Raw genomic sequence first — 72,089 nt, 5'->3', positions numbered from 1 at the left:
TATGGTGAACTCTTATCAAAATCAGAGGCCTAAGAATGACCCTTTTTCCAATACCTATAATCCTGGGTGGAGGAATCATCCGAATTTTAGATGGAGCAATAACCAGAATGTGCAAAATGCAGCTCCACCATATACAGTTCAAGAGCCCCCAACTCAAGTTCATCAACAACCCCAAAATCAGCAGCTTGCATTAAACCGAAGACAATCTGGACTTGTCCAACTTTATAAAGCACCTACACCCAATTTTGAGATGAAGGAGATAAGAGATGCGCTGACCACATTGACTCAAACTTCTCAAAGCACAAACAACTTCATCCAAATGACCGATCAGCGTTTTCAAAAGACGGATCAAGCCATAGCTAACTTGGAACGTCAAATGGGGAAATTGGCTACTCACTTGAGTCAAAGGGAGCCTAGTAAGCTTCCTAGTCAAGTTATTTCCAATCCTACTAATTCTTCTTCCTCTTCTACTCATGAACAGGTTCAAGCCATTACTTTGAGAAGTGGTAAAGAGGTTGAAATGAAAGAAAAAGTAGTTGAGGAGAGAATGGATTTGGAACCAGCCCCTATATCTAATGTCATAGGTCCTAAAAATACAACATATGTAGACAAGGCTGTGACACAATCTCCTACTCAAGTGGTAAGCTCTAATTCTAATTTATCAAATTCAGTTTCATCTCAAATTCCTTTTCCTCGCAGGTTTAAGGAATCAAAGAAGGAGCAGATTTCAAGGGACATATTGGAAACATTTAGGAAAGTCCAAGTTAATATCCCTCTTCTTGATGCGATCAAGCAAGTGCCCAGCTATGCTAAATTTCTTAAGGATCTCTGCACTAATAAGAGAAAATTCAAGGAGAATGAAACAGTAGCATTGAGTGAGGAAGTGTCGGCGGTTTTGCAAAGAAAAATGCCTCCTAAGCTTAAGGATCCAGGGAGTTTCACTATACCTTGTCTTATTGGAAATCATAAGTTTGAACGTGCTTTACTTGATTTGGGTGCGTCCATCAATTTAATGCCATATACTGTTTTTGAATCATTGAATTTAGGTGAGCTTAAGGAAACCTCAGTGAGCATTCAATTAGCAGATCGGTCAATCAAGTATCCGAAAGGTTTATTGGAGGATGTTTTGCTAAAGGTTAACGATTTAATCTTTCTGGCAAATTTTCTTGTGCTTGAAATGGAGGATGTACCCATTCATGGGAAAGAGTTACCTTTGATATTGGGCCGACCATTCATGAGAACAGCAAGGACCAAAATTGATGTGTTTGAGGGCACCCTTACCATGTCCATTGATCAAGAAACTGTTGAATTCAAAGTTTTTGATGCACTTAAATATCCTAATGATGATAATGGAGCTTGTTTCTCAATTGATACACTTGATCAAATTGTGCAGGATACATATGATACATCACAGGGAGAAACACCATTAGAGAGAGCTCTAGTTCATAACTCTAGAACCATGAGCACCATTGAAGATACAGATGAGGATTTGCGAGAAGCTTTGGCTTTTCTTGAGGCTACGAAGCCATGTGTTGGTATTGTTCCTAAAATTGAGTCTCTTCCTTTACATGATAATGCACTTGTTCCATCTACTATTAAAGCACCACAGGTTGAGCTTAAGCCACTTCCAGAGCACTTGAAGTACACTTATTTTGGAGAAGGAGAAACTCTTCCAGTAATTATAGCTGCTAGCTTGAGTAAAACTGAGGAAGAGAAGCTTGTCCGAGTGTTACGAGAGTACAAAGAAGCAATAGGGTGGACAATTGCAGATATCAAAGGGATCAGTCCAGCAAAATGCATGCACAAGATTCATCTTGAGATTGATTCAAGGCCTACAAGGGAACCACAACGGAGGCTTAATCCAGTGATGAAAGAAGTTGTCAAAAAGGAGGTTCTTAAACTGTTAGATGTAGGAATTATATATCCTATATCTGATAGCAAGTGGGTGAGTCCAGTCCAAGTAGTTCCAAAAAAATCTGGTATTACAGTTGTGAAGAATGAGAATGATGAATTGGTTCCGCAGCGAATTCAAAATGGATGGAGAGTTTGTATCGACTACCGGAAGCTCAATAGTGCTACAAGAAAAGATCACTTCCCCCTGCCTTTTTTCATTGACCAAATGCTCGAGCGTCTTGATGGTCATAGTCATTATTGCTTCTTGGATGGTTACTCAGGTTACAATCAAATTGCCATAGACCCAGATGATCAACAAAAAACAACATTCACTTGCCCATTCTGTACATTTGCCTACAGAAGAATGCCTTTTGGTTTGTGCAATACACCGGCCACCTTCCAAAGATGTATGATGTCCATTTTTTCTGACATGATAGCAGAGAAAATTGAGGTATTTATGGATGATTTTTCTGTTTTTGGTGATTCTTTTGATATATGACTTCACAATCTCTCTCTAGTGTTGCAAAGGTGTCAGGAAAGCAATTTGGTGCTCAATTGGGAGAAGTGCCACTTTATGGTTCGACAAGGAATTGTTTTGGGTCATGTGATTTCGAGTAGAGGCATTGAAGTTGACAAGGCAAAAGTGGATGTCATTCTAAACCTACAACCTCCAAGGAGTTTCAAGGAAGTCAAATCATTTTTGGGGCATGTCGGATTTTATAGGCGATTTATAAAGGACTTTTCCTTAATCGCACGGCCATTGTCAAACCTTCTTGCAAAGGATGTTCCATTTGAATTTACAAAAGAGTGTGTGGAGGCATTTGAGAAGCTCAAGAAGCTATTGACCAGTGCACCAATCATGATGCCACCAGATTGGTCTTTACCATTTGAGTTAATGTGCGATGCATCAGACTATGCAGTTGGGGCTGTTCTCGGTCAACGAAAAAATAAAATTCCACATGCAGTTTACTATGCGTCAAGAACATTGAATGATGCTCAGTTGAATTACTCAACCACAGAAAAGGAGCTACTTGCTGTTGTTTTTGCTTTAGAAAAGTTTAGAGCATATCTTATTGGAACTAAAGTAATTGTCTTTTCTGATCATGCTGCTCTCGGGTACTTAATTACAAAGAAGGACGCTAAGCCTCGCCTTATACGATGGATACTCTTACTTCAAGAGTTTGATTTGGAAATCCGAGACAAGAAGGGAAGTCAAAATGTGGTAGCGGATCACTTGAGCAGATTGGTTGAAGGTTCAAATAATGAGGAAGATACCCTCCCTTTACATGATTCTTTTCCAGATGAGCAGCTCTTTGCTGTACATGTTGCAGATCCTTGGTACGCTGATATCATCAATTTCAAAGCATCCAACCAGATCCCAAGTCACTTCACTCGTTCTGAGAAGGACAAACTTGTTAAGAATAGTAAGTACTATGTTTGGGATGATCCATATTTGTGGAAACATTGTCCAGATCAACTCATAAGAAGGTGCGTTCCTGAATCTGAATTTAATTCTATTCTTACCTTTTGCCATTCTTCTGCATGTGGGGGACATTTTGGTGCTAAGAAAAAACTGCTCTTAAAGTTCTTGAATCTGGTTTTTATTGGCCAAGTTTATTTAAGAATGCATATACATTTTGTGCTACTTTTGATAAATTCCAAAGGATGGGAAATATCAGTTCTAGGAACCAAATGCCATTGACTCCTATACATGTTGTGGAAATATTTGATATTTGGGGGATTGACTTCATGGGACCATTTCCTGTTTCATTTGGATTTTGCTACATATTGCTTGATGTTGATTATGTGTCCAAATGGGTGGAAGCAATTCCAACTCGTACTAATGATGCCAAAGTTGTTGTGAGTTTTGTGAAGGCTAATATACTTGCTAGGTTTGGAACTCCAAGAGCAATAATCAGTGATAATGGCACACATTTTTGCAACAAATCCTTTGCAGCACTTTTGAAGCGGTATGGTGTCACTCATAGAGTCTCTACACCCTATCATCCTCAGACAAATGGCCAAGTTGAGATCAGTAACAGGGAGATTAAATGGATATTGGAGAAAACCGTGAGTCCTACACGAAAAGATTGGAGCGTGCGCCTTGATGATGCTTTGTGGGCTTATAGGACTGCTTATAAAACTCCAATTGGAATGTCACCATTCCGTTTGGTTTATGGGAAGGCATGTCATCTTCCGGTTGAACTTGAGCATAGAGCATACTGGGCAGTTAAGAAGTTCAATTACGACTTGAAGCTGGAGATGCAAGGCGGCTCCAATTGAATGAGTTAGACGAGTTGTGGTGTGATGCTTATGAGAGCTCACGGATTTATAAAGAGAAGACCAAGGCTTTCCATGATAAGTCAATTCAAAGGAAATCGTTCGAAGTTGGTCAAAACGTTTTGTTGTATAACTCGCGTCTACGTCTCTTTCCTGGTAAGCTTCGTTCTCGTTGGTATGGCCCTTTTCTTGTTACTAATGTTTTCCCACATGGTGCAGTTGAAATTCAAAATAAAAAAAAATAGGAGAGGTGTTCAAAGTGAATGGTCATAGACTCAAACCATACTATGAGGCCTATAACATTCAAAGAGAGGGAATGAACCTTGCTACTCCACCTCCACCTCTTGAGTAACTTGGTGACTTACGTCTAGCTGGAGACGGTAAACTTAGCGCTGCTTGGGAGGCAACCCAAGTGCTTGAAAGAAGAAGGTAAGTCCTTGATTTCGACATTGAGGCTCTGTGAGTTTTTCTTCCCTAATATGATGTTTCTTAGTCCTAGTGTGTTTTGTATTGTACTCCATCCATTGTTGCCAACATGCTCTGTAGTTCTATACATTGAGGACAATGTTTCATTCAAGTTTGGGGTAGAAGGCTTTGTGTTAGGTTAGTAGTTTTATTTTATTTTTATAATTTCAGTTTAAAAAAAAGAGTTTGTTATTTGTTTTGTCTAGGTTCCTTCCAGTATAATGATGATTCATGGACCTAATTGTGAGTGATGTGTGAATGAGATTAGACATTGCCTTAGGTCTAAACATGATCAGGGATTAATCATTTTATATGGGTTACATGCTTAGAATCTTATGCATAATAGCCCTTGATTTGTGTGATGCATTATTTGAGAGAGAAGCATGAGAATAATCGAAGGAGACTCACAGTGATCCTATTAGTTAGTTTTTGAGCCTATTGAATGAATTGATTCCTCTTGCATATCAGTTCAAATTCCTTCATGTGTGCATCTTATGATAATATGTTCTTCTAGAACTTGCATTAAACCGTTTGAGGCGAAGTTTGCATGCATCTATAAGGATCTATTGAGGCATATGATTGTACCACCAAAGCTAAATGGTTTTTGTCCTATGAATGTGACCCCTAGACAGCCCTTTGTGCCTAATTCCTATTTCTTCATTCACCACACTGATTCAACAATTTTAGCCTTAAACACGTATCTTCCCTATTTCCAAGGAACTAGTGGAGCTTATACCACGCATAATACGTTGTTGAGGTGATTTTCCTATGAAGTGTGTTTTTGATGGAGAAGTTAAATGTTGAGGGAATTTTGTGGTTGTACTCTTGATATGTCAATGAAAAAAAAAGAGAGAAAGAGAAAAATGACAGAAAAATGAAAGCATTGATATTTGGAGATTGTGTGAGTAAAGGAAGTTGTCTGTAATGTTAGGAATAAGTTCCAAAGTGATTAGAAGAGTATTTATTGCTAAAGGTGAAATTGAGGGCCAAAATGATGTAATCTGCCCTATTGTTACTAACATGCTCTACTAGTTCCTGGGAATTTTATTCATGTCTTTCCTTCCTTCTCATGAAACTTCAACTCCTTAGCCCCATTATAACCATGTTGAAAGCCTCTTGATCCTTTGATGTGCGTGTTTTACTTGTGGAGAATTGGTGGACATGCAAGCCTATGGTAAGAACTGTTTTAATGAGAATTGAGTGTTAATATTGAATACCACCTCAAATTGAGTTAAAAACAGAGAGTATGTCTTGTGAGAAGTTGAATTTGATTCTAATTGTGCACTATTTTGATCTTGGTGTATTGCATTGGTCCTGGGCTGTATTCACGCACACACACACACACACACTCTAAGCTTGGTTCTCATATGAGTTGATTAGCTTTTGATCTACGTTCTCAGAACCTGAGTTTCAATGTCATATTGCTTCCCTGAGTACAATTGGAAGGATTAGGTGTCGTCATTGTTTTAGTGCCTTTTGGTTTTTAATTTGTTAGTTTTTGCTTGAGGACAAGCAAAGTTTAAGTTTGGGTTATTTTGATGTGTTCATTATTTGACACATTTAGATGCTCCAACTCTTGGGCTTGTGCATGTTCTTAAGCACGTTATTGTGTCTTTAACATTATTTAGTGTTTGTGTAGTCATAGAATGAAAAAGAGCAAAAACAAAGCATTTGTGAGAGTCTGCCCATTCTGAACAGTCAACTTTGACGAATTACTGGGAGCAGTCAAGATGGAATTAGTGAATGAGCCTTGTACCGTTGGAAAGATATGGATGTTAGCTTTCCAGAGCAATTTACGGTTCGTGATTTGGAGCTTCATAGAGGAAGTTATGGTATTTTAATCACTGGAAGGTCAGCTGCGAGAAGAGTTACGAAATTAGATAATCATGGGTTGATTGAAGATGGAGTTGGGTTAATAAGTTGAACTTTTAAGTCCAAGTGGTGCAGCCAACTCATTGGTAATTATTTAACAAAAAGAGGAGAGAAACCTTTTCCCTTCTCTTTCGTTCATCTCCTCTGCAGCCATCAAACCATACCACTGCTGCTTCTCTTCTCTTCTCTTCTCAGAAACAGCCACACCAATTAGTCTTTCACTTAAAGTTTGATCAGTTAGAGAGAGTGGGGCAATTGAGTGGGTTTCCAACTCAAACAATTGATGAGGAATTGAAGACAAGAGTTACAAGAAGCTGAAACTGACGAAAATTAAAGAGGAAAACTGAAACTTTCATGATGAATGCATGGGCAGAAGTTTAATTGCAATTACTCCACTTCTTTACTCCATGTGTGCATCACTTCTATATAATCAGAGTTTTGGGAGGCAAAGAGACCAGGAAAAAAAGACGGGAAGAAGAATGAAAAGCTTCAAGGATTCCGGGTTCTTATATTCTGCTCATCTTTCAATTTCTTCATTGTTGATTTATGAATTTGAATTCCATTTAGTCATGAGTAGCTAAATTCTTTTGTAGTTAGGGCTTTACTTGAAGTCCCAGACATGTTTTCAGTTCATAATTAAGATGAATTTCAGTTTTATATTTGGTTGGTGATTTTGATTTCTCTAGATTAAATTGCAATCTTGTTTATGTTTCTATGTATGGACGCATCTTAGAAGCTTGAATTAGATTAATGTGCTGAAGAGTATAACTAAATATTCATGTGATTATGCTCTATTCTACAGCAATTGGATTGTTTGTAGCATTCATTGGGAAATCAATTCTTGAATTTCAATTACAGATACTATGTATTGGGGTTCTTGTGACATTCAGATTCTCTTAGAGCTTAATGAGTTTTTATTTGCTAGCTTGACTAAATGTCATGCTAAGTTGCATTTGAAGATCTAAATTCTGTTGTAGATGTCATACACGGAATGTATGAAGCAAGAGATAATAAAACAACTATAGTTAGATGCCATGACTTGGTTGTGAATGTTTTCACCATAAAGATATGTTTGTAATGCCTATATATAGGCCCCCATATCATTCAATAATACACAATTATTTCATCCTGAAACACGTTATCAGCACGTTGCTCTAAAACCCTGAACTTTTAGAGCCCTATTTTTTTTTCTCTCTCTCTCTCTCCTCCGCTGGCCGCCGTCGATTCCAAGCTCCGGCATCTCCTCGCCGGCGCACCTCCTGCAGCCGCCGCATCGCTGCCGCCGCAACGCAGCCCCGCAGCCGCTGCACGCTGCCCCCGCAGCCCCGCGCGCAGCCCCCGCAGCCCCGCGCGCAGCCCCTGCGTGCTGCCCCCGCAGCCCCTGCATGCACGCACGCAGCCCCTGCACGCTGCCCCCGCAGCCCCGCGCGCAGCCCCTGCACGCTGCCCCCGCAGCCCCGCGCGCTGCCCCTGCACGCTGCCCCCGCAGCCCCGCGCGCTGCCCCTGCCCTGCAGCCCCTGCGACCCCCCCTGCTGCCCCTGCGACCCCCCTGCTGCCCCTGCACGCAGCCTCCGCAGCCCCGCAAGGTATCCTCCGCATTCGCTCCTTAAAAACATCTTTTTGCCCCGACAAACCCCGCATCAGAGGATTCAAAATTCTCCTCCCGCATATATACGCAATGAACGCGAACTGCACAAGCAAACTCTTCGCTCAAGAGAAGCTACTCCCGTCTTCTCTACCCTTTTGGGCCTTTAAACTATTTCTCTTTTTTCCTTTTTCTTTTCCTATTGCTTATTAAATCATTTATTTGCACGTTTTCGTTTTCTAACTCTGTTTCGCGTGCTTGCATAGGAAAAGTGATTACTCGTCGTACTATGGTGATGACATTCATGCCGAGATGGACGATACTTTTGCCATCTACATACGATTCCGATCGTATCCTCCCAAGATTTTTATGTCATCGGACGAAGATCGAAAATGAATTCAACAAGCAACTTCATGCATGCCGATCGATTTGCAGAGCAATTTACTTATATGCGGTCTATTTGGCAGACCAACAAGTATGTTTTTCTTAAAGTTGCTGCTTTTGAACATATATATATAAATTATCGGGCGCTATTAGCCTGTTTTTTCATGTCTTCTTTTTCGGCCTTTCTTATAACGCCGATGAGATCAAAGAGGGATATGATTCCCCTCTTGGTCGACGTTTTTCGTGTGACGGTCCTGGGGGAGTCACGTTATTATTTAAAAAGGAAGATATCGATTTCGTGTGGTCGCCTGAGTGCACCGCTGTTTTGGGTGCGATCATGAGAATCGCCGATATGCATCGATTATTTTGTGACCATATACATCACAACCCTCCTAATTCCGGTTACATACTTGAATAGTTTCGATTATTCGAAACCTATACAACCCTCGTTTCTTATGGATGCGTCGCCATCGCGACGGTTATTTGAATGTTTGAGTTTCTTAAACTCATGTCTATAAACGATAATCCCAAGGTCTACGTACTCATTTATTTGAGTTGATTCATTACTCTGATGCAGCACTATTTGCTGACAAAAGATCCCAAAAATAAAGAATTCTATGGGACACACTTAAAAGTGATTTAATGAACGTCTATGACGTTGTATTATCAGAGTTGACCTTGATGTATACTCCACATCAAAGAAACACATGCCATTTTTGGCACCTGTATCTATTTCTTGAGGGAATTTTGGAGATGGAAACGTAACATTCTTCCATTCTCAAGTAAGCACATTTTTGAGCCTCAGGCTAAGGCTCCGCCCAATCCGATATGCAAGATTTTGTTGCTACGGACTTTTGATTAGTCAATCTATTTTGACTATGTTTTCTGCTTACTATTTTTCAAGTATGACGTTGGCATTGCCATGATTATTGCTCGACTTTACCTTAAGTCGTCTATTGGAATTGGAAGCTTGTTTGTGTTGTATTAAATATTGGCATATTCTATAAAATCTCTCGTATTTCTTGTTTACAAGATTGACTCGTGAGAATTTTATTTGCCTTGGCTTAGCATGCATGGTCAACGTTGCAACTCACGTGGTTTTTAAATTGGCCGCTTTTGGGTTACATGGGACCCCAATAGCACTACATTGTGATTTTGGACTTTGAAATTTGGAAAACGGACCTTGGAACGTCAAAATTGACGTCGTTTTTTCCGGTTACTGTTCCGGCGTTTCCGGAACGTTTTCCGGCGTTTTACCGGCGTATTCGCTGCCTTCCGGCCATTTGCCGGCGTTTCCGGCACCGCCATCCGGTTCCGGACGGCGTTCCCTGTCGGACCTGAAGTTACGGCCTCCATACCGGCCAGGTCCGGCCACCGCCGGCCGGATTTCCGGCAATCGGTGCCGCCGGCTTCCGACGAGTTTTTCCGACGTTTTTTTTTTCGTCGTTTCTCGTCATTTTTCCGGCATATCTCAGCAGTTCTTGCTGCCATGTTTTCCTAGTCCAAAATTCACCCGGTTTTGAGTTAATTTGACATGGTTTTCCGGTCAATTTTCCGGTTTTCTCCAAGTCGTTTCATAGTTCAAATGATTTTATTATTATTGGTGACCACCCGCACCAATTGGATGGTTTTTACCACCCAAGTTGTTTGGTATTCAACTGCTCCAATACCATGTTTTTCCAACTCTTGAGTTGAAGAATGTAGTTCTATTGCCATGTGATACATTCGATGGGATTGCCATTTGTTTCAATCCCCTCTCTTACAATATCCTACGGCGTATTGTGTAGAGAAGTTCACCGCGTCGTTGACTCTCTTAATCTTCATTTTGAGAATGTCCCGCCGTGAAATCGAGTGTCTTGCTAATTGCGTAACCACCCACACTGTCCTACGGCGCAGGTAGTTGTTTTACGGATCTCGTGCGGAGATTGTGTTCTATATCTTCGTGCCTTGCTAAGTTTTAAAGGCCATACATGCCAATGATGGATTTTCATCTTGATATTTGTGTTAAGAATGGAGAGGAATAAATCTGTCAGATTTCATTGACAGTATCTTTTTCAAGCTTTGACAGTAGCTTTGTTAGCCTGCAGCAGTAGCTTTATGTAACTCAAGATTCTTTGAATCATGGGTTCGGTTTTACTGTCTTCTCGGTTTTGACATGATCATTTTTGGTCATTTTGAACAAGATATGATGATTCGAGTTCTTTGAAATTCACATTATCATCTATTTTTCATGTTCACGAAGCGATTGGAGGACCACCTCACCCATGCTCCACACGGTGAGGCCGAGCCTATCCGTGCCATGCACGGTGAGGCCGAGCCTGCCTATTTCGGCGGCTCCATGGTATTAAGGCCGTTGGTGGCGGCATCCCCTCCTTCACAGGAGCTTGTGATGCCTCCCGTGTCTTCTAATGCCTCCATGACAATCTCTGATGCCAATCGCTCATTTTGCAAAGCTTGTTCTTTTGCTAGATTTCAAGGAAGTCCTTATTTGCTAAGGCTCCAACCGAGAACATTCAATTCTTACAAAGTATTTAAGGTGACATTAGTGGACCCTATCCAACCGAATACGGACATTTTTCGGTATTTTTATGGCATAGGTTAAGAGCATCGACGCGTTGGTCACACGTCGCTTTGCTTTCCACAAGAAACGCTGCATTCGTTAAAGTTTTTAGCTATGATCATCATACTAAGGGCTCACCACCCTTCCTATCCTCTCAAATATATTTGAATGGATACCATTGGAGAGTTCACCTCCACGACTTTGATGATTTCGTTTTGCATATCTACTAGGATCGTCGTTGAACATATTATTCCTCATGTTCATTCACCGCACGATCTAGCAGAGCTCGGACTTGGTTATGGGTACTAACCTGCCGATTTTTGCATGGGGATATGTAATGATGTTGCATGCAGCGACACTTATTCGTTTCAGACCCACAACTTGCCAAGTGTTTAGTGCGTACCAGATGGTCACTGGATACGATCCCAACGTTCTTTTCACTAACGCCTATTTGGTTAAAGTTATTTATGTGCCTCTATTGTAGTTATCTCAATGGGTCTACTTGAAACGATTAAGTATTCTGGTTGGTTATGATTTATGAATCACCAACACTTGTCCGCTATTTCCAATCTACAACCGTTGATCTCTATCCTGCGATATTAGCAGACGGTCACTTTGATGAGACATATTTCCCGTCGTTAGGGGGAGATATGGAATGCTCCCATTCTGGTTTTAACGCCAGGAATTGACGTGGTGTGGCACTATGTCTCATTAAGATCCCGCACTACTCAAAGTGAGCAAATGTGCAACACATTATCGACCTCCAGAAAGTCAAAGATTCGATGCTTAATGACTTTACCGATATTGCGAAAGTGACGAGATCGCACATAAATGCTGTGATGTGCCGGTAAGGTTGGAACTCTCAGAATATGAGAGAATTTCATATGACCTGGTCCTAGCACCGTTGGCACCATCCCTGACAGTGGGAAGGAAGCCGGCGATGGCACCATCGTACGCTGTGGTGTTGTCGGCGCCCGTGGCATTGCACCACAAAACAAGGGCGGCAAACGCAAAGATGGACTAGTAAGGGTCATAGCTTCGGTCTTGGCTCCAGCCTAGATGAGGGGGAGACCATTATTTTCTAGAATCAAAACTAGAAAGAAGCGAAGTGCGTAGGCACAAGTATTTCGCCCATCATCAAGAGATATTCTCTAAACATGTGTATCAACTAAGTTTCTGTGGGACGCTACAGACTCCTTTTGTTGATGTTAGAAAAGAATAGAAATCTCACGAATTGATCGTATACAGCGCGCGCGTGTGTTTAATGTATTGATCTCCCATGATTGATGATGTATTCGCTTATGCTCTTATTCCGTTGTAAAGCATCAACGATGAGCAACTTGACCGAAGTGGAAAGAATCAATACAGGCTGAACTAGACTTGTTATGTTGGTCGTTGTTCGTAAGTGTAATGAGAAAGATGAAGTCATGCGATATATGCAGGACTTATGGCGCAAAGATTGTCTCATTATCCTAGTATTGACTACGATGAGTTATATTCTCTCGTTATGGACATAATTGCTTTCCGCTACTTGATCAGTAGTAGTGTCCATGAAAACTGATTTGCAGCATATGATAGTGGTCATAGAATATCTGTAAAGGGATCTTGACGCAGATATGAGAGTGCCCGAGGGACTTTAAATGCCTCCAGACCACGGAGAGCTTATGTAATCAGATTGCGACGTTCGAGAGAACGTAGTACAATCGGTTGCAAGAACTCATACCCATATGTGTTCATATGAAGCTAATTCTTGATTCTCTATTCCGTCTAAGTATAGATGATGAAGAGATTCAATGAGCTATACATTCATACATGTTAGTGTTGTTGGGACACTATTGCTTTCATTATGACGTGATTAGCTATGCGCCTATGCATTGTCATTGGACTTGCATTGCTTCTTTGACATGGGTTTAGTTCTACACTCAGTGAACCAACACAAATCCTATCCACACCAACGCCGCCAGCAGCTCCAGCAACATCAACGTACGCCTTGGTGTAGCAGTCGACACTGGTAGCGTAGAGGATGCGTACGGTTCTGTCTTGGACCAAAAATCAGTCCTTCATTGGTCCATTCCCCCATTCTTTTCGCGAAAGACACATTAAATGTGACAAATCAGAATCTGTCCAGTTTCGTAGGTCAACTTCAACGAGACCTACAAGATAGCTCGCTCGATGAAATATGGTGAAATTAGTACCGTTGGAAAGGTCTATGTGTCTACATTCCATGGACATCAACCATTCGTTCATAGCTATCATATTGAGTGAGTTATGGCCGTTTTAGCAAAGTAGGACAGTTCTGTCCGGAAATTTGCAAGTCAGTCAACTTCGACAGAGCATTGTGAACTGCTCCGATCGGATGAGGTTGTGAACCTTATGTCACTGGAAAGCCACGGGTGTCTACTTTTCAGAACATTTTACGGTTCACTGATACCTATTTTGACGAAGAAGTTATGGCCGTTTAAGTGAGTGAAGGTCATTCTACCCGAGAATCTGATTTTCATTGCAAACTCTTGTTTTGAGTTGTTATGCAATCTTGTTTCCTAAGATCTAAGTTTGGCTAAGTATAGCATGGATGATCTAAGGATGTGTGGCTAGATTAATGATTAATCATTAGCCCAAAACTACGTTTGAGAAGCATGTAATGAACGTTGTATACGTTGTTCTTTGTACTCCATGATTATGGCACTAATCAGGGGGAGTTGTTTCGTAGACTTCAGGGGGAGTCTAGCTCACATGATGTTATCAAATGTAGACGGTGCGTTGTGCTCTTTTTCCCTTCGATCAAGCTTTTGTTTTACCCAAGAGGTTTTTGTTTTGCTTGACAAGGTTTTTACCGAGGCAACGATATGTGCACCATGCAACCTAGGCATGCGACACAAGGGGGAGTGTTCCGGGAGAATTACTATTCTACCCTTATGTGTGTCTTAGCCTAATAGGTTTCCTGTTAGGAGATAGATTAGCATCTCCGTAATAGATTAGGACTCCGAATCCTACGTGATTGTGGTTTTGTAATGCCTATATATAGGCCCCCATATCATTCAATAATACACAATTATTTCATCCTGAAACAATGTTTTTATTTTCACTCTTATTGTGACTAATTACAAGTTTGGTGGTGGATAGAAGTCCTAGCTAATTCACTTCATTGTTTGCCAAGTTTGACTCATAGTTGAATTCGTTCATCTATTTGTTCATTTGATTTTTTTTTCAAGAACTCAAACCAAAACCCCCAGATTGTGTGTGAGTGCGTTAAGTTAGTCGCTTGGTTAGTTATTAAAATTGATTAGCACAATTGATACGAAGTCTCTGTGGATTCGACCCCTGCTAATTTGCTATATTATGCTTGAATTTGTACACTTGCAGGGTTTAATTTGTTGTAATTAGCTATCTTTTGATTGCTAGATAAACGACCAACAATGATATTCAGCTGCTGTAACGTAATTTCATTTATTGAAGTTATATCACAGTGTTAACATTCATAAATTCTAAATTTCTTCTGAATTTAGGGATGTTACAAAAACAGTGTAGTATATTCAGGGCCGGCCTTGGGCCAAGGCGAAGCAGGCCTGCGCCTGGGGCCTAAAAAAAAAGGGCCTCCAAATTTTTTAAATTATATATGTGAATTAAAAAGGAGAGATATTTTTTTAAAAAAAGAGAAGTGAGTCCGTTGTAGCCTTTTAGGGATTAGAGAAAGCCATAGAGAGATAAAAAGAGGCGAAGAGAGTCAGAGTGGAAAAGTCAGAGAGAAAGAGACGAAGAGAGTTAGAGAAGAAGAAGAAAAATGGAAGAATAGAAGAACCGAGGGCTAGTGGGACCCTTGGAATTTGGGAATCTAGGGGCCTCCAATGTTTTTTTCGCCTTAAGATCTTTTTGACACAAGGCTGGCCTTGAGTATATTTCTCATGTTTGGGATTTTCAGCTCTAACTACATCCAACTATTCTCAATTCTTTTTTTGTTGCTTTTATGATACCAACCAGTTTAAGGAATCAAATCAGTCCACTTAAGCGGAAATGAGAATCATTCTATTACGACCCTTCTACAATAATGACCTATTATTACTTTAAGCTACCTACATTGGGGACTATTTTCTTATGCTGGGCTTTACTATTCGAACACGGACCCTAATATTGTAATCGGGTAGGGTTCTATAGATGAACAATTGTGTGTTTTCTACGCCTAATATTGCCCTACCCGATTCACTTACTGTCCCGGGTCGGGTAACCCGGATCCGTAAACCAAATAGAGTGCAAAGGAAGACACTCCCCCACAGTTCAAAAGTTTTGGAAACTCGAAACCAGCGCTCGAATGATCATCATCATCATCGTCAATTGATTCAATTCAAGATGAACCAGAAGAAGGAGGAGGAGGAGGAGCAGACCAAGTTCAGTGTTCTCTGCAGCCTCTTCACTTGGATCCAACGCAGCAAAACCTCCGCCTTGAAACGCTCCAAGTTCCGCAAATTCCTTGACGCCTTCTGCAAACCCCCCGACTACTTCGCCGCAATCCGGTTGATCCTCCCCGGCCTCGACCGCGAGCGCGGCAGCTATGGCCTCAAGGAGTCCGTCCTCGCCACCTGCCTCATCGACGCCCTCGGCATGTCGCGTGACTCCGACGACGCCCTCCGCCTCATCAATTGGCGCAAGGGCGGCGCCAGCACCGGAGCCAATGTCGGTAACTTCGCCCTCGTCGCCGCCGAGGTTAGGGTTTCGGTTTTCGATTCCGATTCCGATTTTGGATTTTAGTTGATTTTAGTGAGTCTAAACTGTAAATGTTGATTGCAGTTTCGGTGCTTTGTTGAAATTTGTGATGTAGGTGCTGCAAAGGAGACAGGGACTGAGTTCTGGTGGACTGACGATTAAGGAGCTGAATGAGTTGCTGGATCGTTTGGCGTTGGGCGAAAACAGGTGTGTTGCATTAGTTCTAGTTGTTGATGAGCTTATAAATGTTCAATGTGACGCCTTATTGCGAATACTGTCTTGATTTGATCATAGTGATAAGAAAATTTGTCTGTTTACTTGCGTGATTATACCGGAAAGTCTCTTCATATTGTTTAAATGTTGCTATTGATAGCGTGTATACGTCGTTCATGTTGTATTATATAGCTTGTGTTGTCAGTATTCAACACCAGAAGTCATGTTTGGTTAATGTAGCTGTGTAGCTTATCCTACCTTACTATAATGTAAGTATTAAATAGAATTTTCCCACCTGAATTTGTGTTCTTTACTTTTTTTGTGTGGATGAGTAATGTATTGAACTGTATATGTTGGAACTTAGATTCTTATATATGATTGATTTCAATATATTTTATATAGACATAGCTCCTTTTACTAAATAGATTCAACCATGTGAACAGGGGGGAGAAGACTTCAATTCTTACTACTTTAGTGCAGAAGACGAATGCACAAGAAATGAAGTGGATTGTCATGATCATCCTTAAAGGTCTTCGCTGATGAGGTCCATGTTGTGTGTTTCTTATCGTCTATCTATTTAAGCTTCAAATCTTTATGTTTCTATATTTTCTTCAGATCTGAAGTTGGGAATGAGTGAAAAGAGCATATTCCAAGAATTTCATCCAGATGCTGAAGACTTGTTTAATGTAACTTGTGACTTGAAACTGGTTTGTGAAAAGCTGAGGGATAGAAATCAACGACATAAACGACAGGTATGTAACTAATTTAAATCAATGTTGATATATGTCTTTCATACATTTTATGGCATGACGATATCTCTTTTTAACATCTGCCCCTGATGTGATAAATTCTTATTGAAGTACCTAAGAGAAGATCTTTTCATTGTATTCTGGTTTGTTGTTTTTTTTTTTTGGAAAATGCTTAAATGAACAAACTAAGTATGAGTCTGCACAAATTGCAGGACATTGAAGTTGGAAAAGCTGTGCGACCGCAGCTAGCTATGAGAGTTGGTGATGCAACTGCGGCATGGAAAAAGGTTCCATTTAAACAATAACAAATATTATACACACTTAACAGAAATGTGCATTCAAGTATAATATGGATACTGTATAAACTTATTGTCTCTTTTTTGTTCTCCATGTTAGTATCATGGAAAGGAAGTTGTTGTTGAGTGTAAATTTGACGGTGATCGCATCCAAGTTCATAAGAATGGAACCGAAGTACATTACTTCTCAAGGTAACGGTCTCTATTCAGAATTTACAAGTCTTGCTAAAATTTTGTTACTAGAAATATTTATCTGGGAAATTTTATTATTCTGATCAACATGTTTTAGTTGCTATTACTAATTTCTAGCACACTGATTAGTAAAATTAGGATTGCAATACGGGAGTACTGCTCAAGTAGTAATTTCTTTGTTAGAAATTTTATATCCAGGGCAATTGGCAGATTATGTTTTCTATACAGAATCGATATATATTTTTAACTGAAATACTCATAAATATTTTGGTTTGGTAATAAGTTTTTTTTTGTGCAGGAATTTTTTTGATCACTCTGAATATGGACATGCAATGTCAGAAATTATTATACAAAATGTTCAGGCTGATAGGTATATCTCTTATCTCTTGTATCCTAAAAGAATATGTATTAGGTATGAGTATGCCCATTTTATTCCTTTCTTGGCTCCTGAGTGTAGGTGTAAAATACAGTAATATTTAATAATATTTTCATAAAATCAGGTCTTTGGCATAGTAGAAAAACTAAAGCATTGTATGCTGTAGTAATTCTTGTATTTTCCTGCCATTATAAGCCTGGCATTGTCTCAACTTAGAGTGCTTGACTCTCTCTAAAGCTTTCCATTTCCTCATAAGCCAACATGATCTGATGCATTAGTGGTTGCCTTGTTCTTGACTTCTCATTACCCATTTGTGAAATTACTTACTGAAATCCATATATAAATGTTGTGGCATGAGCAACCACATGCAGTTACCTCTAGTGAATTTTTAATTGTTCTTACTCTTGTAATCACTTTAGGTGTATTCTTGATGGTGAGATGTTGGTCTGGGACACATCTTTAAAGCGTTTTGCTGAGTTTGGTTCAAATCAAGAAATAGGTTCTTTCTGAACTTTTTATTGATTTTTTTTTGTTCCTCAGTGAAATTACTTTACTTTTTTCTTTTATATTTCATGTTTCGCACATTCTGTCTTTTCTGTTAATTTTTTTCCTTGTTTAACAGCAAAGGCAGCTAGGGATGGACTTGACAGTGATAAACAGGTTTATAATCTGACTTTATTATTATTTTCGTATATATTTTCAAGTTTATAGAAACCAAAGTGGAGTTTAGCTGACACGTTTAATATCCTCTCCTCGCGCAGTTGTGCTGTATCCTTTTCGTTTAAAGCTGAGGAGGTCCGAATCCTTTTTTTGCAGTACTCTGAAGCAATAGCTGGTGAAAACCACAAATCAAGCATATTGGAGGTCAGTTGTGAAAACAGATGAGTTTTTACCTTGACATGACATTGTATAGATGTTGCATTCGATGTCCTTTACGTTGGAGATACTAGTGTAATTCACGAGAGCTTGAAGGAACGGCATGGGCTTCTCCAGAAAGTAGTGAAGCCTTTGACAGGTCGTTTAGAGATTTTAGTACCTAATGGTGGCCTTAACACTCACCGGTCTTCAGGTAAGAGTGTCTTCATAATTTTTTGGTATATTTGGATCAATAGTCAGAAACTGATCTTGTGCAGTCTGCAGGGAGTTCTTGTGAGTTATAACCAAACTTCATTGTCCACGGACATGAATGATATATAGATATCTTAGTCAATTTATTCTCTTTAAGTATTCAGGAAAGCAACTTCGTTATGTGCATCTGGACCATATTCATTATATTCTTGTCTGGGTACATTTTTTGTTTGAACTTTGTAGCATAACCTCTGGAACCAGATTCTAGAAGGCATCCAAAGATATGTTTGTATGTGTTAATATCGCGGCGACCAGGCATATTCTCTGTCTCACTCTGACTACTTCCTGTTCCTCTTTTCTAATAGATGTGACTAGGTGGTTAGATACTATCAGCTGTCACAAATCCCAATAGATTGATAGAATGATGGTTGACATCTTCCGTCTCCCCTTTATAAAATACCTGGCATGTGAATGCAATACCAACTTGTTTTTCCTTAGAGTTTATTAAGATTGTCAAATAATTCAACACTACTTGTTAAATCTCTTATATAGACATGTGCTGGTCATGCAGGGGAACCTTGTTGGTCCCTTATTGTTCATTCTGTGGATGATGTTGAGAGGTTTTTCAAAGAAACCATCGAGAACAGGTAAGCACCTAATATACATTTTAGGTACAGTATATTAAGTTGTCTTATAGCTTCCAGGCCCAAAATAACTTCAGCATCTGGTTAAAAAGTAGACAATTTCACTTCATCACATCGTTTTTTGGGAAAAACAAATTGGTAATGGTATTTAAACTTGATTATTGTCTCATTTATCTTTCTTCATTGGTTTCCTTTTTTTTTTCCCCAAAGGTATCCTGCTTCAGTTGTGTGTATCTTTTGAAAACAGTACCCTAGCTTGCTATTTGACAATTCTTTTGTATATAGCCATCACTTATGTTTCCAGTTGGAATCCAGGAGTTTAGAATTTATTAATGTCAATGATAAATTAAATCACATAAATAGTAGTGCTATAACATTTTTCACATCACATATATAGATGTTTACACTCAAGCTAGTTTAACCCAGGGCTTATCCTATGTTCTTCAGATTCCAGCTTTTGGTGCTGTGCCTATATAGCTAGAACTCTGATTTAGAAACTATCTAAAATTACTTTAAAATTGTCTAAAGCATCACATTCGTATAATATCTCATTACCAAAAACTGTAGCAACTTTCACATTTTGTCCTTATGTCTAAAATCAATTCCTTGTCTTCTTCAATATATGGAAGGAATTCCAGCGCTCAATGTCTTGTGTATCTCATCATAGATATGTTCATGTGTCATGGTAATAATTTGATTCCTTGAGCTTAAACATCATTTTTGTATTTCAGAGATGAGGGGATTGTTTTAAAGGACCTTGGTTCTAAATGGGAACCTAGTGATCGTAGTGGAAAGTGGTTGAAATTGAAGCCGGATTACATTCGGGCTGGTTCTGATTTGGATGTCCTGATAATAGGTCTGTGTTTGCACTTTGTTAATTTCTTATTTGCCTCGAAGCAACATTGTATAACTCATATCATTCCTTTCATTTTCCTATATTAGGAGGATACTATGGTTCAGGGCGTCGTGGAGGAGAGGTGAGTTTGCAATCTGTTCAAAATTTTCTAATCTATCCGTTTGTGCATCTAATTTAAATTTCTCTCTTACGGCCCTTAAATAAATTACCTAAGTGGAGTTCTTAGTCTAGACCATGTGTGGATGACAACGATGAAAGATGCATGCATCTCATTCATTGATATGCATGTATCTGATGTGCATGTCGTCACTATGAGAGATAAGACGTGATTTAAGGACCTTTCGAGGGACCAATCCCGATCTTTACGTTTGTAGGTGTTCATAGTAAACTATTGAAATCCATTGGTAGTACTCTCATTGTTGCAGGTAGCTCAGTTCTTGGTGGGTCTTGCTGAACGTCCAGTTGCGAATACATATCCGAGAAGGTAGAATCATTCAATGTATTCTGTATCTATGCAGAAAGAATTGCTTTTCAAATACTAAATTTTAGACCTGCAACTTGGATTTGTATACTCTTAATCAAGAAAATGTTTCCTTATATATTCTTTTGTAGATCGTTCTGATAGCTTTTAAAGGGAATTTGGTAATGCCTCTAAAATTCTTAACATATGTGCATACGTGGATGTAAGTATGATACTATATATTGGGTCGCATCCTTAGCTCGAATTGTTTTTATACTCTTAATCAAGAAAACGTTTTCTTACATAATTCAAAGGGAATTTCCTATTGTGTCTTCTATTCTTAACATATGTACATACATGGATGTAGATATAATGCTATATATTAGGTGGGTTCCTTAGCTTGAATTTTTTGTCCTAAAGATTAGAAAGAATTAAGGTGACCCATGATTAGCTTGCTGCCACTCTTTAATTGAACAATTTGATGTTTTCCTTAGGTTGGTCTGTATGTATCTGGTTGTTTTCCTACCTGTGTCATTAATACTTCACAGGGCCTTTTCTTGCTATCAATTTATTGATTCTTAGACATTTAAAAAGCTATAAAGAACAGGTACATCATGAGCATGTTTGTTGGGGCTACATGTTATTGGAACTATACTTTTAACTGCCATAAAACCTGAATCTTATAAGTGCTTATTATCCTTTTATTGACTCTTGGTAAATGACTCTTTGATTGGGTTCTTATATTGCAGATTTGTATCCTTTTGTAGAGTGGGTACTGGACTTACTGACGAGGAGTTAGATGCTGTGGAAACCAAATTAAAGCCTTATTTAAGGTACTTTATTTTTTAACTTAAGTACACATTGTAGCTCAACCAATCCAAGGAAATAACCAGTGAGCAACATGATATTGCTCATTGCTTCAAGCTTGACAGCATGTGCTGTAATAATTTCTTTGATGGCCATTCAGCTTAAGGTCTTGGAATAGAGATCGATATCATTGTTGATTCCCGTAGTTTGCTATTCAAGGACTCAACTGTTGTACCATGAACGAGAAACTGTGGCAATTTGGACTTTTTTGCAATTACTTGTATTTCTTGGAAAGTACTGTACCTTATGGCAAAGTAGCAGGAGTTGGGTCTTATTGTTTCTTATCTGTGCAAATCTATATTAACTGTCTCTGTCTGTCTGTCTGTCAGGAAGTATGACTACCCCAAAAAGGCCCCACCAAGTTTTTATGAAGTAACGAACCATTCAAAAGAGAGACCAGATGTTTGGGTTGAAAGCCCTGAGAAGTTAGTATGAGTTTTTATTTTCACTATGGGTATATGATTTGATTTATGCAGAATATCTAACTATCTAAGTGTTTTCTGATTTGTATTGCAGATCAATAATCCTTTCCATAACGAGTGATATCCGAACCATAAGGTCTGAGGTGTGTCCTATCATCTGAATAACACCAGATTTGTGTTTAGATATATACATGAAGCTGTACTAGGAAGATCCATACATTGGAAATTTTATTATTTTGTCATAAAGGCTTACTTTCATATTGAGGTTGGGCCAAATAATAACTTATTATTGTAATTATGAGTGATTATCTGTTTGATAAGTTTTTATAGGGTGCTTATTCATAAAATTTAGTTTAAATAACTATGATTTATTTCATATTTGAGTTTTTGTTTTTTAAACTGAGTTATTCCATATTTGAGTATTGAATCCCAGACTAAGCCTAAGTATCTAATGGCTGCTGAATTCTTGTAGGTTTTTGCTGCACCATACAGCCTGAGATTTCCGCGTATTGATCGAATTAGATACGATAAACCTTGGCATGAGTGCCTTGATGTGCAATGTAAGAATATGATTTTATTAGATATTGCATCCCGGAGTTCTAGTTTCGCTTGTATATTCCTTACCTGTACTTTAGGTTTCATCTCTATATGCTCAGTTATGGCATTTAAAGATGGGGTGTGCTATAAATTGTCATATGGTTTAGAGCTTCTGTTTACTTTCAGTTTCTTGTATTTGCAGCATTTATAGAGCTTGTAGATTCAGGCAATGGTACCACACAAAAGGGGACAGATTATGGTGTTCTGCAGGATGATAAAAAGAAACCCAAGAGATCCACTAAAAAGGAAGACAAAAGAAATATGTGTCTCGTTCCCTCTCATTTAGTTCAGACTGATGTCTCTGGCATCAAGGAGGATAGCTTGATATTTTCAAAAATGATGTTCTGTATCCTTTGAGGTCCACACTTTAACAAACAACATAATTCATTTCATCTTTCAATTATGTATCTTACTGCACTGTAAATTATTTTCTGGTTACATGTGTTACTCCTTGACATATTCAGACTTCGCCAATGTGCCTCCAACTCATACACTTGATTCCTTGCACAAAATTGTTGCTGAGAATGGGGGTACTTTTTCGATGAATTTGAATAACTCAGTCACACACTGTGTTGCAGCGGAAAACAAAGGTCTCTCTCTCTCTCTCTCTCTCTCTCTCTCTCGAATCACTTAGCAAATATAATCAATACTTGTTCATTTGACAGGTATCAAATATCAGGCAGCGAAACGTCAGGGAGATGTCATTCATTTGTCTTGGGTCTTGGATTGTTGTTCCCAGAAGAAACTCCTTTCTTTACAGCCAAAGTAACTATCTAATTTACTGCATGTTTGAAACATGTGATTCTTTTGGTGGTTTTTCATATTCTTTTTCATTTTTTTAAGGTACTACCTCAGCATTTCTGAGTCTTCAAAGAAGAAATTAGAAGCAGAAATTGATGAGTTTTCTGACCCGTATTTCTGGGACCTTGACCTTGCAGACATTACGCAGGTAATACAGAATTCTTATTGACTGTTAAAACAGTGGGTTTGCTGTATTATATATGGTATAGCAGAGAAGAAGGGATGGACACATCTTAACTTGAAATGATACAGGTTTTAAGTGGATGACGGAAATTTTTTTTCTCTTGGCAGCTCTTAAGCAATGTGCCTAGGTCCGAGGATACCAAACGTATCAACTATTACAAGAAAAAATACTGTCCTTTGGAGAAATGGGCTCGATTTCATGGCTGCTGCATTTATTTTAACTCATCAATTCATTCCCTGTAAGATCTGTCGGTCATCTTATGTTCTTTTGACTCACTAATTATATTATTCTTTGTTTTGTTTCTATATGTCAATTGACATTGGTTTTTTCTTATTAATCTTTTCTTAAAGAAAACCGGATTGGGAATTCGTCTTAGGAGTGACAGTAAGAAGGTTGAAAATTGAAGTTCTCATGGGTGGTGGCAGAGTCGGTGATAATCTTGCTGATGCCACTCATTTGGTACTCTTGTCAATTCAGGGGTGTGATGTGAAATTTGAAACCTTACTGCAAAGGTACACAGTAACACAAGGCTCTTAAGTTTTTTTTACTATCATGGATTAGTTTGGTGCCTCCAATGGTGGATGATCACGGGCATTTCATTTCGATAATTTTGATATGTGAGCATGATTATTGTTGACATGATTCTTTCGGTAATTTGACAATCTATTTACACCTCAAATCTTCTGGGTTGTTTGAAAGCATTAGAAAATAAGCATATGTTTGTAGTAAGATTTTTAGTGTCATTATCTATTTGTATCTCAACTTGGCAACATGGTTAATGCGTATAATTTAATTTGTTAATGATACTGGAAGGCCACTGTCCTGACCTTTCCCGTTGTTCTCACTTTCCTCATTACAGCTGTTATGTTAATGCAGTCCTAACTTTCTTATTTCTTTGTTATCCCTCTCTCTTTGTCACAGTTTGACTGAAGCAGAGAAACACTTTTTGCATAACAAAAGGTTGCATATTGTTGGACTGCAATGGTTGGAGGACTGTTTGGGAAGGAAGCAAAGATTGCAAGAGGAACCATATAGCTTAAAACCCTATGGATGGGAAGAATATGACATCGTAGAGAGGTGAGTTCAATATCTATCAAATAATATATGCACATGGATGTAGAGTTCAATATCTATCAAATAATAGATGCACATGGATGTAGTATATCCAATGACTTCTCATTTGGCAGTCAGTGAGCTTAGAAGATATGGGATTTATGGCTTCTCAATGAAATAGGCACGATATTTTACCGAGTCAATGTGCAGTGACTTCCTCATTGCTAGGAAATCTGCTTATAATCCTCTTTATTTTTATTTTTATTTATTTATTTGTTTATTTATTTCATCACGTCTTTAATTCTTTGTCCACTTCATTGATGAAGTACGAAACATTTGGAAAAAACATGAATACTACAGTTTTCAAATTAAAACATAGTTATTGTAGCTATTACCAACTATTGAGGCTATTGTCATCTGTGAGAAAAAAAATAGGTAAATCCTTATTGAACAGGGAGTCTTTTCTTTTTTTTCTTTTTCTTTTCTTTTTCATTTTTATGTTCTTTTTCTTTTTTATCAAAGGGAAAATAATATTGGATTCAGAATCAGTCAGGTTAACTAGCAATTCTTCTAAACCTAATCTTAATTTTCACTCTGTTTTGTTCTTTCCAGTGAACATGACATGGTAATAGAAGAACTGCCGCGTGACAATGTAGAAATCGAGAAGGTTCCTGCTCCTTCTAAGAAAGAGAGAAACAGAGGCAATGCAGCTCAAGAGCACACTGGGATATTGCGCTCACCTGAGAAGGGTAGCAAAAGGAAAAGAGGAAGACCTGCTGGCACAAATACAAACAGGGGGAAAATAGGTGCCACCCAAACTCGAAGAACACGGGCACGTATTAGCAGGAAGCCTGCTAAAATATCTTTTAATGAGTCAGACGAGAGTGATTCTCATGATCTTACATCATATAAGGAAGATGTTGATATCGCTGAAGGAACACATAGAATGGTAGGTGACGGAAGTTTAGACATGCAAAGAAAGGAAGCAATACAGGAGTCTACATCATTACAAAGTGGTAAGGCAGCTGAACAAGAGGTTGTTGGAGACATTAGATATGATGGGCATTCTGATAAAATTCCTGAAATTGAAATGATTGAGAAGCATTATAGCCAAGACAGAGATAAGCCGGAGAAACTTGAAGATATAGCTGATCCAGTTCAAGCCATGTTGTTTGGTCTGATTCCATGTCTTGGAACAAAGAATGCTCAAACTATAAATATGAATACTGAAACTGAGAGGCCAGCCGTAGGTCTGATTCCAGGTCCTGGAACAAAGAACGCTCAAACAATGGATACGAGTACTGAAGCTGAGAAGCCACCCGTAGATCTAATTCTAGGTCTTGGAACGAAAACTGCTCAGACTAGTGCTGATAATCAGAAGCCACCATTTGATACGGGTGCAGAGCCTACAAAGAAAAAGAAAGTTAGCTATAAGGATCTAGCTAGGCAGCTACTTAATAGTTGACTGATCTAATTGTGCACATTTTCATTGTATATACGTAGAATCACTAGAATGTAAATTAATAACAGGATTTAATTATTGTTCACCTTTTGTTGTAGCACATTGATATCAAACACGTTGTTTTTAAGTAGTTTGATTTGGCTGTTGTGTTCGTTTGAAGTGATCACTGGAGTTTTGGAATTCAGCTTTCATTCAGGGTTTTGATGCCTCCTCCCCTGCACTTCCGCATGCTCCATACGATGTGGATATAAGGGGAAAATATTATTTTCAAAGCATTTTGTAAAGTTGCGTTCGGTGTTCACGTCTTTTCATTGCATACATAAAGGTGACTACAATCATAGCTTAAAACATTCTTAAGCATATCAGGAGGAATGTAGCTAAGCGGCGTGGAATCGGGTGCATGTACGCGGAAGCGAAGAGTTTGGAAACACGGAATAGTTTGCGCCGCTGTATTTGTGTCCTATGAGCAAAGCTAACATGAGCTCAGGTATTACTTCCATCAGGACTTTGATGTCATCATTGAGATTACCAAACTCCAGCTGCTCGCTTTCCTCCAATTTGATGTCTTGCAGAGCTACTAAGCAGTCACTTTCAATACTGCATCTAGTAGCCCTTCGGTTAGCAACAAATCCGAATCCCATTTTATAGTGAAATCGACATGCTCTTGACCCGCTTGGCCACACCCGCAAGAAATCTCCTCTCAGCACCCTTACAGGAAACCTCCTGATCACTCTGGATTTGACCTGTGTTCACTTGCTCACTTGTGAATTATGTGATTATGAATTTTAGATTATCCAGCTTGACACCATTCCTACCTGATACACATGATTCAATTGAACACATTGTTTTTTGGGCATTTGAGAAAGAAAATCATTAAAAAAATATGGCACCTTGAAATCTTGAGTACAGGTCAGAGCGTCAGTTTCTAGAACAATTGTACCAGGATTGCAAGTTACTACTCAAAAACAGAAAATCCACATTTCCGTATAAACATTTATTTCTTTCTTTCTGAAACCACAATGATACAACGCTAGTATTTGAGTTGATATTAGGTAGTAATCATCTATCAAACAAGTGAAACAATCAAGAAAGAACCCTAAGAGCGGAAGCCTCCTATTTTCTCCACTCCTCTTGTTCGGTGGCAGCAGCGGTCTAGATGGGCTCTTTGGGCAATCGAAACCGAACCGATTATGCTGTCAAACGAGATTTTGCAGTTGACCCGAGTTTCCTTGCTTTTGGGTGATGCAACCTCGGTCTTCACATGGTGGATTGGCTGGATATGGTAGAACGTTGGGTTAGGATTGTTGTACTTGCATGGAATCATAGGTTCTCGACGGAGTCAGTTCTGGGGCTGAGATTCAGGTAACGGGGTTGAGTTCTCTGGGCCTTTGGTTTTCTGGTTCGAAGGTGGTGTGATCTTGGCAGTGGTGTGGCAGTGCAAGCCGCAACAACAGCAGGGGGTGGCGGCAAGGTGGAGGTGCAACGTCGATGTTTGGCGCTATTAGGTTTGATCGGCCTTATCATTTAGCCCGCGGGGACCCGCAAGTCCGATGAGTTTTTACCTGGTCCAGCCCGTGAGAAAGCCCACCAAAGCCTGCTTCCGTGGGTCCGGTCCGCCAAAAGCCCGCAAGCCCGGCCCTTAAAAGCCCCAAGAAATAATATATTATACATGCATATAACATATTATACATATATCAATTATATATCTGTTTTTGTAATAATTATACATAAAATATTATATATGTTAATAATACTAGATTTAAAATTTTATATTTTTTTATATTATAACTTTATACTAGATTTAAAATAAAATTGTAACATTATGAAGCAACTATATGAAGTAAACTTCTCGGGATTAATCGATACCAGTTGATGTTACCGGTACTAATATTTAGGGACCATGTTAAAACTTCATCTAATTCGGACCTCGTCTGACCGTCAGAATTTCTGGTAAACCGAAAACACCACTAATATGCCCTAAGGGAGAACCCATTACCAAGATACGAATGTCAAAAGCCATTTGCATATCTGAAATTACCTAATTTTTGTTACTTATCGTGCGCGGTCGAAGAAACCCATTTGGCAAACCTGGTCAATGGGGTTTCAATATGTCAAAATGCCTTTTTTTTATTGACCGTAGATACGAACGGTTAAACCATGTCCAAAATTGACGAAATTTTTACGGGGTCCCTAAATATATATATCAATCACATCTGCTGGTGTCCATCGACCATATTTCGAACTGGAGTTGTCGATCGCCTAAGTGTCTACTAATGTATCATAACCTTTATATTAGGTTTAAAATAAAACTATCGCATTATGAAGCGACTATATGAAGGTAACTTCTTGTGATCAATTAACACTAGCCGATGTGATCAGTATATATATTTAGTAACCCTATAAAAATTTCATCTAATTCGGACCTCATTTAACCGTCGGAATTTCCGCTAAACCAAAAACACCACTAATGTGCCCTAATGGAAGACCTATTACCAAGATGCGAACACCTAAAGCCGTTTACATATCTGAAATCACCTAATTTGTGTCATCAATCGTACGAGGTCGCACCGCGGAAACCCATTTTGCAAATTCCCAGTCAATGGGGTTTTCAATATGTCAAAACGCCTCTTTTTTGGTTGACCGTAGGTACGGACGGTCAAACTATGTCCAAAATGGACAAAATGTTTACGGGTTTCCTAAATATATATACCGATCACAATTGCCGAAGTGTCAACTAATGTATCATAACCTTTATATTAGGTTTATAATAAAACGATCGCATATGAAGCGACTATATGAAGGAATTTTTTTGGAATCGATCGACACCATCCGATGTGATCGGTATATATATTTAGTAACCCTGTAAAATTTTTATCCAATTCGGAACTCGTTTGACCGTCGGAATTTCCGGTATATCAAAAAGACCACTAATATGCCCTAAGGGATTACCCATTACTAAGATGCGAATGCCTACATATTTGAAATCACTTAATTTTTGTCACCGATCATGCGTAGTTGCAACGAGAAAACACATTTGACAAAGTCCCGGTCAATAGGGTTTTATTATGTCAAAATGCCTCTTTTTTTGTTGACCGTAGGTACGAAAGGTCAAATCATGTTCAACACGGACAAAATTTTTATAGGGTCCCTAAATATATATATCGATCACATCTACTGGTGTCGATCGACAATATTTTGAAACTATAATTTTTTTGCAACTTTTTTTAGAATGTTTTCTAATAATTTTTTTTATTGTTCCAAACCTTTAAATAAAAGTAGTATGTTTTTTTTTCTAATACAAGCTCGCAAGTCCCGGCCCGTAAAAACCTGCAAAGCTCGGCCCCGCCCGGTCCGTAAGGCCGGCTTTAGATGGACGAATTTGGATCTTCATATTTGTGAAAATACTCAGCCCGTCACTTATTTAAATGTACTAAGGCCTGACCCGTTGACGAGCCCTAGGTCAAGATACATTGCTGGCCCGGGCTTGTGTCATTTAAGTTTTGGCTAGGGTTTTCCAAACCAATTTATTTTGTTCTTTTTTTTTATTGGGCTTAGGTCTAGCGTAAGTCTATATCTATTTATTTAATTTTGTTATAAATTCTAGATTCGCCTTCATCTCTATGATAAATGAAAGGCTTGAGAGTTGGTTAAATTGTCTCTAATGTGTAGACTATCATATGTACCATTGTGAGAATCTGTTCTCACAACTTCTTATTCCGTCTGTAAGATGACGGCGGAAAGGTATGTAATAACTGCATCTGGCCTTAGTTGTACTCGTTCCTAATTAATTTGAAAACCGTATTGGTATTTGATTAAAAAACAATGATACAACGCTAGTTATTTAATGAAACAGAAATGAAGAGAAATGTTCCTACCTTCTATCTCACTTCTTCAAAATACAGGTCAGAATACATAATCTATAAAACAAATTGGTCCCAGAGTATCTTTTGAGATTAAGATATATCCCAGTATCACCATCCATACTTGGCTTGTGTTTCTGCTTTTGTAAGAAAGCCTTTTGAACGCCGCTCTTGAAGTTCCATCTCTTTCTGCTTCATATCAAAGTACAGAGAACCAATCTGATGCTTCCTCTTATGCAGCTTTGTTGGCTTCCCCTTCGCCGAAACAGGCTTAACAGAAAACAAACAAATAAAGATGTCAATGTCTAAGCAAAAAATAGAAATAACAGAGACATAATGAAGCACAATCAATAGAAACATGAATCAAAGTTCCTTTTCTTGCTGAATAAAAGTTGATTAGGTACAGCTATTTAACTGTTGAATGATCCCGAATCTCTCTAAAATTTTGGCATTACTATGTGATAGTTCTATGTACAATATGAAAAAGGAGCAATTAACTGCGTGATGACATATGAGCTATGTGATACTTCAATGTAAGATTGAAAGATGCACTATTGCATAGTTCCATCTATCAACTAAGATAAATGCAACTCATGTAGGTAATGACTAATGATTAGGCTGCCAATCTATGGGAAGCACGAGATAAGAAGTTCAATCTAACTAAAACGAAAACTTACAAGCTAAAGTCTAATGAACAAGCTGTCAGTCTATGGGAAGCACAAGATTAAATGTGCAATGTAACTAAATTGAAAACTTAAAAAAGAGCCATGGTGAGTTTAGGACAAAGTATTATTTATTACACAAGTTAGATTATTCAAAGGTAAACCAGTACGGAAAAGATGTACTTGCCAAATTACAGCAAGTTGACTTGCATTAAAAACCATGTCATAATCAAAATTAAGACAAACCGAAAACACACGTCACAGATGGACTCGATTTCTACAAACCACCTATAGACACTAAGCCTCTACAGAACTATGCACCATGATAATAATGTATCACCATTGGACTCAATCTAGAAAACAATGCACCACTTAACTGGAATATTTCTACAGAGCAAATTGATTAACCCTACACTTCCTACACTGCATCCCAAGGAAACATCCCAGTTTCATAAAACAAACCCCGTTTCCTTCCCACATGGTCACATAATCTTATCAAAAATATAACTTGTTGTCTTGCCTAAGCAGAAGTCACTGTTACAAATTACAGACTATTATTAAATATTCTTTTTCCTTGAAACTTAATTTACAAAATTTCAATGTCCTAATCCTACTATATTACTCTTCATACCAGGTCCAGACAATCCCTTGTTCCAAGTCCCTACCTGATGAGTGATGACCAATACAAAGAACCATAGAGGACACTTCCCAGTGTAGTGTCCCATCTGGTAAAGTAATACACTTGCTTATATTTCTTCAGAAAAAATTACACTAGCTTATATATTGCTAGTACCCTTTTATCAGCACACTTCGGCAGACTCAAAATTCCAAAAAGTAATAATCCACAAGGCAGAACCCTCCATGCCATATCCCATCTCATTGAGCTTAATACAAATTTCAACTACTGACTTGATGATTGTATTGCATTAGCCAAATTAGGTGCAGAGGTCAATAAGTTACTATGTTATATTTCCCTACTGGTTCAGGAGCAATACATAAAGAATTTGGTATCTGCAGCTGATAAACTGCAACCTATAAACAATAACAATTAAACAGCCTTATCATCTGATTAAATGCAAGTATGCAATTCACTTACTAGAATATCAAATCCTGCAAAGTAATAAGTGAAACAAACTATATAGTCAATTTATCTCAAATGCAGATGATGACTTAGCAATTAGCATGGCTTTGATTACTGAAATTATATAATAATGTTGTGTTGCCCCAGGAGAAGTCATTATTAAAAATGACAGATTATCCTTAAAGATTCCTTTCGCTTAAAACTTTCTTCCTAAAATTTCAGAACCTAATCCTTCTTTGTCAATCGACATACCATGGTCCAGACATACACTTAGACCCAACTGAATCCTTGATCCTAAGCCATACCTGATGCACAATAATACACTAAGCAGCACCATACATGCAAAAAGGAGCACTTCCCACTCTAGTGTCGCATGTCTGGTATATTAACAGATAGTTTGCAAAAACATTTGCATAAGCAACTAAAATAACCGTAAAAAAATTACACTATTTCTATAATATACATTGCTGGTATCCATTCATCACCTTTATTTCAACAGACTCAAGATTCTCAAAAGTAATTATCCACAAGGCAGAAATCCTCCTTGCCACATTCCTCCTCATTGAAAACTTATTACGGATTGCGCAGTTACCGACTTAATGGTTGTATTGAATTTGGCAAATACACTCAGAGGTCATTAAGTTACTAGCTTATATTCCCCTAATAGTTCAGGAATAATGCATAGGGAGTTCAACATCTACAGATAACGGCAGATAAAATGCAACTTAAAAACAATAAAAACAAAGTAGACAGTCTCTTAGCATCTACTAAAACGCAACAAATGCAACAGACTTTCTAAGGATATCACATCCTACAAACTAGTAAATGACAAAAAACAATATGGTCAACACAGCAATAACACAGATGCCAACTTATCCATGGGTTTGATTAGTCAAAATTAAATACATACCTGGTAAGAAGGCCCAAAAGCAATTCCAGTGGCCTTAGCTTGGTCCTCCCTCGGCCGATTCTTCATCAACTCATCCTGCTTCACCTCAAGTATTTCAATCGGAATATCATTCCTCCTTCTCTTCCCACCTGAAACACCCATCACGGCAGCTCGCGACACATCAGCCCATTCATTCCCATGATTCCCACCATACCCACCGTAACCCAAAGCATCACTGCCACTAACACCAGCTTGTAACTGAACCCCACTATCCACATTGTGCTCAACACCACCATAACGACCTTCATAACTCGCATACCCACCACCACCTCCATAACCACCTTCATAGCTCGCCGCATTCGGATCAAAACTCGATTCTGAACCATCATAAACACCTACATTCTCACTCCGATCCAAACCCGCGTCGCTCTCGGCCTTAACCGACTCGGTTTCGACAATGGCTCTCCTCCCGGAGCCCAAACCCGAACTCCCCACACCCAGCGATGCTGAGTTCCTCGGCGCCGGAATGGCCGACAAGAACGACGTCACCGACAGAGGCTGCGCCGACGACGCCTCGGAAGCTTTCCGGCGCCGCCTCTGTTCTTCTTCTTTCTCGTCATCGTCGTCGTCGAGATGGGTCGGATTGGCGAAGATGGGTGGCTTGAATTGGACGACCCTTTTGGAAGTGGAGATGGGTTTGTTAGGGATTTGGGATTTTGGGGGTTTGATGTCTTCGAGTTTGGGTTTGGGGAGAGAAGAGAAAAGGAGAGATCTTGAGGTGGGTTTGGAGTCTAGTTTGTCTTGAGGTTCGTGTTTTGGAGGAGGGAGGGAGTTGAAGAAAGGTGAAGGCTTGGGTTTGGGGAGAGAAGAAGAAAAGGGAGGGGGAGGAAGGTGGTGGGGTTTTTGGTCGTCTTCTTCGTCGGAGGAGGCGTAGTTTGCTAGCAGAGAGTCCATTAGAGAGCGAGACGGAGGGAGATTTGGAGAAGGAAGACGAAACAGAAGAAAGACTAGAAGAGAGAGTCCTCATGTAGCCGGAATATAAATACAGAAATTGTTTCTTATGTTCAGTCATCTGAGTTTGATCCGGTCCGGTCCGGTCCGCTCCGATTTGATTCGGTTCGGTTTGATTAATGAAGAGCAATAGATTTAACGGTATGAAATTGTTAATTTTTTCTTGTTTGTTGAATGTGACTACAATGTTAGACTAATAGTTGGGTTAGGGAGTCGTTATTTCTTGTGCTATATATAATTTAAATTTGAATGTGCATTTAGGGGTGAAATTTACACTCCCCTTTTTGTAAACCACACTCGCATTCCCTCATCTTATCTACCACTCATTTGTAGAGAACAATGAGAGGTTCTCTCTCTCTCTCGAGCTTCTTCAATTTCAAGGAGTTGAGTAGGAATGATACTTGATCGATGCTCAACCGGTTCATTTTATGTCTCTTCTCTTGTGGCCATTTTCCATATCATCTCCGATCTTTATTAATTACAAACACTCAAGAAGCCAAATATGGATGAACAAAACCAGTGAACCAGTTCCAGCTTGAATCCTTATTCAAAATCTCCATGGGTTTGATTTATTTTGTTTTTTTAATAACCATAGATTTTATGTATCAATGAAACTTTTTAGCAAATGGGTTTGGTATATCAATGCTCGATATAGTGCAAATGCGCCAAAATATCAATGAATAAATGTGAGTCTCATTGATTGATCCAGACATCCAATGCCTTTAAGAAATATCACTCATGAAAATTCATGGTAACTATAATTTTAATAAAATATCAGGTGATGATAAACACTAAAGAAGAGATGAGAGCTTTGGTCGAAGTTGATTACATGGATGAGGAGGAGGGCAAAGCACTTGTGCAATATGCAGCAATCGCAGAATTGGAATATCAATCAATCTTAAAGAGAGTTGAAGAATAATACCCAAAAAAAGAGTTGAAGAAAGGGGTTATTTATGAAATAAACAACATGAGGAGTGTGGTTTACAAAAAGGTGAGTGCAAATTTCACTCCCCTACATTTAAGGTGATTTTCTTTTCGTATCTTGTAAGCGAAATTGGGTTTAGGACGTACACCTTAATGGTATTATATTTGTTTCATAATATAAGGGATTCTATTTTCTTGATTAGTGTGGATTGTTCTTTAGCCACAATTTCTTACACTTTTACTTATTAAATTCATTTTATCAGTTTACTGATGGGATAATTTTTCATACTTGATAGATCGTTTTGTTAAAACGTCTATAATAAATCCTGTAAAACATCATCGTTAGTATAGAATAAGCAGGGATCGTTCTTTCCGGGAAATTGAAGGAAACTCTAAACTTTTAGTGTTAACAAATAATGTGGGGTTTGTGATTAATTATTAACTACTAAAATAAAACCTAAATTATTATTTACATGATCGACTTCTCTTTAACAAACTTAAACCAAATTTACCATTACACCACATAATTACAAGTTCGAACCTATCATGCATTCTAATTCGACCAATTACATACTTTTTAGACACCAATACAATTAGAGCCTTAGGGATCATCTAATCGTGCAAGATTTCAATTAACATTTAGATTGACTTAGGGCCTAATCTAAATTTGCATGCAATCGAATTCAATAACACTTAGAGTAGAAATCAAACAAGATTACATTTAAGCACCAAATCTTTGTTGGAGACATGTTTCATGTATGACGTCACCCACCATGGTTTCACATGCAAATTTCCAGAATTTTTACCACTTTTAATCAACACAAACCGAACCCACTTAGGGCATGATTCGATTTGTGTCAATAAATGGTTGATGAATCTAGCACTCAAACACAATCTTAGGGACTGCATCCAAGCACTAAATTCATATGCACATATCTGAAAATTATTTAAAAGTATGAGAAAGATGATTAGAACACAACAATAGAGATACAAACTCATTAATTATAGGAAACCATCAATTTGGCAAAGAACCAAAAATCCAATAAAACAATCTGAAAATTTCGATTCTTAATACAAAACAATAATCCCACACAAACATCATACTACAATCTTCATAGACAAAGTATTGTAAAAAATCAAAAACGAACAAACCCGTGGAGAAGAGTTGCGAAAATCACACGTTGTAGGAACCTTGGAGGTGTGTTTTCAATGGTGATTTCGGTGGAGATGGAATTTGTATATGGAGAGAATGACTTGTTGTTTTGGTGAAAGATGTTTGAGGTAGTATTTTGGTAGAGGTTTGGCTCTTGAATGCAAATGAGAAGTGATGATATTTGAGAGGTGAGGCCATGTATATATAGAGAAAAGATGGAGGGTTTGAAATTGCTTCTTTCTTCCTATAATAATGTCATGCTTTAATCCCTTAAATCATGGAAAGTTTTATTCCCTAAAACATGCCATGCTTTAATCCCTAAAACATGTCATGTTTTATTCTCTAAAACATGTCATGTTTTATTCCCTAAAACATGCCATGTTTTATGCCTTTAATGATCATCTTCTATTTAATTGTTGCATGACTTGGCTCCATCTTTTTTTCTTTAATTATCTCTTCAATCCAATCTGAAAATAAGAAAATAAAATCATAAGTAAGAGATAATTAGTTTCAAAACCTAACAAGGATTCCTAGTCAAACTAGGACTCTAAATCAATTATGCGTTTTAACTCATGTAAGCACAAAAATGCATCCAATACCGCTCAAGACTCTTACTACGATTCAATGACTCAATAGTTCAACAATAAGGGCTAAGCAAAGTACAAATTGAGGTAAAAACATGTTAAGAACGTTGCACAAAGTGCTCCTATCAATACTAAACATGTAAACTTAACAAATAAACTTTGTCTCATCCAATTAGAATGTTAGACTAGTGGTGATTGGGTATGGATTTATTTATCTGATGAAGGATTATTTCTAGCAGTCACAATTGGTTGAATTTGGTAGTTGCACTCATCAATAATAGATTCGTGGATACTCCTTCCACAATCACCACCCTTTGACACCTCCTTTGATTTGAAAGAGTTTAGCTTTGGGTTGAGTTATCAAATGCGACCACCACATAGTTAAACATGATGATGCTAGACAAACGGCTATTTGAATAAGAAATTAAGATAAGAGAGGGTTCTTAAGTATTTGCATAGAATGCAATATCTTTCTCCAAAATATTTCAGTATTACACGTCTTGATACCCAAAAAATCACAAAACTAATTGCTATACTGAAAAGCAATAAGATATTGAGCATAATCATACATCCATTATATCATCTATCTTAATAGGATTCATGCTCGATTTTGACAAGCCAAGCAAACATGCCTTATATGTGGACTCAAGCCACATTCATGCATTTTTGGGGCTTACAATAGTGGGAGTGGTATGGAAGGTTACGGTAACACATAAGACTCGTTTATCCCAAAATTCATGTCCAACGAGCTAAATCGATAAGGAGAGAGGTGAAAATAAGAGAATTTGACTAATCTGCTTGTTTTCCTACAACCCAAACTAAATATAAACCTAATATCTCAATTTCCTCTATTCTTCTTTCTTTGTCGATCTGCCTCACATCACAACCCCTGAAAATCGGGGATTCTTCATGTCGTTTTCAGTTAAGAATGAAATTGACCACCATAAAGAGGCTTGTCTTCCTCCATCTAAATATCATCCCAAATTCATATTCATCCATGTGAATTCTTTGCATGTATAGTACCATTGCAACTCGGATCCCTACACAAAACATGTGATCTCCTTCTACCCAAAAACCTTATCCTCTAAGTCACCTCAAGACCCATAGATGTGTCTTTAAAAGGGTAGGTTCAATTAAGAATGGGGATCAAGAAATCAACCCAACAATCCCTCTAAACACTCAAGCTCTCATGCTTAACCCTCGTAACATCTCCTCCCAAACTTGTACTTAAAACCCAAATGTAACAGAAACCAATCATAAAAACCCGTTCAATCTCTTTTCACTGCGGTGCATTTCTAGCTCCAACGCAACGCTCATGCTATCAAGCTCCTTTCAATTTCATAAAATTTGAATCACCCAAAAATTCTTCCCATTAATCATGTTTTTGGGTTGATTTTAATCTAGTCAATACTAAATTCAAAAAAGACCCTCACAACATGTTAAACAACATTACCATATTTGATGTATTCATTATATTGGTATCTAAAACAATGTAATCACATAAATTAAAATATCATACAATAAATCAACGTAATATTGGGATATCATTAATTTAATTATTAAATTATGGATCAAAATTGTATCAAACTGTATATATATATATATATATACACAGTCCCTATCCAGAGTGAAGGTTCAGTCTGAAGTTTCAGAGTGAAGTTCCAATTTTGACACACTTTTCGGTCAAATGTTTTCACCATAAGTGATTCAATATTTAGATATGCTATTCAAGATCATCTCTATAAAGTTTCATCTAATTCGGACATCGTTAAGGTATTGAAATTAGATTAAATCAATGAATGAATTAAAACTGTTCAACGTGAACCGTTCGTGTAAATCTCAATTTTGAAAGCTCAAATCATTGTCAAATTGGATGAAACTTTATAGAGATGATCTTGAATAGCATATCTAAATATTGAATCACTTATGGTGAAAAAATTTGACCGAAAAGTGTGTCAAAATTGGAACTTCACTCTGAAACTTCAGAGTGAACCTTCACTCTGGATAGGGACTGTATATATATATATATATATATATATATATATATATATAAGTGTATCAGATCAATGAAAAGAGTAAGCACAAATTATCTTTCAATTATGTTTTATAGCAATGAATCACAATTTCAAAATATCGCAATGATTAACCATAGTCGTGCTTGATGCATTGATTTGATTAATGTCATCCAATACAATTTAAATTTTCTACTTATGTCCTCTAACATCACACAACTATCCATAAAATAGTTTGGTGCTTTCACACTGACCCTCTGATATCGTAGGGTGAAACTCATCAGTCGTTATGCTACAAGTTTAGTTTGATTTCAAATCATTCATCCATTCTAAATATTCTGTTTCACGGCTCTACTCATTTGATTGAAAACCTCACAACAAGTATAAGAGTATGTGTTTAAGTTTGTTTTTGTCATGAAAGACAATAGATATAATTGAATCAATGTCTTCATATCTATAGCCTTACTTGTTAAGTTGTTGTTACTATCAGCACCATACATCCATGCAACTCCCACAAATCTTGATAATCCCACACAACTACCATAGAAGCGTTTTATATTAATATTGATATCATTATTTTGGAACATTTTAAATAACTTATGGTAAAGTTTGATTTGTTGTATTATAAATTTTTTAACAATGTTGTGATCTACAAAATATTTAAAAAAATTACAACTGTTCACGAATAACAACGAATAAACTAAAACGCATGTATATACTCAATAATATGGGATGATTATATGAGCAAAAATATTTTCTGAGTAGCACTAAATATCGATTATCGGACAGAAATGTTGGAACAATGTGTTGCCCACATCCCCCAAATTGGATTTTAGGAAAGATAGAATTATGTGTTCCAAATTTGTGTCCGATAGAGTATTTCCCAAATGTAATGTAACATGTTTTATATATACTTGAATTTATTCCAGTGTTATTATTTATGTTGATCAATTTGTAATGGTGATAATTCTTTGGGTCGCCTTTGGTTTTCATAACTAGCTATGTATAGAATACATCATTGAAATTATTCTCTTTTCCCATCTTATAAACTTAGGATTTCTGTTTTGGTTGAAATTTGTGATGCTAACGACCCCAAAATTTCGAGCATAAAAACTCAAAATTTCAAAGTCGTTAAACACCAAACAATCTCAACATGTCGAAATCATTTAAAATGCCACAGCGGATCATTTCTGAGTTCAAAATACAACTCAGTCAAACCGATTATTACAAACCGAATTATAATTCAACAATATAACAAATGGAAATGTATAATCCTCACAACAACCTCACAAGATAGTCACACAAAATCCTCGCTCCAGTTGGAAATAAATAACTTCAAGTTCTCTGAGCAGTCCGTCAATTCCCGCTAATCCACACCTGCGGAGTTATCCACTACACCATCGAATTGGTGCACCGAGATTGTAAACACAAACTCGGTAAGCTTTACAGCTCGTATGAGTAAAATAAAAACATAACTCGCATATCAATATATACGGAAATCCACAAATCAACAAATATAAATGCACCCATGAGTAAATGGACGGCCCATCTGGTTGTCCCGAAAATATGAAAACGAAAGTATTCATGAGAAATTGGGTAACCCCTCTGTTTACCCAAATGTATTTATAATACGGGTACTAATGAGCGCTGGTACACCTCTGTTACCCCTCACGTAGTACACCGCCGGCATTGGTCAACCTCCTCGCTACCCAACGCCCGACATTGGGCAACCTCCTCGCTACCCAACGCCCGACATTGGGCAACCTCCTCGCTACCCAACGTCCGACATTGGGCAACCTCCTCGCTACCCAACGTCCGACTTCGGGCAACCTTCTCACTACCCTAAGTCCGACTTCGGGCAACCTCCTCGCTACCCGAGTCCGACATCGGGCAACCTCCTCGCTACCCGATGTCCAGTAGACAGACTAGAGCTCTAACTGTATCGTAACTTTCGCCCGGCCAAAGGCTAGGTTCCGACATGCCACACACGTCCGAAGACTGGTCCGAAGACATAAACGCGTACAATAATCTACTCATTATTTGTACGAATCGCATCAACATTCTCAGTATATAATTCTCATCACCACTGTGATCATACTCACAAACGAAATCCTAACAATATATAATATAGCAAACTATATATATATGTACATCTTTACCATTTATACAATATATATATATAATCCACTTTATTATATACATGTCATATTTCATAAACACGTCCGAAGAAAAAACGTTTTAACAATTCTCAACGTTAAAACCAGGTACAATAATCTACTCATTATTTGTACAAATCACATCAACATGCTCAATATATAATTCTCATCACCACTGTGATCATATTCCCAAACGAAATCCTAATAGTACATAATATAGCAAACTATATATATATGTACCTATTTACCATTTATACAATATATATATAATCCACTTTATTATATACATGTCATATTTCGTTCTTTAATATTTTGCAACCTCCTGAATCTCCGCAAGGGTAGATTCATAAATAAGTGAGATTTTACTCACCTTTTTTCCTGCGTGCAACTTCCACGACACTGAAAGTAATTTCTTCACTCGTTTCGTCAGTCACCTAATAGCACGATAAATGCTTAGAAAATGATACTTAAAATATCAGGTGACGATTTCAGCACAGCTAAATGTTGTTCATAAAACATTGTTCACAGAACACTGTTCATGTTTACTAATCACTGTTCTTACTAAACCACTGTTCACAGTTACTGTTTTTGACAAAACACTGTTCACAGTTACTGTTTTGCCAAAACATGTTCACAGTACTGTTTACCATGCACTGTTCATATTTACTGTTACAGATCACTATTCACATTTCCTATTTATACGGCATCACTGTTCACAGTTACTGTTACAGATCACTATTCACAGTACTATTCAAGCGGCGTTACTGTTCACCGACCGCCACCAATCATCACCAAATTTCACGACCACAACCTAAACAACATTTCCAACAACTTTCTAGTTGACACCATGGTCTAAATCCGAGCCTAAACAATCAAAACAACGAAGAACATAAATTCGGCACTATTCACAAACCCTAGAAATTGAAATTTTGATTCGGATACTTACACTTCGATTTGGCTCGATTCCTTTTGTGGGAATGTTGCTGGGACTAAGACAAGCAAAACCCCCCAAGAATCTCGAGCTATGGTGGCCGGAGGAGGCGGCGCCGACACCGCAGCAACTTCCGGCGGTTGCTGCACCGTGTGTGGTTGTCGACGGAGTGCAAGGCGTAGCCCAAAAGATGGAGATCGTCGAGCCCGTCACTTTGATAGGTGGCACGACACGAGGCGACGTCGGATGGTGGAGAAATCGGCCGGAGAAGATTTTTGGGTCGGGTTAACAGTACCCGAGCTCGGGTGAACAGTACCCGAGTTGATTTTTTTGGAAAAAAATTGATTTTCTGATTTCTAATCTCCTCTTCTTCCTTTTATATTATTTCCAAAATCGGAAACGAACTTCCAACGTTAATAACTTTTACGTCCGATGTCCGATTCGAACGCGTCACACGTCCACGCACTCGTATCGACGAGCTCTACGACTTTCGTGAAGAAAGTTTTTGTTAGGTTAATATTAACCTAGTAATGTTTGCCTTATTCTTATTCTTTTGCTTTATATTTTTGTATATTTATTTATTTCTTTTTACGTTTCCTACTCATGCTAGGAAAATGTGCAAATGATCGGAAACACGTCAAGAAGAGTGGATTTAGCGCACATTATGGATTCGGGTGAAAGTTTCAAGCCAAAAAGAGTAAATGTGGAGATTTCATAAGAAAAGAAAAGTCAACGCCGGAAAATGCCGGTTAAACTCCGGCGATGAGAAGGTGGTTGCCGGAAATGGTGGTGGTTAAAGTCAATAAGTCAATGAAGCATATTGGTGAATTATGAATTGTAAATTTTAATTTACAATTTAAATTCAAAATAGAAGAAGACAAATGAAGGAGACAATTTCAAGAAAAAGATCCTCAATTTGTGCTCCATGAATTGGGGATTTAAATTTAAAATAGAAGAAGACAAATGAAGGGGACCATTTCAAGAACAAGATCCACAATTTGTGCTTCTACATTTGTCCACCATATCTAACCATTCATCCCCTTACATCTCCACTATTCATTTGTGACCTTAAGGCCTTTAAATACCCTCATTCTTCACAAATTCGTGCATTCTCCTTCACCACACTAAAACTCCATCAAAACTTCATATTTTCCATAGTTTTAACATAGTTTTCTTAGGCCTAAGTCATAGATATCAAGTTGTGCAAAGAAAAGTGTAAAGTGTCTTGAGTTTTCACCAAAAACTAAAGATCATTTACACCCTTGATCAATCACAAACTTGTTTCATAGATTTGGGTCACTTCACTCTCTTTATCCTCTACTCATACTCTTTCTCAACCCTTATTCTTTGTTCCTAGATTGTGTGGATAAAGTATGGTGTTCATGGAGTTCTTCTTTTGTTAGAACCTATTAATACCATACTTAGAAGCATTTTCTTTCTTATTACATCTTTGTGGGTAGTAAACCTTTAGAGGTACAGTTTGGTATCATTTGTACCAAACCCTTGGTAATCTCTTCTCTCTTTACTCTACTTTTCTTTTGATGTATTTCATTTTCAAGGGTTGTTGTATTTAATGGGTTGTGAGTAGTTGGATTTGAGGCTAGGCTAGCCCTAGCCAAACTCATGTGCTAATGAATTCATTTTACTTTTAATTGATGTTGATGCATGTTGAATCTATGGGCTTCTACACTTAAAATGCTTACTAAATGTGTTACTATTTTTGTCACCTAGAAACATGTTTAGGTAATTAATGAATCGGAACTTGAACTTGACAACTTCTTGAATCCGTGAGCATGGGTAGCCTTTAGGTGGTGGCTTAGTGTTTCTTACGGGAAATACTAAGTTGCTTGAATTTCTTACCATGAACTTAATGCTTGTTCCATGAGTGTAATTACTCTAAGGGGGTGTTATGCTTGTGGTACATAGCCCACTTGTATTATAAGGTAATATAATTGGGACTAAGGTTTTGTGATTTAATTTGGCTCCAAAAGACTTTGTTAAATTACATGATTAGTTGGTTTCTTGGTAGCTTCACCAAAGCACTAGGGGGAAGTTTGTCAAACATGTTATGCATTAATCTTGAGTTACATTTGTGCATGAGTAAGGCTAGGTGCAATGCCTAAGTCTCTACTTCTCTTTTGATTCTATCTCTACATTTACCTTTCTTTGTTGTTTTAGTGCAAGAATTAGTTTACTTAGCTTAATTCTAAAATCAACCAAGTCGATTCACTACCACTTGTTAATACCATCTCCATGATTCTTAGCTTCCAAAGGGCTAAGGTTGTGAACTTGTAAAAAGTTAGAATGCATGTTTTTCTAGTTTTTCTTGCGAAAATCTAGTTAGAGTTGAGTTTCCCCCAATCCCTTGGGTACGATACTCTACACTTTCCCTTACTAAAACTTGACCTTCTATACTTGGGAGTAGGTAGTTTCACCCATAAATACACATAATCATACTTAAGTGATTCAACCAACAGTTTTCACAAACGATCGACGGAATAAAAGTCGATGTTCACGTCTCGGAAACGTAATGTTTTTCTAAATAAACGTTCCGTTAATGTTTCCGTTTTCAATTTCCGACTTCGCAAGGCGGCACAAACACGTTTAATGAATTTCACATACTTTATAAATTCAAAAGTGATCCAAAAATCATTCCGAAAAATCGGGTTATTACATTCTACCCCCCTTAAAAGGAATTTCGTCCCGAAATTCAAGTTCACTCAATAAACAACAGTGGGTATCTCGTCTTCATATCCGACCCTAGCTTCCATGATGCATCACCTTCATCATGATGGCTCTACAATACCTTGACTAGCTCCACTTCCTTCCTCCAAAGCTTCTTTGTGGATCTATTCAAAATACAAACCGGCTCAAAACAAAAGTGGTATTTTCCTTCACCTCAATGGTGTTATGATCGATCACATATGCGACACATCAGGTTCATACTTCCTCAACATGGAAATGTAGAAGACGTTGTGAACGTCCGACATGCTAGTAGGCAAGGCTAGTTTTCCCACCTTCTCGAGAATCTCAAAGGCCCAACATACCTCGGCCAACTTTTCTTTCTTGCCAAATCTCACTACACCCAACTTTTGCCCAACAGATAGGTGATTGACATGGTCTACCTTAAGTGCCTCATAGGGTACCATGCCGATGCTGGAATGGTAACTGTCGTTGTAGGCGAACTCAATCAATCTCAAATGATTTCCCAGCTACCTTAAAATCCAGCGTACAAGCTCTCAACCTATCTTCCGTTACCTCAAACTTCCTCCATCAAACAATCTGTCACATGTCCTAACAATAATAGTCGCATGTGAGCTACTCAAAATATAATCATTCTCCCGAAATATAATGATGTTTTTAGCATGGAGGCGTCGACACCCTCTTTTGTCTAGTTCACCACTCTCTTGCGATTTGATAGACTATCCTCACGTCATGAGTTAGCTCCTACTACTAAGCATGGTCAAAACTCTCAACATCTAACATGAGTCAAATCAATGATTAACACATGCCTACTACTTACATTACACATAGTGGTTTTTAAATAAACGTGCTTTATCACGACAATACCTTCATGACTTCACCACAATGCATCGCTAGAATAACGAACCTACCATTCCTTCCAATCAACAAAATAATCTCCTTTCATGATCATCTTATTATAACCATAAAAAGTTGTCGTGCATGATACCCACCCAAGTACCATATTTGTATCGGCAACACGATAAAGAAATCTTAACTCATTGAGTTCACAATCATCACAGAACACCACCTTGGATTAAGAATTACTCTCAATCAGTTCACCTGAGAATCGAACATTATACGCACATGGCAGTACATAAATTCTACTACCACCACGAGAGAGATGCATCACGCATCCCTCCATTTTTACCACCACTTACCGTCGGACAATAAGTTACAGCTACCTGCTTTAAATTGTAGGACTCGTAAAGAAAATATTTATCTCCCGATAGTGGAACATGAAAATTTGGGCGCAAAAAAAAACAACATGACCACAACTGAGACATACTTTACCCCCTGGTTCATACACGCCTCAAATGCATGACATACGGTCCCACCCAAACACTCCAGTGACATCATCTAAAGCATTGGTTTCCATCACCGTTGTACTACTAATAAGTTCTGCAATCAATTCAACAACAGAACCGGATATTGGGTCCACTGTCTCCTCAAAACTAACCCCAAAATGATTGCTACACCACCACTCTAAACAGTTGTTTCTTTACTTTCAATAAGAACCCTCATGGCCAACGCATTCGGCCAAAATAACTTCTCTGTAAGAAACAATATACTTGATTAACCTTTTATCATAAAATTTATCCCTTGTTGAACACTTCAGTCAACACCACCTTATCCAACAATAAACAATTTGATGCATAGAGGGAAAAGAGCCTCTAAGTCACCAACACTAACACCACTTGCACTTGAAAAGCAAATTTTGGTCCTCAACCAATTCTTTACCAGTTGGAAGGTGATTATCACGAAAAATTCGTTAAAACACTACTAAGCTAAGGTCATCTCGTTCCTTACCTTCCATAAAGTTACTTTGCCGCCATAACGTCTCATTTGGACCTGTGGCCTAGTTAAGTTCTGATCCCAACACCAAAATGATTAATTCAAGAATGATCAACGTTCTCAATTAATTGCTCATCTAGCAATAATTAATTCATGATGTCATGTTGAGATTTCTCCATCACCTTAGATTCTTGCTCAGTTCAAGAACAATGTGTATCATCAATTGTCTATGGCCGACTTAAAATAAGTTGGAACTCAACGACGACGTAATGTGAATTTCAATTCAATAATTGTATCACCACCTTAAGGACGTATCACACAAGTCCTCAATCCTAGGTAAATGATACATGGTCTTGATGGTCACCATAATCATTCCCCTATAATCCACACACAACCGCATGAGACCACTTTCTTATTCACGAATAACACCGGCACAACTCAAGGTGAGACACTAGGTCTGATGAACCCTAGGTCTAATAGACCATCTATCTGCGCTTTCAATTCTTTAAACTCGTTCTGTCTCAATCCCATAAGGCGCCTTCGCTACAGGTGCTATAACAGGTACCTCGTAAATAAGAAATCGACAACTCTCTAAGATGGCAAACTCAGTATCTCCTGAAACACCTCACTATACTCGAATATCACAACAATGTCTGTGATAGCGACTCCCAGATCCACAGACTCAACATGTGCCAAGACTCAAGCTCTCATGGCATTATCCGATTTGACGCAAAGATAACGAAACACTGGTTTCCTGGGTCTATGAATGACCCCACCATATTACAACAATCATTCACCGCACACTGCGGCCTCAACCAACCAATTCCTGAGATTCCATCATAGGTGTGGTCCGGGATCACAATCAACGAAGCAGAGAACTCTCTACTTCCAATCACAATAGGACAAGCCTTTCATTGTCTCCAATTCGTGGAACACTCAAAGAGCGAAGTGACACATAATGAGTTTCTCAGAGATGTATGAATCAATCCTAACATTTCCTCTACCGAACTATCAATAATTGAATGTGGCTATCATCATCTTCTCCAACTCATAGCACTCAATCATCACCAAGTAAGTCCCAATACTCTCGATCTAGTGGTCCGCTACCATATGATCCAAGCCTCTACGAAGTAACGGTGCTGACAGACCATTAATGTCTTAAATAAACTTTTAGCACACGAACATCGTCTCTAACAACAGCAGCATGGTCATCCTGTTCTGCCCGTGGAGCGGCCTCCTCGCAAAGGTCCTCCACATCGCGGACTCGGCCTACAACCCTACCTCGGCTGCGACCTCTCGCCCGTCCTCGGCCCTGTCCACGGCCCTTTTCTATATTTATCACTTTGAAACACTTAGTCACTACAAGTGAAGTCTCGAATTCAACCAAAACAGATATCAATATTAAATTTCAGAATAAGATGAATCATCGAAGTATCATCACGATACTCCCTAAAGGACCAAACCATAAGGTATGGCTCCTAACACTCTCGCGTACCCGACAACATATCAATACCGAGGAGCATGTGATGGGTGCCCGCCTGCAGTCGGATCATCACTCCCGGATGATATTGATAATCGCCAAATACGCACTTAGGCTCTGATACCAACTGTAACGACCCCAAAATTTCGAGCATAAAAACTCAAAATTTCAAAGTCGTTAAACACCAAACAATCTCAACATGTCGAAATCATTTAAAATGCCACAGCGGACCATCTCTGAGTTCAAAATACAACTCAGTCAAACCGATTATTACAAACCAAATTATAATTCAACAATATAACAAACGGAAATGTATAATCCTCACAACAACCTCACAAGATAGTAACACAAAATCCTCGCTCCAGCTGGAAATAAATAACTTCAAGTTCTCTGAGCAGTCCGTCAATTCCCCCTAATCCACACCTGCGGAGTTATCCACTACACCATCGAATTGGTGCACCGGGATTGTAAACACAAACCCGGTAAGCTTTACAGCTCGTATGAGTAAAATAAAAACATAACTCGCATATCAATATATACGGAAATCCACAAATCAACAAATATAAATGCACCCATGAGTAAATAGACGGCCCATTTGGTTGTCCCGAAAATATGAAAATGAAAGTACTCATGAGCAATTGGGTAACCCCTCTGTTTACCCAAATGCATTTATAATACGGGTACTAATGAGCGCTGGTACACCTCTGTTACCCCTCACGTAGTACACCGTCGGCATTGGGCAACCTCCTCGCTACCCAACGCCCGACATTGGGAAACCTCCTCGCTACCCAACGCCCGACATTGGGAAACCTCCTCGCTACCCAACGTCCGACTTCGGGCAACCTCCTCACTACCCTAAGTTCGACTTCGGGCAACCTCCTCGCTACCCGAAGTCCGACATCGGGCCCTCCTCGCTACCCGATGTCCGGTAGACAGACTAGAGCTCTAACTGTATCGTAACTTTCGCCCGGCCAAAGGCTAGGTTCCGACATGCCACACACGTCCGAAGACTGGTCCGAAGACATAAACGCGTACAATAATCTACTCATTATTTGTACGAATCGCATCAACATTCTCAGTATATAATTCTCATCACCACTGTGATCATACTCACAAACGAAATCCTAACAATATATAATATAGCAAACTATATATATATATACATCTTTACCATTTATACAATATATATATATATAATCCACTTTATTATATACATGTCATATTTCATAAACACGTCCGAAGAAAAAACGTTTTAACAATTCTCAACGTTAAAACCAGGTACAATAATCTACTCATTATTTGTACAAATCACATCAACATGCTCAATATATAATTCTCATCACCACTGTGATCATATTCCCAAACGAAATCCTAATAGTACATAATATAGCAAACTATATATATATGTACCTATTTACCATTTATACAATATATATATAATCCACTTTATTATATACATGTCATATTTCGTTCTTTAATATTTAGCAACCTCCTGAATTTCCGCAAGGGTAGATTCATAAATAAGAGAGATTTTACTCACCTTTTTTCCTGCGTGCAACTTCCACGACACTGAAAGTAATTTCTTCACTCGTTTCATCAGTCACCTAATAGCACGATAAATGCTTAGAAAATGATACTTAAAATATCAGGTGATGATTTCAGCACAGCTAAATGTTGTTCATAAAACATTGTTCAGAGAACACTGTTCATGTTTACTAATCACTGTTCTTACTAAACCACTGTTCACAGTAAATGTTTTTTGACAAAACACTATTCACAGTTACTGTTATGTCAAAACATGTTCACAGTACTGTTTACTGACCTTTTTTCCTGCGTGCAACTTCCACGACATTGAAAGTAATTTGTTCACTCGTTTAATCAGTCACCTAATAGCACGATAAATGCTTAGAAAATGATACTTAAAATATCAGGTGATGATTTCAGCACAGCTAAATGTTGTTCATAAAACATTGTTCACAGAACACTATTCATGTTTACTAATCACTGTTCTTACTAAACCACTGTTCACAGTTAATGTTTTTTGACAAAACACTGTTCATAGTTACTGTTATGCCAAAACATGTTAACAGTACTGTTTACCGTGCACTGTTCATATTTACTGTTACAGATCACTATTCACATTTCCTATTTATACGACATCACTGTTCACAGTTACTGTTACAGATCACTATTCACAGTACTATTCAAGCGGCGTTACTGTTCACCGACCGCCACCAATCATCACCAAATTTCACCACCACAACCTAAACAACATTTCCAACAACTTTCTAGTTGACACCATGGTCTAAATCCGAGTTGCTGCACCGTGTGTGGTTGTCGACGGAGTGCAAGGCGTAGCTCAAAAGATGGAGATCGTCGAGCCCGTCACTTTGATAGGTGGCACGACACGAGGCGACGTCGGATGGTGGAGAAATCGGCCGGAGAAGATTTTTGGGTCGGGTGAACAGTACCCAAGTTCGGGTGAACAGTACCCGAGTTAATTTTTTTGGAAAAAAATTGATTTTCTGATTTCTAATCTCCTTTTCTTCCTTTTATACTATTTCCAAAATCGGAAACGAACTTCCGACGTTAATAACTTTTACGTCCGATGTCCGATTCGAACGCGTCACACGTCCACGCACTCGTATCAACGAGCTCTACGTCTTTTGTGAAGAAAGTTTTCACAAACGATCGACGGAGTAAAAGTCGATGTTCACGTCTCGGAAATGTAATGTTTTTCTAAATAAACGTTCCGTTAACGTTTCCGTTTTCAATTTCCGACTTCGCAAGGCGGCACAAACACGTTTAATGAATTTCACATACTTTATAAATTCAAAAGTGATCCAAAAATCATTCCGAAAAATCGGGTTATTACAGGTAGAAAGCAATAAGAGAAGCAGTTATTTTTGCGAATGTATTTCAAGCTTCCAATTTTCCGTTCTATATACATTCTAAAACTTGATTTAGCACACATACCCATTTTGCATACATACCAAAAAAAAACTCAAAACTCTAAAGGGCGGACTTATTTAAAGGGCTACGTTGGCTGCAGTCCAAACATAACCATAATATTATAAGTAATTGTCACAACCCCAAATTCTGAACATTAAAAATTCAAAATTAAGGAAGTGAAAACTCTAAAATAACCTCAATATAATTTAAATAATATTTCAGCAGCTGTATATCCAACTTGGGTTTAAACAATTAACTCGGAATACAAACTGTATTTACATACTCTCAAAATTACAGAAATGTAATTAAGGAAAGTTGTATTCTCTCACAGTTCTCACCAAAACTAAATCAATAACAGATACAAAAACAGCAAATAGCTGCCAAGTTGTCAAACCCTCCAACAACTGCTATGTAACAATTGCAACACTACTCCTTGCACCATTGATTGGTTCACCGGGATTGCAAACACAAATCTGGTAAGCTATAAAGCTTGTATGAGTAATCTTCAAACATAATTACTCAATCTAACATCAACATCTCATCATAAAAACAGCAATAATGACTATATATAACAACAACAACAACAATATCTTACAACAAGGCTATCAACACAACCACACAACAACAATAACAACAACAACAACAAGCAACAATACCTATCGACAACCACTTCCAACCACACAAATCTAATCATGAGGTTACGGCAATCCATAGTCACTCCCCATAATAGACCAACATCAACCAACTCACACTAATCTATACCTGAGGTTACGACAACCCGAAGTCGCTCCCCGGAATAGACGACACCATGCAACTCTCACTAATCTATACTTGAGGTTACGACAATTTGAAATCACTTCCCAAAATAGTCAACACCATTCAACTCTTACATCAACATGACAGCCACAACACCAACAACAACACACACAACACACAACACCGCAACCCATTTACACAAGAATAAAAAAACAAGAAACAAATAGTGAATCATGCATGAAAACATAATTCATGAATTCACGTAACAAATAAATAAGAAAATACAATAGGTATGATCCCTACATAAATTTTAATTCAGGAGATCACACCTATAGGAGAAAACACAAAAGAATAATGAGTGATTCCTGCATAATAACGTAGTTCAGGAAATCATTTAATATACAGATAAGATTAAAGGAGACAAGAAACCAATACCATACACTCAACACCAAGCAATCTACATTCAAACATCAATAACAATTAAATATAACCCAAACACGCATTTAACATAACCCCCTAACCATCAACCTTTTGAAACCATTTTAATACAATATTGTTTTACTTACCCATGAACCATAGTCGATCAAGTCCATATAATTTAAAAAAAAACATATTCTAAGAACGATTTTATTGGTTAATGATTCTAGGACTATGTTAACACACTAAAATAGGACACATCCACAACCACACCAACATACTCACGCCAAACCAAATCAGTCACACCAAACCAACTCACTCACACTTTTCCTTTGCCAACATGGCCACCTCTAAGGCAAAACAAATTGGACACGCCACTTCACAGTCACAACTCCATGTATTTAGCCAACAAACTCACAAACACACCATCAATAATACCATAAGATACATTTTATTCCCTTCTGGTCAAACAACACTTCGACTATGCATTTATTCCATCTATAAACCTCAAATTTACCGAGAGATACATTTCATTCCCTCTCGGTCCCATCCTTCACATAATATAAACCAACAAAATTTACACAATATATTTCACAATTAAAATGTCCAATATATATATATATATCACCAAAACTATATAAATATATCAATCACACAATAATATAAATAGGACATTACATACTCAATGATAAATATGGTCATATCTCATTACCATTTAGATATACATATATAAATTACCAAATATATACACCATCTCTAAATAAATAAAAACAAGTATTAAAATAAAATATGTCTAGCTACGCCACGGGTAGCTAGTTTAAACGTGAGGTTTACTCACTTTAAACTTTGTTTGCAACTTCAAGTGAGATCACTTACTTGCTTCACAAACACCTAAGTGCAAAAAACTTCACTTAGTAAAAAGAAAGTCCAACTTAAATAAAAACAACTCAAAACTCCATAAATACCTAAAGGGATTTGTGCTCTCTTCCGTCACCATTAACACCTTCAAGTAGCCACTTAATACAAAATTCAAGTCATTTGGCTTGATACTGAAATCTCCTCCCAAAAACACACAACACCGAAAAGGCCACAACTTCCACAAACTTCACAAACCAAAGCAAGAATCATAATCTCTCCTTTTCCAATCACCCAAACTAAACTCTGGGCCTCATACCCCAAAATTAACCAAAATGGCAACAATTTACTTGTGCTACCTTTCCAAGTCTCACAACAACAAAACTGAATGCATCAAGGATCTATCTTCACATCCTAACTAGAAAATTTCTTCCTAACTACCAAGGCCGTGTCAATCTCTCAAATTAAAACATGGAAATACAATAGATTCACCTCCTCACCGAAATCACACAGAGCACACAAAAGCTAACTCTTCACCACTCAACTGCACGAACAAAAACAAGCACAACAGCACTAGCTGCCGACCACCACCACCACAAGTCACCTTTCACTCCACCAAAACCCACCTTCACGGCCTCACACCTAAAATTAACCCCAAAATCCCAAACTCACTGTCTCCCTCTCCAAACTTGCAAATTAAAGAGAAGGGGTGGAGTTCTTTACACCCAAGGCCGTCGGAAATGGCCGGAGAGTTGTTGGAGTGCAACTGTAACTCCTTCGCCATTGTAGTAGATGTAATGTTTTTTTGGGTTTTAGCTTAAAACAACTTCCAAGTTGATGCAACCGTGACCAAAAGAGCATAGACAGTCGTTTGAAGCTAATTTGAAACCCAGAAATTACAGGCGACGACGGTAGGATTTCTGCCAAATCCTCCAGCTCCTGATGCGGTTCCACCCTGCTGGAACAGGCTAAGCCACTCCCCAGACCTTGTGGGCACGACCGTGCGGTTCTCTAGGCAATGGAGGTGTCGATCATAGCGGCTGAAAATGGTGGCAGGCGGCGCTGGAAATTTTAGGGCTAAGGAAGAAGATGAAGCTCGGGGGGTGAGGAGAGAGAAATGAGATTTGTTTGAATTGATATTTCTGATTGTAGACTTCCCAAAATGCCCTCTTTTACCCCTTCCACAATTCAAAAACTAAACTTCCGTTACAATTTACTTTCTCGTACGATGCCCGATTAAAGCGTGTCACATATCTACGAACTCATATTGACGAGCTCTACGACTTTCCTAAATGAAGTTTTCTGAAAAGAGTGACATATGAAAAGTCAGCTCTTTGGTTAATGACTAAGTCAATTAACACATTTGGTTCTCTAACCAATTCCTACTTTGATTGAAGGCTAATTATAAGACGTAGAATATGAATATAGCCAAAATATTCATTCCATTAAAATCTGAGAAATTATAAGAAATGGAATTAGAATTTTGGTTTATTATAGTAATTGTATAAGATAGTTAGTGAATTACCAAATTATTCAGTTGACTTATTGTCCTCTTAAGGATCTGGATGTCTCTCCCATAACCTGCTTCGAGACTTTCAAGTTTCAACTCATTTTTCCCCACTTCTTACATTTTAAAGTTTTCTTCCCACTTTTTCTTTTTGTTTCTATTTTCTAATTTTTCTCTAAAATCTCTTTTCTCCTAGTATTTTTACTTTTATTCTTATTTCCTCTCATAATTGTTTTTCCAAAGCTAAGTTTGATGAGGTCAAATTGAGGTCATTGTATTAAAATATCATTTTGATCAAAGAAAAAGTTAACATAGAAACAACAAGTTATATTGACAAAATCAATTGCAAATAAGGGAGTAAATTAGCCTAGACTCAAAAACAATTCTGGATCTGCCTCTCAGGTCACAACCTTAAAAAAATCGACGACACACATTTCGGGACCAGAAATGGTCCCGAGGTGTAGGCCTTCAAACTACTTCAATTTCATAAAGATAACAAATTGTAATAAGTGAGGTAAAAAGCTAGCAAAATGCAACAACAAATGATCTCGTGAAATAAAGTATTATTAAAATATGAGAGAGACAACCCATCCTATTATAAGTCATTATTAACAAAAATTTTAATGTCATAAATATAAATAATCAAACTGATTTACCATTACACATTCAGCTTTAATTGTGGAGAGTTATCTTGTAATATATTTTGAGGTGTTGAGTGAAATTATTCTCTAGTTCATATATAGCTCTAAGATGATAAATTATTCTAGTTCATCATGAAATGTATCACTCTATAAAGGGGTAGTGCGGCTATCCTTAATCCTTCATTAATGAAAAAGAGGTGATATAAAGTTTAAACCCCTATTACAATAAATATCTAAAAAATGTCATGAAATAATATTAAGACTGTCCGCAAAGTTCATATATATTAGATATCATAGAACTAATAGGATCAAGGTTCAACACTTGACAAAAAAACATAAGTAGAGATATTACATCTCGCTCAAAATATATTCCCAATGATTACAAAGTGCCAGCCTTTGCTAATCACTCATCTAACCTAACATCATATAGGGAATAAACTACATACAAGACCACCAATTTCAACGATCATATTTACCTTGACTAACTTCGTCAGAGCAAGAAAGGTGCAAGACTCGGACAAGGAGATGGAAAAGAAAGAGAATAAGGAGAACAAATTGAAAGAGAAGGAGGAAATAAGAATGAGAGATATGAGGATAAAAATGATAACAAATGGAGGAGATAAGGAAAAAGAAGGTGGAAGCTACACAAAAATATCTGAACAAGGACATTGATTGAATAAAGCATTTTGTCCGGGTACATCAACAAGGAGAAAAGATAAAATTTTGTATGTAATTAATTTTATATAGGCTATGTTTGGCGGGGCTTCTAAGCTAAGGTTTTGCTGTTTGGTAAATATAAAATCATGGGGAAATAAGTATTATCAGCAACTTATTCTTATAAATAAGTATAAGTTAGTTCTTCTTATAAGTTACAGCTGCGCCAAACACAACCATAATCACATATACTTTGCTCTTTCTAAAATGCTTATGGTACTCTCGTTAGGATTGTGTTTACCATTCAATTTCTTCATTAATTGAAGCTCTTCACCACCTAAGAACTGAGAATATTAATATCAATATTCTTGACTTTTACATGGAGGCAACAAAAGGGATGAAAGATGATGACATCATACACAAAACAAAGACGGCTCTGAAACATGTCAAAAATGTTAGCCTCAAGTACTACAGAGATAGGGTAAGCTTATCTTATTCATTGTGTCAAAGTACATATATTCAAACAAACACCAGTAGCAAGACTGACTAGACTTCCCCATTGCCGTGCCTATATTGACATTTGATCAACATGGACAGTACCTTTGTTGGAGATAGCCAGTGGAAAAAACTTGTGTACACAACCTAGTATGTATGTGTGCGTTCGAACTCGCTATCATTTGATTACTTTTCGCAATGTAAATAAAAAACTCAAACCGTTCAAAAGTTAAATAAACCAATAAAAATCACCTATGCAAAAAGTTTATGTGAAGAAAATCATTTCCATAGTCGGTTGCATAAAGAGTGGGAAAAACTTGGGTCCGATCTAGTATGTACGCATGCATCTAAAATCTCGCTCATTTTACATACTTTTTGCAATATAAATAAAAAATCTAAACCATCAAATTTTGAATAAACCGATAAATATCATCTCTACAAAAAATTAGTATAAACAAAGTTCATTTGATCAATCGATTGTGAAAGTAAGCACTCTTATGACCAGTCGTCAATCTGTTTGATGCAATCGATTGACCAATTAATGGTCTTTGTTTATGCTAATTTTTTTTTGCGGAGATGATCTTTTGGTTTATGCAACTTTTGAACTGTTTAAAATTTTGATTTACATTACGAAAAGTATCCAATGAGAGAGAGTTCGGATGCACACATACATATTAGATCGGACCCAAGTTATTTATGAAATAAATTGATAGTTGATCATGAAACTACTAACTTTCATCATGACTTTGATGCAATCGACTGAGCGAAAGATTTTTGTTTACATTGATTATTTACACATTTGATTTTTAGTGATAAACTAAACTTTTGAACGGTTAAAATCATGTATTTATATTCCCTAATTTGACAAATAAATGAGACTTCGGACACACGCATACATACTAGGTTGGACACAAGTTTTTTTCATATCCAAATAAGGATCAAATTCATGAAAGTCAGTACAATTTAGTCGAAGTTACAATAAGTTAAAAATTAAAATTCCTCTAAGAATTTAGTCATAGTTACAATAAGTAATCTTATTTTGATGGAAATGTTATTTTCATCAGAATCATATTTTCATGGGAATCCTATTATAAGATAGTCAGTTAGTGACCGTGTGAACGGAACTGGAATAAGAATTCCCTAGAGTTTTAAAAAAGGTTAGAATTATATGTAAAAAATTAGGAATTAAAGAATGACACATCTTTTTCATGGAAAATAAACAGAGAAAACAAGCTTCAAATTCTCTTTATCTTTTCCTATAGAATTTTTCGCACTACTCTAAAAGTTTCACCCCAAACAAGATAAAGAATATCAAATTTCAGAAATTTAATTAAATTTTTCATTGTTTTCCTCTATCCAGACACATCACTAATATTTGAGTTAATGATACGTTTACTAACTTGGAATATAACTCATCAAGAATGAAATCCATTAGGAATTGGAGATGAAATGGGTTTGAATGTGCAGATTTCAATTCTATTGAATTGTTTACTTACAACATGGAATTAGAACATAAATAATACTAATTATGATTGATGTTGTTTACTTACCATCAGAATCAGAATTACAACTAATTTGATTACTGAAATAACCCTATATATCTATGAAGTCACTTATTTTCTCTACTAATCAATAGTAATGCTATGCTACACTAATTTTACCATTAGAACACCTACACCAATTTTCTTTTTCTTTTTACACCCAATAAGACAAATTCAATTCTAACTAAATTTCATTTATCAATCATAAATTATGTAAATAAAAGATACAAAATTGAGAATATTATTAGAAAAAGAAAATAATTGACATTAAGTACTTCCGTATAATATATGTGGTTGTTTATTTGTGGGTTTTAACAATACTATTTGTGTATATATATATATATTATATAATCTCAATTTGGGTTGGACAATTTGGAAATTATTCAATTCAATTAGTGTAATTGAGGTAACAAAAATTGATATCCGAATTGACAGAGGAATTGAAACTGATACCGACCTCCCTCCTTGGGTATCAAGTTAGGGGTTTTAGCAGGAATCAATTCCTGATTAGGAGGTACGACTCACATTCATTCCAATTCTCATATGTATTAGTAAACGACATAAGTCTCTTATTTTGTAATCAATTCTTTTATTTACAATTTCATTTCACGTTAATAAACGTGTTCTTAATCCTCTTTATAGTCAACGTCTTCTGCAATTGCTCTTCCGAGTTTCTTGCCATCCTAAGACCGCCAAATTCTCATGAAGATTGCATTTTCTCTGTGTCCAAAAGTAACTTATACAGAAATTTTGACAACACAGAGGTCAAAGTGACCCAAATTCCTTTCTCATTCTCATATATGGTAATCCTTTCAAACGCTTTGAAGAGACCACATGATATTTATGACCATTTCCACAAGACTACAAGCATCACATACACTACATCTCATATTTGGCTAGTATCACATTAGTCTGTTCCAGTTTCTCTCTGTCTAATTCCTGATTCATTTGTCAATCAAGCACAGCCAAATTCATTCATGGAGATGCAACAGCCAAAGCAGAGGCAGAGGAGTGTTCAGAGGCTAAGATGTTCTGTCATGAACTACGATTGGGGTAAGAAAGGCCGAGACTCTGTTGTGGGCAGGTTGTGTGCCTCCAACTCTCATTTTGAGATCGACCAAGAAAAGCCTTACGCCGAAATGTGGATGGGAACACATGACTCTGGACTTTCCTTTTTGATTGATCAGGATCTGAACAATAGTAACACCACTACTGGGGCATCTCCATCTCTGAATGACTGGATTTTTAGCAACCCTAATGACATGCTTGGTCACAAGGTTGTCCAAAAATGGGGCTCCTCTGATCTTCCATTCTTGTTTGAGGTACGTTGGCTGATTGTCCTATTACTTGGAAAAATCTAATTGTTTTTAATTTGCATCGAGATCGGATCTATTGAATTATTGTGCATGTATGGTTGTCTATGTTAGGTGCAATCGGTGGCAAAGGCATTGTCAATACAGGCACACCCAGATAAGGAACTGGCCAAGGCTTTGCACAAGTCTATGCCAAATATATACATGGATGATAATTATAAGCCTGAGATGGCGCTGGCCTTGACACATTTTCAAGGCTCTTTGTGGTTACATCACTTTTGAGGAGCTTAAGAAGGTGATTGGTAATGTCCCTGAAATTGAAGAAATGGTTGGTAGTGAGGTCACAAACCAAGTGCTTCGCATGACCAAAGAAGATTGGGAGGATAAAGTCAAGTCTGTTCTACGTTTAGCGTTTACCCAACTCATGTCAACTAGCATGGAGATGATAACAACAATAACAACTAAATTGAAGTGTCGTTTACATACAGGAAGTCAGGTGTTAATCCAATTAAATTTTCATTTATTGATAGTTTCATTGTTATGTATTCTTCGATGTCACATTTCTTTGATCGATCAGGTGAGGCAGTTGACAGAAAAGGAGCAGCTAGTTTTGCAATTGGAAAAGCAATATCCAAATGATGTCGGAGTGATATCTGCATTCTTTCTTAACTATGTGAAGCTTGATCCTGGAGAAGCATTATGCCTTGGAGCAAATGAACCCCATGCCTATATATCTGGGGACTGCATCGAGTGCATGGCAACCTCAGACAATGTAGTTAGGGCTGGCCTTACTCCCAAACATCGAGATATCAAAACTCTTTGTTCTATGCTCACATATAATCAAGGTTTACCTGACATTCTGCGAGGATTTGCTGTGAATTCTCATGTAACAAGGTACATTCCGCCTTTTGAAGAATTTGAGGTTGATCGGTTCCATCTTCCCAATGGAGAATCAACAGAGTTTCCTGCAGTACCTGGTCCTTCTATTTTTGTGGCAACACTTGGGAAAGGAAGCATATTTACTAGTAATGGAGATCATGCAATCATCGAAGGAGATGTTCTGTTTGCACCTGCGCATACTGATATTAGCATAACAAGTACATCTGAGTTGCACATATATAGAGCTGGAGTGAATAGCACATTCTTAGCTTCATAATTGAATTGCAACAAAAACAATTTCTTTTCCAATGTTTTATTTTCTTAGGATATATACTTAAGACAGCTATGTCAATGCCAGATTATTGCATACGCCATGCGGCCACATTTTCAACCCTGCAAGCAATCTCACTATTGCTGACAGCGCCTAGCGTTCTCAAATCAAGGTCAAAATGATATGTTCAAGGAGTATGCTCAATTCCAGAAAAGAGAGATTAAAGTGGATGGTTTTTTATCAGAGATATTATTGGAACTGTTGATATTAACTATGGCTATTTTCTGTTAATCATGTCACCCTAATCTGGGTGGGCAGAAAATTTCAAATGGCAGGAGAAATTTTAAAGCTCTACTATCAACCACTGTCAATTTGAGCCAGCTGAGAAGAGCAGTTAGGTTAAAACACAGAATTTTTTAGACAAATTACAATGAAAACTTATTGAAAGAAGTGTAAATGGTGGAGTGAATACAAATGAAGACCTATAAGAAAGTCTATGATTTTCTTCTGAATATATTGTATGATTCCTTCAAACCTTGGTACAGCTCATCCAAATTTAAAATTCACAATGTTAGTACTATACACATAATTTCACTCTAATACATTACCTTACAGTCGTAACACTTACATTCTGACATCAAGTAAGTTATCTAATGCAAGAGGTGGTTGCATGGGCGAAAAGAAACTATTGAAATATATGCATGACTGATCATGTCTGCTAGAAGGGGAAACTGTAGTAATGCATAGAAACCAACTGGAACTGCAGCAACCAAAGCAACTGGAATTTTCATATCATGAAATCCAGGGCCAAGAACCATTAGTAGTGTGGCAACAAATGTTATCATCATTGTGGCTATAGAGATAAATAAAGTGGCAAGCCCCAGAATCAATCTATTTGGTAATGAATTGAGAAAATCTCCTTCATGGTAACGTGATGTAAGAATGGACAGAAAGCTCAAGACTGAAGTGGTTGATGAGATCAGAGATACTGCATCTGATATGACAAAAACCGTGAAGGCCCTTGATCTAAGAAGTATGGGAATACCAGTGTTACTGTTGTTGCCGCCTGGAACAGTAGAGATGACAGCAAACATTACAGTGGCAATAAGAGTTGCCACCACCATACATGATGATGCTGTACCCTTCATCCACTCTTGTCCTTCTCTAAGTAGTTCCTTGTGCTCCTTGGTGAAAAGATTTTGTGGTGTTTCTCCATCTGAGTTCCTCATTTCTCTGTATAATGGCTGGACAATCTTCTCCACCTCCTAAGTTCCAGTATAACGTTGATAATTCAGGCCAAATGTTACTAGTGACTAGTGGCAGATCAACAAGTTTGTCACTAACCTCCCATTCATGGAGAATGACAGCTTCTTACAAATACTGAGAAAAATTTACTTGGGACGAAAACTTACCTTAAACCAAGTCAACTCTCTTCGCAATTGCAATGCTGCCCCAGTATCAGTACTTAGTCGACTTGCAGATGTTCGGGCAGCCAAATGAAGCATATTATCGTTGGACACATCTTTGTAAGCAGCTATCAAGTCTTTCAGACCACCTAATTCATAAAGGAGACTGAAAACTTTCTCCTGTCTATGAATCACTGCAGCATGAAATATGCTTCGATTTTGTTCATCAACTTGCCAAATGAGACTGGGGTACAATCTCATAAATATAATGAGAAAGTCTATATTCCCTAATTCAGCAGCAGTAAATAATAAGCGAGACGGCGCATTTATCAAATCACATATCCTTGAATCACTCTCTAGTGTCAAAACTTTCTTCCAGAGCAGCTTCACAAGTTCAGTTGCTTGCATATGATTCATCTTTTTGTCGTATGAGGCCTGGATACATGGTACTGAATAAAACAACAAAAGCAAACAAGTCATTATCTGTAAATCAAAAGTTCAACATGGTGTTAAGACTCAAACATCATTTACATACCAGATAATATGAATCGTTTCCAAAGTCCCAGCTGACTTCCACTATAACATGTTGAACGCTCAACTATGTGAAGTTTGGTCTCTGCAATTTCACCTTGAACAAGAGTTATTAAAGGGTGTTGTTCCACTATATCCACAGCCACATCTGCAATCATTTAGGTAAGTGTTAAAAAAGATTTTCAGGCTTGAATTTTTACTTGGCTTTTTTCATTTTTTTTCTTTCTTCTCTTTATAATTCCAAACTTTAATAGCATTATGCACATGTAATGGCATGAGAGCTTCGAAGCTGCCTTGAGCTGTTTTGGAGAAACTACTTTATAAAACATACCACAATTAGAATTTTAAGAGAGAAAAGGCAGGACAGAGGCTGTTCTGAAAAAATATCATGAGTGTACTTACATGAAGTTATCCATCTCTGCAGAAATCCCAGCTTACTGCCACTATAGCATGCTGAAGGCTTTCGAGCCATTACATGTAGTGCTGTTTCTCCATTTCCATCTCGAGCAAAAGCCATTTCAGGGTGCTTTTGAATTATATGCAGTGCGACATCTGTTGTATACCATGGACGAGAATTTTATTGTCCTTTTGTCATCTTAAAATGAAAGCTTCACTACTGATCAACGCCATATGTGTAGAAGGAAATGAAGCAATATTATCTAAAGGTTTATATGATTTACCATAAAGATCTGCTGTTATGGCAGAAATTAAAAGCCCTATGTAGTCGTCTTCCGTCAGACTTGTCTTATCATATAGATACCACACAATCTCTCTGTGGCCTAGCAATGTGGCCATATGAAGTGGTGTTAGATTTTTAGTTCCTCGAATCTGAGGTAATGATGGATTAATATCCACCATTACCTCGGCAATCCTTTTGATACCAGAGACAGCAGCAAAATAAAGAGCGGTGTTCCCTACATCATTCTTCAATTCAAGATCATCTGGTGTCATCCATTTAACTAGCTCCTCAACAAAAAGTGTACGTTTTGCCCCAGCTGCAATGTGAAGAGCAGTTTCTGAACCTTTTGTGATCTTAGCCCTCACAGCTTCTGGCTTCAATTGCAAGAAATTTCTAGCAGATATCCAGTCACCATTCAGGGCAGCAAGATGTAGTGTCACGTATGGAACTAGGTTGATGTTTATAATAGCTAACGAGAAAACACAAATATTAAGAGTAATATTTTTGAGCATGCCATGAAAAATTGGAAGTTATGTTTTAGCTTTAGATAAGGTGCTTACTTGTCAGCGAATATTTCGAAAAGGCACTAGATATAAAACTGCAATATTACTACATTATACTAACAGCTTGATCTTGAATATGCTAAAACTTATTACCTGGAATATGTGCAACATCCTTCTGATCCTTATCCTTTCTTATTACATCACCAGATATATTTGTATGTTCTTGAGTTGGAGCACTCTGAGCCCATTTATCAGGTGTTGTTACCTGTACTTTTGGTGGAATCTTATTATCCTTCTTGTTCGATTGGCGAAAAGTACTGGTGAAGAGAGCTATAACTTGTGTCCCCAGGCCTTCTGGTAATGGAGGAGATGTCTGCTTGCATATTTGTTCTGCATGTTCCTCCTCATGGAAATTTTCTGACATGATAGAGCAAGGATTTCCTCTAGGATATATAACATGTACAAAAGTCAGCTAGCAGCCTAGCAAGCGAGTAAGTTTACACTAATTCTACTATAGCAGTTAATCTGTGTTAACATTATATATCCAATTCACAAAAAAAGCTTTTCTACGAAAATCACAGAGCAGTGTCTGGATCATTTTCTGTATTGCAGGACCTCTATTTGCCGTTATTATTGTACGGATGAGAACTGTAGTTTTCTCCACTCACTTCCCAAGTAAAATTTCAGTTACGAGTCTATCATTATCAATGTTATCCATTTCTAATCTGTAATCAATTAGGACGCGTTGACGTCCATCTTCTTCATCCCAATCGACCGCACAGATAGTTACCAATACTGAATATCACGGTACCTTGCGACCAACATACAGCTATTATAGATCATGTAGCAATGGTAGTTAACCAAAACAGTAATAACAAGAAGGCACAGTGTCATGTAAATGACACAACACCATAGCTCAATACAATAAGGAGTACAGTCTTCAAGTCGACCAATCCCATGCCAAGTTGCTAACTTTCAAGTCAGCCGCACGCCTGCAGCAATGAACATTCAAACCCATATCCAGCATGATGTCTGTCCCAACTCCCAATCACAAAATTGACCTAGCTACTTCAGATGAGAACACAGAATAACCGTCTGTGCATGGCTTATGAAAGACTAATGACCAACTAATAAAATCGAAGCAGTAAACAACTAAGAGCATGATCGAGAAGAATGAAAATCCATATTTGGGAAAAACCCACAAAGAGGAAAAGAAAACGAACGAGAAACCTGTTTGTAGTTGTGGGGAGCTTCTTTTAATTAAATTTCTAGAAATCATTCATAATCTTAATTCATTAAAGAAAACTCAAAAGAAATCATATATTCATCGTTGTGTACGAATTCTTGGGAAATTTACCTTACAGTTTGATGCCACGTACAAGATGATCGAAAGGTTTTTGGATCTGTATAGATATGGAATGAAATTTCTGGGAAAACTAAAACACCACGATATCACTCCTTTTCCAGGAAAGAAATGCGAAACACTGCCAGAGCTTCCTAGACTTTGATCTTCAAACTGTTGAACGTGTCAACTCTAGTTTTTCCAAGTCAGACGTACTATATATTCAAACTTTTACTTTTGAATAAAAGTGATTCATTCTATAAATCGTTTAGGTTTTCTTTTTTTTGTTGAAACCGGAAAGAATAATTAATTACAATTATAATAAATTTCAGTAAAATAAAATTCCTAATGAAAATGAAAAAATGTTGTTTCTGAAGTTTGGAAGATGATAGAGTCCAAACGCTCATAGGCTTCCAATAGCCCTCTTACGGAGCTGAAAACATATCAATTAAGAAGAAGTTGAGATTAAGTTGACGTCTTGGAAGCAGTTCTCAAAAGGATGAGTCCTAATCAATTATAAGGAGAGCCGAGATCAACTCAACCTCAATTACTTAGCTACAAGACCTCTATAAATAAAGACTTCCTCTATTGTTGAAAAAGGAGAAAAACACACAGAAGAAGAAGACGGAAACAAGGAGCAGAGCAGAGAACAAGGAGAGCAAGGAGACGACGCATAGGAGTGGAGAGCAACGTGAAAGGGACGCATAGAGCAGCCACGTAGCATAAGTAGAGAAGAAGGAGAAAACATAGTCGAAGCCCTACAAAAGAGGACGAAGTTCAAAAGCAAACAGTCCAACCTCGACGATCACACAAAAGTGAAGGGTGAGACTCTCTCCACTCTAATGTGTTCACAGGCCTCTCAACGATGCAATATATAAACAAGACAATTCCGGGCAGCGTCCCGATGACAATTCCGGGCAGCGTCCTGATGATCACCGGAGCAGCGTCTCCAATGACCATGCCGGAGCTCTGTCTCCACAAACCTTGTTCCATGGTCACCATCTAAAAGAAACGTCAATGTGATTAATTCCTCAAAAAGAAAAGAAAATTTTAATCTGATATTGTTTCGAAAGCTTGAAGTGGTGCCATACAAAAATGAAAGAGGTTGGCGGTGCCATACTGAAACAATTGAGAACTCACCCTTTAAAACTACTGCTCAATTGAATCTCTGGAACTGTGACAAATTGTAAAATGCCAATTTCTGGCCTTGCGGCCTGCCTGCACAATGAGGGTCTGTCAAATTTAAGATCCTCTCAAATTACAGCAGCAATGTTTAACAAAGTACAAATAAAACAAAACAGTTGTTTATGGTACGGGTGTCGTGAATTGTTGAAGGTTTAATCAATGTGTGGTTGGAATTAAATACTAGCCACCCAAAACTTTGGAGAGGTGTCACCATTTTAAAAGCATGAAAGCAAGTTTAGGCGGTGCTTTTTGAACAAGTTGAGATCATGTTTGATTAATGGGATTGAGACAAAACACCAAAATTGTGGTCTTGGATATCACACACCGAGCCAAGAGGGAAGTCTTATCTGTTGTAATTCAAACTAGCAGTGGCGCAACCAAGTCTTGTTTATGCCCGAAGCCCAAATCAATCAATCTCGCAATCGTCAACAATTCCAAAGAAACCCAAACGCCACCGACAAGAAAGAATAGAAATCAGTTTATGCTTACAAATTGAATACAATGGCAGAACAAAAGACTGTGATTCTCACCCAATTCAAGCTTCAATCTACCAGGTTGTCAACAATGCCCTAGCGCCCAAAATTCACGAGAAGGACAAGAGAGTTCCTCTTCGGCATTTCGTCGAACATGTGGTGAGCATCGTGGCGCTTGCTTCAAGTGCAATCACCATATTAAAAATGGAGAGTTTGGCTCTTCTCAAAGACATGCTCAGTAGAAGCTCATACGGACCCATATTCAAGTGCAACGCTAATTCACTTCCGCCTTCAAGTTTTTGTTGCTTTGAATTTCAATTGACAAGGGAATATAAAGAGCTCTGAGGAGGAAACAGGAAGAAAAGAAAATCAATATAAAGATGGGTCGCCATATGTCTTTGGGCCTTCTACAAGTAAAATAATTGGTACCTAGCCCGTACTATAAAGGTCCACATCTCACTTAAAACTCGAGCTCAAACTATCAACTTTAAAGTCAAAGTGAAGTAGTATAAAGCTCAAGTCAAATCTCAAGGCCCAACTACAAAGCTCGACACGGGTACCCAAATCAAATGACACTAAATTCCGAGGCCTGTTGCAAAGCCCGGCAAGCACTCTACCCAATTGGGAGTATAAAAAATACGCTTGATGGATTCAAGTTCTACACACATCCGTCAAGCTCAAATGTCGGTACAAAACTGAAAGCCAAATGTATGAACTATGATCGGTTTGATCCCTCAAAAAGGCTATATAGACAATCTAGCGACCCACTAAATGCAACCACATATTCAAAATCGAATCTCTGACTCCACCAGTCAAATTCAGCTAATCTGAATCCTTGACACACCAGTCAAATTCACTAAGCACTAAAAAAATAAAATAATTATCAAAATGCTCGAATGCAAGCTCGAAGACTTTAAACCCTCACACATGCCTCAAACACAAATTCCAAGCAAATGAGTCATCTACCCATTGGAATCCCAAAAGCCTAAGAATTACAATGGTTTGATCCCTTCACATGGTATGTAGGCAATCCAGATTTAAATCTAGATTCAACCAAATATTATACCTATTCTCTGGTTCTTTCTAAACCAAATTCACCCAAATACATCACCAAAATTTGAACTACGAGTGGCTTGATCCCTCTCAGGGTACATAGGCAGCCTGTAAAACAAATCAGGCGCAGCTGAAAATCCACACAAACACACACACCTCTCGGTGACTTCGTATTTTGAATTAAAGGGTTTTCCCTTGAAGCAAGGGTTGTAATTAAGAGATATTATATTGTCTTGAATGACTTGAACTGATATATTTAATGCTCTATTGCAGGGCGAGATTTTGTTAGGGTGAAATCATGTTTATTCACATTTTTGCTCTACATACGGGCTTTAAAAACTTACCGGGTTCATTGTTTTACAACTTGGTGCACCAATCCATGGTGTATGGTTATTTGTGCAGGTTGATGTTCATGTTTATGGTGAGAGAGTTTGGGGATGTTGCGAAAAGGGTTGTAATTTGGGAATTTTCTTGTAACTAGTTCTTTGTAACTGTTGCAGTTATCTTGTAGATTAAGTTTTGTACAAGTTATAAATGTAATTATTTGATTTGATTCGAGTTGTGACGTTTTGAATTTAAATTTTATTATTTAAAATTCGGGGGCGTGATAGGTGGAGACAGTCTTCTTTCCATGTCGGTCTTCCCTCCTCGTTACTGCATATCCACTGCATGGGATCATCTTTAACGACGTCGGCCCCAAGTTCAAAGACTCGATAATTGCTGTAGCACCACCATCGCTAGCATCTCAACTGCCATAGTTGACCTCAAGCCAAGGATAGCACTGGCCATGGCGGAGATCCAAAGAATCAGACTCAGATCCAGAAGAGGTAATCTCTTCTCTTAGGAGGCGAAATCAGATTTTGATGTACATTGATGGTTGCAAGCATCGTCGAGCTGTAGATCTGAGGAGCCGTCTTCCTAGTAGCGTCTAGTGGGGTTGACGATGTGCTCATCTCAGAAGGTGTGAGTTCAGTGAGGTCGGCCGGGGAAGATCGGCGACATGGCGCGAGGGCTGTGGCCGACGAAGATTGGCAACGAGGAGGTCTGAGATTGGTGGTGATGGGCGGTGGTGGTACTGCATGACGGGTTGGAAACTTGGAATTCGAATTTGGAGGAGTGGATGATCGGAGAAGATGTTGGCTTCGTCGTTTTGGTCTGAGTATTAGTTTAAGCAATGGCATTTTTTTTTAAATTGTACGAAGTTAATGGGCAATGCTTTAGCAATTTTACATGAGTGACTGTTTTATAATTTTTAAATCTTTGGTGACTTTTTTCTAATTACCAATGTTCAAATGAACTTTTTTTTATAATTTCTAAATAATTGATGACTTTTTTATAATTTGATTACCAAAATGTGACTTTTTTATGATCTCACTTTTTTTTCTTCCATTTGTGCTCTTTCACTTAAAACACTCGTACCATGCCATAATAGATTGTGACTAGTAAGTAAAAATGAGTAAACTTGACTCAAAATAAACATGTTTATAACATATAAGCAGCAACATGTAAAATCCACATCACACACATGCATAAATGCATGATAAAGATTAATGACTCATGCATAAACACATAGTTCAGGAACTCACTTAAATATACTACAAAATAAAGTGGACGAGAAAAACCAACAAGGCAACCCAAAATCATGAAATCAAGAAACAACTCACACATTGATTTCATTAAAAACTCCATATCCCTTTCTCAAAAGGAAATGCATGACAAAATCATAACTTGGGAATTTAGCAACTCAACAACCAATAAACATATCGCAATTAAATTCCTTTTTAAAAACATGCACTCATGAGACCGAGATAATACTACTAGGTTACCTCTCATGTTGTGCATTGACAGACAGACGAGAGCTCTAACTGATCGTAACCAATCACCCATGATAATATTGTACAAAACCAAGCGACTCTCACAACATCACAACATGAACAAGTCATACAATAAACCAATTTACCAAAATATACATTTTCTTCCCATCCGCCAACAATATCAAATAATCACACTCAATAAACGAAATTACCAGAATGTACATTTTATGTCATTCCGGTCCCTTCTTCCACATTAAGATATAATCACATTCAAGGATATAAAATATAATATAACAACGTATATATGTATATTATTATTACCATTTAATATCCATATATAAATTGACTATATCATATCAATATCCACATGCATAATCCAATTTCACTCTCACATTCACCATAATCTATAATCACTAAAACTTTTTAAAATCATTTTATTAAAATACCGTTTTACTTATCCATGAACCGAAGACGATCAAGTTCACGTAATTTAAACCAAAACATATTTTTAGAACAATTTTTATAAGATAGTGATGCATGGACTATGCTAACAATTCAAACTAAATTCAATAATTATAACATTACTTCGATCATGATAATTATTGTGAGGTTTACTCACATTTGCTCTCGCTACGTCTTCTATTCAAAATACGGATTGTGAAATCCCATCCACTCCAAAATAAAGCATCACGTCCTAATCATACCAATGTCATAACTCAATAACTATTTTCATGTACAAAACAATGATTAAGATTCTACCCCTTTCACCTAAACTACACCTAAAGTTAAATCATCTGAAGCTAAACTTAGTTCTAAATACTAAGAGTCTCTAGATCACAATAACAATGATCAAATGAAAGGTTGCATCTACATGATCACCATAACACTTAAAACTACCCTAACATGTGAATTGGCAACCAAAATCTATCGATTTGCATATCAAAAACCCAATAACGACGAGTCCATGACAACTTGAGTTCCAATTGCTCATAGTGCATTACTCGGACTCACTAACACACGTCGAAACTCGTGTCTATGTGAATACCCATCATGCTGCCCATATCTACACACGCCAAGCAACCCAAATTAAACAACCAATATTTCCTAAGACAAGTAAATATAGGCAACTTCATACCTGCGTCTCAAGCAACTCGGCCAAGAACCACACAAAATGTTTCTACAAGCTCACTATTCACCAAGTTTAAGAAATCAGTGCTCTAAAATTGAATTGCTTAACAAGACTTCTAAGAATTGACAAAGGGTGGAGTCATTTATCTCACTCGACCAAAATAGAGCTCCCTAGACGCAAGAACTAGGAAAATCAAAGGCTTTGTTGCCTAGCCGATTATTGCTTCAATTGATACACGTGGGTAGAAATTGAGGCCAAAGACCCTTGTGAGTAACTGACGATGATGTCTGGGCCGATGTTATCACCGGAAGGATCGGAATCGAAAAATCAAGTTCTGGATTGCCATCTCTCTTATAAGCTTCATTTCTCCCAAACTAGCACAAACTAGTGCAAGCCATCACCATAGAGAGGCCCGCACGGATGAGAGGGAAAGAACTTGACCGGTGCCGATGTCTCGAACCGTCAGAAAAACCAGGTTGAATTCTAGGTCGCTACCACAAATAGGGTGCGTCAAATCTCACAAATGTGCATGAAGTGGCGCAAACCGCCAGCACCGAGAAGTTTAGCGGAAGGAGGCGAGTCGGTCTGGACTGGTCGTAAGGTCAGGTAATGCCGGAAAAGCTGGGTCGGGTCAACCGGGACAGGGTCGAGTTAAAAAAATAATGTTTTTGATTCTGACGGAGCACGCAGCGCGATAAGTGAAGAGAGAAAAGAGGTTCGCACAAATGAAGCCCTAAAGAGGAAATGTTCTATTTGTACTTAAAATTCTGGAATCCGAAACTTCTGTTGATCGTAACTTTTTCATAAGATCTCCAAATTATGCATGTCCGTGTCTATGAACTCGTATAGACGAGCTCTGCGACTTTCATGAAGAAAGTTTTCTGAGATTCCCAACAAATAAAAAGTCAACTCTTGAGCCCACACGATAACGTTTCTCAGTAAAAATTTGCTCGAACACCTTCGATTTCACCCTTGTACTATAAAATCGAACTAGCAGTAATATAAAATTTTGAGATATTACACCGCCTTTGGTATTGCATCTTAATCATTGTACGTAATCGGTGGTTTTCAGTTTGGATGGAAAGGAGGGGCTGGAGAGGAGGAGATATGGTGGTTGCGGATCCGAAAAGTTTAGGTTTGATTTGCACCTCTCATATTCAATCTCCAAGGTAGAAAATTTGGATATGACAAAAGGCTTAGTGATAGCTTTGGAGAATTTAGAGATTATGTTGTAGCCGCAGATGTCCACCGAGCTTGTAGTCCAAAAAATATGTTATCACAAGAGTCACACCATTACTCACACATGAAGTCACATTGCTAGTCACACGACTATCATTGTGACAACATGTGTGGCTACCTATGTGACTATGCACGTGATCAATTACTAGGTGTGATTTCTAGTGTGATATTGTCAATGTCTATATTTGAAAAGAGGAGGTGAGGCGGTGGTTGATTTGGGTTAGGTTAGGTTAGAGAAGATGGTGATGGAAATAGGGCGTTACAGTTAATTAGAGTTCCTATTGCAGTGAGACTTTTTTTTGTGAGTAGTAGTGTGAATGACAGTGTAGCTATCACAAGGTTAGTCACACTACATGTTACAATGGATGTCACAACACCAATCACATTGTCGATATTGTAATTACTAGTGTGACATACTAACGAATTTTATGAGTGACTGGTAGTGTGACCCATAGTGTAGCTAGCTAGTTTTCCATGTGACAATTTTAGTGTTGATATTGAAATCGTATTAGTTGATTTGAGAAATTTGAGATCACATAACAATAGACAAAGGTTCGTTAATTCTACTCATTATTTTCTTCTTCTTTTTTCATATTTTCTTCTTATCACAACATAAAGCAGTCATAGGTGCAGTCACACTACTAGATACAAGAGTAGTCACACTACTAGCTACAATGGCAGTAATGTCGATATAGTAGCTACCAGTGTGACACGTAATGTGACTGGTGGTATGACAAGCCGAGAGAAAATTTGTAAATCTGCGAAAATATATTAAAATTCAAAAGAAATCGGTATGCATGTGTTCAGAATCAAGAGAATAGCTATATTTGTGGAGCCTTCGGCTTCGGCTTTTCCAGAAAACATTAGAGCACCACCACAGACGGTAGCATCCCCTTGCGAAGATTTTTACGCCTTGTACGGTGATCGGTTCGGAGTGGATATAATATCAAATGAAAGAGGGAAGAGATATCTTTCCAACGGTACCAACCACGCTCAATATATATATCGTACTCTCATATATTAACCCACATGCACCTGATTTTGGTAGTCCTTCAATATCTACAACGTACTCCATCTTTCTCTTGAGGACCTATTATAGCAAAGCTTCCACCCCACTTCGACAAGCTTGGGACGACAGACTCGACGGTAGAAACGACTGCGTTGTGGAAGTGGCATCACTCTGAATTCACTATGATC

General features: G+C 37.8%; 5 protein-coding genes across 7 annotated transcripts in view; 3 read left to right on the top strand and 2 right to left on the bottom strand.

Annotated features, from left to right (window-relative positions):
* The window catches only part of LOC126792069 (uncharacterized), a 4,671-nt gene extending 253 nt beyond the window's left edge, over window positions 1-4,418 (top strand). Inside the window, 5 exon segments of the mRNA XM_050518568.1 lie at window positions 1-1,441; window positions 1,487-2,027; window positions 2,505-3,460; window positions 3,463-4,144; window positions 4,147-4,418. The exon segment at window positions 1-1,441 is cut by the window's left edge and continues 80 nt beyond it. Of these exon segments, the coding sequence (XP_050374525.1) occupies window positions 1-1,441; window positions 1,487-2,027; window positions 2,505-3,460; window positions 3,463-4,144; window positions 4,147-4,418 (3,892 nt within the window).
* Window positions 4,419-15,384: 10,966 nt separating this feature from the next.
* On the top strand, window positions 15,385-26,137 carry LOC126790677 (DNA ligase 4). Its single transcript, XM_050517009.1, has 27 exons — window positions 15,385-15,738; window positions 15,854-15,945; window positions 16,395-16,480; window positions 16,567-16,703; window positions 16,913-16,987; window positions 17,097-17,188; window positions 17,487-17,558; window positions 17,984-18,063; window positions 18,187-18,224; window positions 18,326-18,332; window positions 18,478-18,633; window positions 19,204-19,279; window positions 20,008-20,132; window positions 20,219-20,253; window positions 20,558-20,616; window positions 21,342-21,425; window positions 21,789-21,884; window positions 21,976-22,024; window positions 22,354-22,441; window positions 22,621-22,824; window positions 22,943-23,068; window positions 23,144-23,243; window positions 23,322-23,427; window positions 23,571-23,701; window positions 23,814-23,975; window positions 24,385-24,540; window positions 25,129-26,137. The coding sequence occupies exons 1-27, from the start codon at window positions 15,385-15,387 to the stop codon at window positions 25,979-25,981; spliced, it is 3,639 nt and encodes a 1,212-aa protein (XP_050372966.1). The 3' UTR covers window positions 25,982-26,137.
* A 3,648-nt stretch (window positions 26,138-29,785) lies between these two features.
* LOC126791143 (uncharacterized) lies at window positions 29,786-33,482 on the bottom strand. The gene is made up of 2 exons (XM_050517548.1): window positions 32,492-33,482; window positions 29,786-30,108 (listed from the first exon to the last, which is right to left on the bottom strand). Exons 1-2 carry the CDS (start codon window positions 33,422-33,424, stop codon window positions 29,950-29,952), a joined length of 1,092 nt encoding a protein of 363 aa, XP_050373505.1. The 5' UTR covers window positions 33,425-33,482; the 3' UTR covers window positions 29,786-29,949.
* Window positions 33,483-58,052: 24,570 nt separating this feature from the next.
* On the top strand, window positions 58,053-59,544 carry LOC126791766 (mannose-6-phosphate isomerase 1-like). Its single transcript, XM_050518239.1, is given in 4 exon segments — window positions 58,053-58,397; window positions 58,503-58,643; window positions 58,645-58,884; window positions 58,966-59,544. Coding segments are annotated over 4 exon segments (1,305 nt in total).
* A 459-nt stretch (window positions 59,545-60,003) lies between these two features.
* On the bottom strand, window positions 60,004-64,195 carry LOC126790471 (ankyrin repeat-containing protein ITN1-like). Of its 3 annotated transcripts, none has more exons than XM_050516708.1 (7): window positions 64,015-64,195; window positions 62,811-63,649; window positions 62,156-62,623; window positions 61,878-62,027; window positions 61,480-61,623; window positions 60,951-61,393; window positions 60,004-60,803 (listed from the first exon to the last, which is right to left on the bottom strand). In XM_050516708.1, the coding sequence occupies exons 2-7, from the start codon at window positions 63,079-63,081 to the stop codon at window positions 60,189-60,191; spliced, it is 2,091 nt and encodes a 696-aa protein (XP_050372665.1). In that variant the 5' UTR covers window positions 63,082-63,649; window positions 64,015-64,195; the 3' UTR covers window positions 60,004-60,188. The 3 variants fall into 3 exon arrangements, with proteins under 3 accessions (XP_050372665.1, XP_050372666.1, XP_050372667.1); XM_050516709.1 differs by having other exon boundaries at window positions 62,811-63,100; XM_050516710.1 differs by having other exon boundaries at window positions 60,710-60,851; window positions 62,811-64,195.
* Between the last annotated feature and the right edge of the window lie 7,894 nt (window positions 64,196-72,089).

Source organism: Argentina anserina, chromosome 4, assembly GCF_933775445.1.
Source record: "Argentina anserina chromosome 4, drPotAnse1.1, whole genome shotgun sequence".
Classification (NCBI taxonomy): Eukaryota; Viridiplantae; Streptophyta; class Magnoliopsida; order Rosales; family Rosaceae; genus Argentina; species Argentina anserina.
This window is presented reverse-complemented; position numbering and strand designations above follow the sequence as displayed.

What these genes read in the sequence shown, in the direction of transcription:
- LOC126790471 (XM_050516708.1), bottom strand. Translation starts at nt 63,081, where the DNA reads ATGTCAGAAAATTTCCATGAGGAGGAACATGCAGAACAAATATGCAAG. An exon ending in CATAACAGCAGATCTTTATG is followed by an intron (nt 62,028 to 62,155) that starts GTAAATCATATA and finishes GGTATACAACAG; the next exon opens with ATGTCGCACTGCATATAATT. An exon ending in GAAACGATTCATATTATCTG is followed by an intron (nt 61,394 to 61,479) that starts GTATGTAAATGA and finishes TGTTTTATTCAG; the next exon opens with TACCATGTATCCAGGCCTCA.
- LOC126790677 (XM_050517009.1), top strand. Translation starts at nt 15,385, where the DNA reads ATGAACCAGAAGAAGGAGGAGGAGGAGGAGCAGACCAAGTTCAGTGTT. An exon ending in TGTCATGATCATCCTTAAAG is followed by an intron (nt 16,481 to 16,566) that starts GTCTTCGCTGAT and finishes TATTTTCTTCAG; the next exon opens with ATCTGAAGTTGGGAATGAGT. An exon ending in GAAGTACATTACTTCTCAAG is followed by an intron (nt 17,189 to 17,486) that starts GTAACGGTCTCT and finishes TTTTTTGTGCAG; the next exon opens with GAATTTTTTTGATCACTCTG.
- LOC126791143 (XM_050517548.1), bottom strand. Translation starts at nt 33,424, where the DNA reads ATGGACTCTCTGCTAGCAAACTACGCCTCCTCCGACGAAGAAGACGAC. An exon ending in CTTTTGGGCCTTCTTACCAG is followed by an intron (nt 30,109 to 32,491) that starts GTATGTATTTAA and finishes TTTTCTGTTAAG; the next exon opens with CCTGTTTCGGCGAAGGGGAA.